Genomic DNA, 72089 nt, shown 5'->3' with positions numbered 1-72089 from the left:
ACGCCCTGGGCAGCTTGCCCAATCACATACTGCAGTAAGAGATTTATATGGGGAACTAACACGTGTATTACATGCAGTTAGCGTACCCAACCTGCCTTGGGTAAGAGTCTCTTCAACTGTATTTATTTGTTCCTCAATGGCCCCCATTACACCAGTCAAATAGGTCATCAAGGATTTTTGTCCTCCCACTCTTGGGGCGATAGTGGGTGTGAAGCCCCAAAAGAAAATAGCAGTCCAACCTTTGGGGGGTGGCCCAGCCCGGCCTCTGACGGTCTATGACGGGCGAAGACGGGCCCGTCTTGGCCCTGTCTTGGCCCTGTCTTGGCCCTGGCATGCCTCACGCGCGTCCCCTCCAGGGACTCTCAATAAAGTGCAGAGTGCGTTATGGGGCAGGGACCAGCAGCAGGGTTCAGGGCGTCGTGATTCAGTCTCCCCTATTCAAAAGTGTGGACTTGCATGTCTGCACACGCTTAAAAAGAGGTGGAGTCAAATTTACAAATGTAACTTACTGCAGCCAAAGTGGAGCGATAGAAAATGCAGCACTGCGCATAGCCAACCACTGGTAATGCAACGCCCTCCCTTAGAAAATAATGGAGGCAGAGACCTAACAAGCATTGACAAATCCAATAGGTCTCGGCAATTCGACAGCCACAGGCATTTCAATGTGAGTGTCTTTTAGCTAAGGATTTTTCACTGGCTCCTGGTTTGAAAATGTGTGTCACAAACATGATATGAAAAAATCTTCACACTGGATGGTATTTATCACACTTGACAAATTCTGACTCAGTAGAGTTGTATTTTATTTGGTGCTATAAATAGCTCACCAATTACAGACCACATTCAATAAGGGACTGAAATGTATAAGAAACACCATATGATGTGAATTCCTGTGATGTCACTTGGTCAAAGGCTATGTGAGGTCACTGACTCAAAGACCATGTAATGTTCACTTGCTATGATGTTGCTGTGCTCAAAGAGCTGCTGGTGTGGCTTCAACCCGCTCTGAAATGTTGATATTCATGTTATATGAAATGATTTGTAAGAGGCTTGTTGACCCTAAATAGCTGAATTAAGATGGTTGATAGAATATTTGAAATGGGATTCCTGGTTGGCTGAGGTACGCACCCAGGCCAGGCAGGAACCACTGCTCTCTACAGCGTAAGCTAGGTACACACTAAAAAATAACCTGTGTTTACCCTCCGGTAACTTGGGACAGAGCAGTCGGGCTTATCTAAAGATTTGTCCATAATTGTCTTCACTGGGAACCAAACACCCCATTGTAGTGCTTGACTCTCTCAGGTTAGCTGGCAGAGCAGTCCAAGGCCTACTCAAGGGAGGTTGTGTGGGCTAGTAATCACCAATCACTGGCACGCAATGACAACACCCAATAACTGATTGTCCAGTCAGTACATTTTCTTTAAAAAAGTACATTTATTACACACACTACTAAATACTATACAATAGTTTACAAATATGTAAATTTGCAAATGGAACATACCATAGATGCCATTGCGTAATCACTGGGGACCCCTTAGAGGGTCATCCAAACTTCTCGAGAACTTTCCGAGTGGCGGCTGCTAAGCTCTGGAACGGTCTGCCCGCCGACATTCGCCAAACTTCACAGCTTCTGCCTTTCCGGAAACTAATAAAAACTTGGCTTTTCCCCTAGATCCCCCTTCCATTACCACTCCCCAATCAACTCCCACAGCCTCTAAATCAGGAGTAAGCCACCCAGCGCCAGGATGCCTGCCAGGTGACAGCTGCGCTTTACAAGTGTTTTAAATAAAATAATAATAATAAACTTCTCACGTTAGTTCAATCATTTGTTTTGTAATAAACACATACGCTTTGCAAAAATCCTTAACATTACTGTGATAATCAATAAAACATTTGCAATCATAATGGTAACCCCATTAAGAATTTATCAGTAATTAACCTTGTGTCTGTGTATTCTTTCATGGGTTTGATATCAAAGCTGCAATGGTAAAAAAAAAAAAATATAGAGGGCATCACATTGAAAAAACATTGCATTGGACCCATATAGGCAGCCCCTAGAGAGCATAAGATCAACATCACATTTGTGGATTTCCAGGCCTTCCAGGTCTGATTAAATGCCATTAAATTACCATGCATGTGTCCCCTAGAGGTTGAAACACTACCGGCTGTAGAGTAAAAGCTACATCCTTGGGAGAGCTCAGAAAGACAAGGAAATCCAGGGGACGGGATCATTTTGGAGTCCTGCCAACTTAGGGTGAGGACTCTGACAGTTGAAAAAACAACTGTATTTTGAGGGTCAAGGGGACTATATTTACCGACCTCTCTAGTCAAAACCCCCCACCAAGAACGTGAATAACAAGAAATAAACTAGGAGGTCTTTTTAAATGAAGGAAAACGACCACAATAAATTGACCAACACTTCTATCACAACTAACGGTGAGGGTCCATCAGTGATGAAAGAGTCCTATCAGCCCACCCATTTGGCGGAACCTCGTCATCTAGGACCTTATCAGCAGGTGTTCATCTGGCCAAGCTCAGTAGTATTTGCTCGGAGCCAACAGTTCCCATGCTGAAAGAAGATGAGTCCTCACTGCGAGTGGTACTGATAGGGTGCAGTGCTCAAGAAAAAAATATATATGTGCATAATTAAAATGGCGGTCAGGGTAGACAAAATTATTTATTGGTATCTCCTGGACGCCAGGTTAAAACAGATGTGGTAACAGTGTGACAATATCACTGTCCAGGAAGCATCTATAAATATGCCAACATGTTTCTGCCTTTCATGTATCGTTTTACAGGCATTCGTCAGGGCCAAGCTGAAAAATAGGCTACTGCAACATCTAGTTAAATTATCATTGTAGAAAATTTAAAGTAAACAAAACAAGCTATAAAGCATGGTTGGGATGGTAAGTTTTAGTCATGTGGCTGAAGCAGCCACCCTACCGTCTCAAGTCTGGCAACCATGCAGAGTACAATCCTTTCCTGAAAAAAATAAAGACAAAAAAAGGAAGAACACACTGATATTGCATCCATAATACAACTGTAAATATCAATATGTTGTGAAGGTCAAAATTATTGTGGTCAACAAACACTTCTAGTGACTGCTCTTAATTAGAGCCAGACAATATCATGACTATAGGAGAGTCAAAAACCAGATAATCTAGTAAATCATATAATATTGGAAAAGAATAACAACTCACCCAACACTGTGTGGGAGTCACGCCTCACCTCACCCGGCAACGGCTCGGATTAGAGAGGCCCCGCTCTATGAAACATACAGAGAAATACATTTTTGGCAATTATAAATGTCATGCTCAATGTATCTATTGTGGTGTAAACACACCCACATGAAACTTGGTTTTAACTCCTACTGGTTTATAGCCCCAAACTAACCAATGGCGCGAAGAAGGCAAGGAAGTCATTCGACTAAGACACGAAATATAACGTGCCTCAGATCTGTGATTTATGCTATTAAAAAGCTCTTTGCAAATGCCAATTAATTGCTACAGATTTACCAAGCAGATATAACTAACTTGATTGTGAGTTCAGCTAAGTGGAAAGGACAGGGACAAGCTCTCCTCTACCTCTTCCGCTTTTTTTGAACTACAGAGTAGTTGTAAGAAGCAGGAAGATTCCTTATTTATGCTCATCTGAGCTACAGGTATGGTCAACAAGAAGTCAATCACCCTGCATCCCTGATAATAACACAGGGACTAAGACCAGAACAGCCAACATGGATTCCCTTACCTGTCCGTCGGTACCTCGGTGTGGGTCCAAAACCGAAGGGGAGGCGCCGACGGACAGGAGGCCGGAAGTATAAATACCCACGTTGATTGGGTAATTTGATTTGTTGATAGTGTGCACCTGCGGGATGACGGATGCGTCTACGACGCGCATCAGTGTCTCCTCGCTCGGCGTCGGAGCAGTGTTACCGCATTGCGCATGCGCGTGGATCCGAATTTCGGAACCAACGCTGCTAAGCGCATGCGGCGGTGTATAGGGGCCAAAAGCGAGATAGCGCGCATGCGCATTGGATTACTCAATGTCTCACTCCGTGTCTCTGGTACGAGGAGACGGAGTGCGTCTGCGCGCTTCTAAAACCACTGATGGTAGTGATCACTTCGGAGTTGTAGGCATTTGTTAGCCCCGCTCCGAGATAAATTATACTCAAAACGGGGCAAGGTACCGGTATGCAGTGGGAGACGAACAAAGGACCATCTCCGAAGAGCTGATCATCCCGGCCATTCTAGGATGCCTATGTGGAGATCTATAAATAATTTGGCAAATCTACTCGAGTGGCTAATTAAGAGGGCCACATACGTATTGGTCCAATGCAACCCTCAGGCGGCAAGAGTGATTCGAGTGGATGCAAACACAAGAGCCAATGTGGCCAAGATTACTATGGATGCTATCCTCAAGTATGCAAATGGCTGATCTATAAGATGTGTGTGTGTTGTTGCTCTGCGGTAAAGAAAACAATACTTATAGTGATCACTTACACAGACAGTTCAAAAGTCACCTGCATAGAAAAACTAGCGGAGTCAACAAATTAATAGGGCATGATCAGATGTTGTGCTCCTCTATTGTGTTGAACAACCCAAAAATGGAGAGGGTGTTGTGTCCGCCCAGACCGTGTGTCAAAAAGGGCTCGCAATATTAGCATAAAGGTTCATACATACAAAAGGATAGTAATCCGTATGAAGAGCCTAGGAAACCTGAGTAGTTCCTATAACAATGGACAGGTACTGTGTACAATCAGGGCATAGATAACCATATAATTGGAAAAATGGAAATCATAAAGAAATCCATGGTATGTTATCATTCAGGCCCGAGACGTCCGTCTTGAGCCTGTGTATCCAGCGTTGCTCTCTGAAAAATAAAAAGTGTGATACATTGGTTACATGAGGTGGAATGAATGGTCGCTCCAAAACAACCCATTTCATTTCATCTGCCTTGTGTTTTTGAGTCAAAAAGTGGTTCGTAAGGCGAGTAGATTGCTTATTGCACCGGATGGTGCTCTTGTGCTCACTTATCCGAAGCTTAATCTTCCTGGTGGTGTGACCTATGTAGATGAGATTGCAGGGACAAGTTATCATGTAAATCAATTTGTCTGAGTTACAATTAGTGTGGGAGTTTAAACGCCACGGTTTAGCTGTCCCTATGTCTATTGTCACAGTTTTGGAAGTTTGGGGACAAGCTGCACAACCTCCGCATGGGTAGTGTCCTCGTACAGGTTCGGTGTTCCAGAGAGTGTTTGTGTCTGGCTTCGGGTGGTGTCTAGGCCTCGTGTGTACGAGTTGATCTCGTATGCTGGAACCGCGTTTGAACGCAAAGAGAGGACGCGGAATATCACCCGTAGCTGTATTTAGTATCTTCCAATGTTTCAGGATGGTTTTTTTCACTTCATTGGAGCAGGTGTTGAACGTATGTACCATGGTGATACGGTCAATGGATGTTTGGGTGCTCTTGGGCTCTAGGAGAGCCTCTCGGTTATTATTGGCTGCTCTTTTGCATGCACGCCGAACAAGGTGTTTCGGGTAGTGTCTTGCTCTTAGCTGGGCTGTCAGGTCTTGAGCATGCTGTTCATATAGGGACTTGGATGAACAATTCCTCCTTATTCTTAAGAACTGGCCTACTGGCAGGTTGTCCCTAAGTGCCTGAGGATGGAAACTGTGATAAGACAGCAAAGAATTGCGCGCCATAGGCTTGCGATAAAGTTCGCTATGTAAGCCACCTGTTCCTGCATGGATCAAGATGTCCAAGAATGGTAGTTGGGCATTACTTGAATCCATTGTGAAATTGAGGAATTGGTTACGTGAGTTCAGCCATGTATGAAAACGTTCTAATTCCTCTGTTGAGCCTCTCCAGATGACTAAGACGTCATCAATGTATCTTTTCCAATGTAGGACATGATGACGAAAGGGATTATCCTGGTGGAGAACATTATCCTGCTCAAACTGGTGCATATAGAGGTTGGCCAAACTAGGGGCAAACACACTCCCCATCGAGGTCCCAGAGACCTGTAGGAAAAGGTCGTCCTCATATTGGAAAAAGTTTTCCGTCATCGCCAACCTGGCACATTCCATAATAAAACCTACTGGGGTGATGGTATTAAGTTCTCTTGATTCAAGAAGTACTCTTACGCAGTCCAGTGTCTCCTGCTGCGGGATGCACGTGTATAGAGACTCGACATCGAAACTGACTAGGAGGTCAGTCTCAATGTCATACTCAACTTCTGATAGTAGTCTGAGAACATCACTGGTGTCCTTTAGATAGGTTGGGGTCTCTGCGACGATCGGCTTCAGGAAAAAATCCACGAAGGTGGATAACGGCTCTAAAAGGGAGCCGATTCCTGATATGATCGGGCGTCCTGGAGGTGGCCTCTTTTCTTTATGTATTTTTGGTAGGCAATAAAAATAAGGTATTACAGGATATGAGGTGGTCAAAAATCTTGCCTCCAAAGGTGTGATCCAGCCTTCACTCGAAGCTTCTTCAATCAAGCATTTGATCTCATTGGATAATCTGATTGTAGGATCCTCTGTGAGTCGACGATAAGCTCTGGTGTCATTGAGCTGTCTGCGACACTCGGTACGATATACCTCCGTGTCCAACAACACAATTGCCCCGCCCTTGTCAGCGGGTTTCACTGTCAATGTAGCGTCTTTAGCCAGATCCATCAGTGCACACTTTTCAACTTTCGTGACATTTTGATAGGTGTGCCGCTTACGTTGATTGAGGTTGTTGATGTCATGCGTTACTGCTTGTTCGAAAGCAAGAACACGTGCTGGAACCTGATGACTCATGGGCGTATATGTAGATTTTGGTCTAAGACCAGTATTGCGGTCTAAGGGTTCCATACAATCTACCTCTTGATCGGTCTTAAAAAAGAAGTGAAGACGTATCTTGCGATAGAAGTACTCAAGTTCACGTCTTAGTGTGAATAGATCACATTTGGTGGTGGGAACGAAACCCAGTCCTTTGTTAAGGACGGATGTCTCATCGTCTGTCAGAGTGCGAGAGCTCAAGTTGACCACCAGGTTGCTGTCCCTGTTCATGATGTATTGGTCTGTGGTTGCCCTGTGGATGTTGGATTTGTTTCCGGTGCCCAATGCACTCCCTGTTGTCCTCTTCTCCTGCCGCGGGTTCTGCCACGACCCTGCCACAAAAAAGACTGGTCTGGATAGTATTGGGGGAAGTTAGGCATGGGGTAACCCATAGGGGGTGGGCCCATCGGGGGCTGATGATAACCCCACGGTGCAGGTGGCCACCATTGGCCGGCGTGCGGGACAAAGGTATTCATCCCTCGCCCTCTGTTAGTTCTACGTTGGTTGCCTCTCCCTTTGCCCCTCCCAGTGGGCCCTGTGTTAGTACTGTTTGCATCACTCGAATCAGAATCCGTACCTGAAGAGGAGTAATTTGAGCCATATCTTTTGCCTCTAGGGTTGAAATCTGGAGCCACATAAGAATCGCTGGTATAAGGATAGGCCGCTTCCATTGAAAAACGAGCCAAGTCCTTCTTGAATTTGTCAATTTTGCTCATTAAGATGTTGTCTCTATAATCCTTGTTGGTCTTATTGGTCTCGTCCATGTGCTTCTTGAAAATCACAGGCCTAATTGCGGCATTAATCTGACCTTCAAGAACTTGAATTTCAATTAGTACTGCATCGGCCGCTTTTTTGGCCGTCTTAATTATCAAGATAAGCCAGTCGCGCGTGCATCGCCAGGCTATCAATGACCAATTGCGGAGGAACTCTTTATCAGTGAGGAAGAGTCTTGGAGTGTTGGTCAATATCAGTCCTGACGGTGCACACTTGCCTTGCAAGTATTCGTTCATTATCACTCCATGTAGAGAGATACGGGAGTGATTCTTTTTTAAATTAAGCATAGTGACCCAGTCATCCTCAGTGGTGGTGGATGTCGTGGGTAAATCATCAAGAATGCTGGGGTTATCATTAATGATGTTATTAAGATCTTCATCATCAAAAGCCAACCCGCCAAAGTCGGCCATTCCTGCGTCAGGGCCAGAAGAACCAGGCAGAGGTGGAATAAACCAAGTGAGCGACAAATATAACTCAACCAAGAGGGGCTGAGTAATATAAAAGACCCGCAGCGAAGGCTGCTCTAACTACTGAAAAAACAACTGTATTTTGAGGGTCAAGGGGACTATATTTACCGACCTCTCTAGTCAAAACCCCCCACCAAGAACGTGAATAACAAGAAATAAACTAGGAGGTATTTTTAAATGAAGGAAAACGACCACAATAAATTGACCAACACTTCTATCACAACTAACGGTGAGGGTCCATCAGTGATGAAAGAGTCCTATCAGCCCACCCATTTGGCGGAACCTCGTCATCTAGGACCTTATCAGCAGGTGTTCATCTGGCCAAGCTCAGTAGTATTTGCTCGGAGCCAACAGTTCCCATGCTGAAAGAAGATGAGTCCTCACTGCGAGTGGTACTGATAGGGTGCAGTGCTCAAGAAAAAAATATATATGTGCATAATTAAAATGGCGGTCAGGGTAGACAAAATTATTTATTGGTATCTCCCTGGACGCCAGGTTAAAACAGATGTGGTAACAGTGTGACAATATCACTGTCCAGGAAGCATCTATAAATATGCCAACATGTTTCTGCCTTTCATGTATCGTTTTACAGGCATTCGTCAGGGCCAAGCTGAAAAATAGGCTACTGCAACATCTAGTTAAATTATCATTGTAGAAAATTTAAAGTAAACAAAACAAGCTATAAAGCATGGTTGGGATGGTAAGTTTTAGTCATGTGGCTGAAGCAGCCACCCTACCGTCTCAAGTCTGGCAACCATGCAGAGTACAATCCTTTCCTGAAAAAAATAAAGACAAAAAAAGGAAGAACACACTGATATTGCATCCATAATACAACTGTAAATATCAATATGTTGTGAAGGTCAAAATTATTGTGGTCAACAAACACTTCTAGTGACTGCTCTTAATTAGAGCCAGACAATATCATGACTATAGGAGAGTCAAAAACCAGATAATCTAGTAAATCATATAATATTGGAAAAGAATAACAACTCACCCAACACTGTGTGGGAGTCACGCCTCACCTCACCCGGCAACGGCTCGGATTAGAGAGGCCCCGCTCTATGAAACATACAGAGAAAGACATTTTTGGCAATGATAAATGTCATGCTCAATGTATCTATTGTGGTGTAAACACACCCACATGAAACTTGGTTTTAACTCCTACTGGTTTATAGCCCCAAACTAACCAATGGCGCGAAGAAGGCAAGGAAGTCATTCGACTAAGACACGAAATATAACGTGCCTCAGATCTGTGATTTATGCTATTAAAAAGCTCTTTGCAAATGCCAATTAATTGCTACAGATTTACCAAGCAGATATAACTAACTTGATTGTGAGTTCAGCTAAGTGGAAAGGACAGGGACAAGCTCTCCTCTACCTCTTCCGCTTTTTTTGAACTACAGAGTAGTTGTAAGAAGCAGGAAGATTCCTTATTTATGCTCATCTGAGCTACAGGTATGGTCAACAAGAAGTCAATCACCCTGCATCCCTGATAATAACACAGGGACTAAGACCAGAACAGCCAACATGGATTCCCTTACCTGTCCGTCGGTACCTCGGTGTGGGTCCAAAACCGAAGGGGAGGCGCCGACGGACAGGAGGCCGGAAGTATAAATACCCACGTTGATTGGGTAATTTGATTTGTTGATAGTGTGCACCTGCGGGATGACGGATGCGTCTACGACGCGCATCAGTGTCTCCTCGCTCGGCGTCGGAGCAGTGTTACCGCATTGCGCATGCGCGTGGATCCGAATTTCGGAACCAACGCTGCTAAGCGCATGCGGCGGTGTATAGGGGCCAAAAGCGAGATAGCGCGCATGCGCATTGGATTACTCAATGTCTCACTCCGTGTCTCTGGTACGAGGAGACGGAGTGCGTCTGCGCGCTTCTAAAACCACTGATGGTAGTGATCACTTCGGAGTTGTAGGCATTTGTTAGCCCCGCTCCGAGATAAATTATACTCAAAACGGGGCAAGGTACCGGTATGCAGTGGGAGACGAACAAAGGACCATCTCCGAAGAGCTGATCATCCCGGCCATTCTAGGATGCCTATGTGGAGATCTATAAATAATTTGGCAAATCTACTCGAGTGGCTAATTAAGAGGGCCACATACTTATTGGTCCAATGCAACCCTCAGGCGGCAAGAGTGATTCGAGTGGATGCAAACACAAGAGCCAATGTGGCCAAGATTACTATGGATGCTATCCTCAAGTATGCAAATGGCTGATCTATAAGATGTGTGTGTGTTGTTGCTCTGCGGTAAAGAAAACAATACTTATAGTGATCACTTACACAGACAGTTAACAAAGGACTGGGTTTCGTTCCCACCACCAAATGTGATCTATTCACACTAAGACGTGAACTTGAGTACTTCTATCGCAAGATACGTCTTCACTTCTTTTTTAAGACCGATCAAGAGGTAGATTGTATGGAACCCTTAGACCGCAATACTGGTCTTAGACCAAAATCTACATATACGCCCATGAGTCATCAGGTTCCAGCACGTGTTCTTGCTTTCGAACAAGCAGTAACGCATGACATCAACAACCTCAATCACTGCGTCTCCCACTGCATACCGGTACCTTGCCCCGTTTTGAGTATAATTTATCTCGGAGCGGGGCTAACAAATGCCTACAACTCCGAAGTGATCACTACCATCAGTGGTTTTAGAAGCGCGCAGACGCACTCCGTCTCCTCGTACCAGAGACACGGAGTGAGACATTGAGTAATCCAATGCGCATGCGCGCTATCTCGCTTTTGGCCCCTATACACCGCCGCATGCGCTTAGCAGCGTTGGTTCCGAAATTTGGATCCACGCGCATGCGCAATGCGGTAACACTGCTCCGACGCCGAGCGAGGAGACACTGATGCGCGTCGTAGACGCATCCGTCATCCCGCAGGTGCACACTATCAACAAATCAAATTACCCAATCAACGTGGGTATTTATACTTCTGGCCTCCTGTCCGTCGGCGCCTCCCCTTCGGTTTTGGACCCACACCGAGGTACCGACGGACAGGTAAGGGAATCCATGTTGGCTGTTCTGGTCTTAGTCCCTGTGTTATTATCAGGGATGCAGGGTGATTGACTTCTTGTTGACCATACCTGTAGCTCAGATGAGCATAAATAAGGAATCTTCCTGCTTCTTACAACTACTCTGTAGTTCAAAAAAAGCGGAAGAGGTAGAGGAGAGCTTGTCCCTGTCCTTTCCACTTAGCTGAACTCACAATCAAGTTAGTTATATCTGCTTGGTAAATCTGTAGCAATTAATTGGCATTTGCAAAGAGCTTTTTAATAGCATAAATCACAGATCTGAGGCACGTTATATTTCGTGTCTTAGTCGAATGACTTCCTTGCCTTCTTCGCGCCATTGGTTAGTTTGGGGCTATAAACCAGTAGGAGTTAAAACCAAGTTTCATGTGGGTGTGTTTACACCACAATAGATACATTGAGCATGACATTTATCATTGCCAAAAATGTCTTTCTCTGTATGTTTCATAGAGCGGGGCCTCTCTAATCCGAGCCGTTGCCGGGTGAGGTGAGGCGTGACTCCCACACAGTGTTGGGTGAGTTGTTATTCTTTTCCAATATTATATGATTTACTAGATTATCTGGTTTTTGACTCTCCTATAGTCATGATATTGTCTGGCTCTAATTAAGAGCAGTCACTAGAAGTGTTTGTTGACCACAATAATTTTGACCTTCACAACATATTGATATTTACAGTTGTATTATGGATGCAATATCAGTGTGTTCTTCCTTTTTTTGTCTTTATTTTTTTCAGGAAAGGATTGTACTCTGCATGGTTGCCAGACTTGAGACGGTAGGGTGCTTCAGCCACATGACTAAAACTTACCATCCCAACCATGCTTTATAGCTTGTTTTGTTTACTTTAAATTTTCTACAATGATAATTTAACTAGATGTTGCAGTAGCCTATTTTTCAGCTTGGCCCTGACGAATGCCTGTAAAACGATACATGAAAGGCAGAAACATGTTGGCCTATTTATAGATGCTTCCTGGACAGTGATATTGTCACACTGTTACCACATCTGTTTTAACCTGGCGTCCAGGGAGATACCAATAAATAATTTTGTCTACCCTGACCGCCATTTTAATTATGCACATATATATTTTTTTCTTGAGCACTGCACCCTATCAGTACCACTCGCAGTGAGGACTCATCTTCTTTCAGCTTCTTTCTTTGGCTCCGAGCAAATACTACTGAGCTTGGCCAGATGAACACCTGCTGATAAGGTCCTAGATGACGAGGTTCCGCCAAATGGGTGGGCTGATAGGACTCTTTCATCACTGATGGACCCTCACCGTTAGTTGTGATAGAAGTGTTGGTCAATTTATTGTGGTCGTTTTCCTTCATTTAAAAAGACCTCCTAGTTTATTTCTTGTTATTCAGGACTCTGACAGTACCTTTAAAAGAAAGGCTGCGTTGTGTTTACTTTTTGGTGGTGGTCCCGTCATCCTGGGACCATCATAAGCAGAGGTATGGGCCAAAAAGTGTTTAAACAGCAATGCCTGAAAAGGCCTTATAGGGCGATTTTCTGAGGACGTAGTAAATACGGTAGCAGGGGCTATCTCGCTGTGCTGGGGAGAGCTGCACAAGCATTTACGATTGTTTTAGGGACATTATGGCTTAGTGACTTTAGAGTTGTGGTTTGTAAACAACAATGGGCTTACTCTTTGGTGGGTAAGTGCCTGTCCTTCCCTAAACCCCTCCCTATATGCCTCCTTACTCCTGCCCTCACCCCTCCCCTTTATTCATAAGTATTTCCCATTTTACAGCCACTCCCTCTGTCCCTCCCACATTTTCTACTAAAAACTATACTTACGTGTGCGGAAACTGTGAAGTCGGGGCAGACAACTCCACACAGAAAAAGACAGGAGAGGCAGAACAACCGCACGTAGTTTGTGAAAAGCATTTTGTAGTTCTTTAGTAGTACTAAAAATGTACAACTCAGATTATCTGTGAGACTCTCTTGGGTGTATCTGATGTGATTTTAAAGCTGGTGAAATTGAAACTGTCCTCAGCAGATGGGAAGTAGGTTCCATTTGTAACAAAAAATGACATGAAAGAGGCAGCTAAAGCGGATCTTTGTAATACGAAGCTATGTCCCATTGGAACAGAAGTCATTAGGACTGTTTAGGGTGGTGACAGGAATGATTTGCATCTGATTGGTCTTGTCTTTAGTGGCACAGAGACTGGAGAATGATGTGGTGGGATGTTGCTGAGATTAATGACCTGTCCTTCCATCACTTTTTTTTTGTTGTTTCAATAATCAGTCACAAATTGCACAGGCATGAACAGACGTTGGTCCCATAGATTCCTACAACAAAGGGACTCCTGCCGCAGGCACCTGCTGAGACTCATTAAGGCTGGAAATAGTTTGAGGTTACTTGGATTCCAGATCCTTGGGGGCGTGGCCTCAAAGTTCAGGATCAAATGGCCTTTGTGGGTCAGAGCCATGGCTTATTAACACTCAGGGAGCAAAATACACTGAATGAGATGAGGCCACAAATAGTTACTAAGGAATAAGGTTAATTCACAAATTTCTATCCCTCGCTGTGCGCTTTTCTCAGTAAACAGTTTTTTGGACGATAAATTGATTGATGTCTTTGTGGCTGCTTAATGTGAAGGTTTTGCGATGCTGAAAGCTCCTTCTCAGAGCACCTTTTACTTTCCCACATTGTCTCTGTCATGTAGAGAGGTTACTTTTATAAGTGAAGTTTTTGTCACACTGAGAGGACTGATAATATTTTTTTTCTCGCTGTGGATTTTCTCATGTTGAATCAAACTGAGTCTCCAGCAGATGCTTCCCTGGCATTTAGACCAATGACAAGGTTTTGTCCAGTGTGAGTTTTCTCATGTTTAGTGAGACCAGATTTCTGACTGAAGCTTTTCCAGCATTCAGAGCACTGATAAGGTCTTTCTCCAGTGTGAGTTCTCTCACGTTTAGTGAGGCTTTGTTTCAATCGGAAACTTTTCCAGCATTCAGAGCACTGAAATGGGTTCTGCCCAGTATGGATTCTCATGTTGAATTAAAATGGATTTCCCACGGAAGCTTTTTTGGCATTCAGAGCACTTCTAAGGCCGTTCTCCAATGTGAGTTCTTTCATGTCTAGTGAGGCTTTGTTTCAATTTGAACCTTTTCTGGCATTCAGAGCACTGATACGGTTTTAGTCCAGTGTGAGTTTTCTCATGACGAGTGAGATCACATTTGAGACTGAAGCTTTTCCAGCATTCAGAGCACTGATAAGGTCTTACTCCAGTGTGAGTTGTTCCATGTCTAGTGAGACTTTGTTTCAATTTGAACCTTTTCTGGCATTCAGAGCACTGATACGGTTTTAGTCCAGTGTGAGTTCTTTCATGTTGAGTGAGATTACCTTTCTGACTGAAGCTTTTCCAGCATTCAGAGCACTGAAAAGGTTTTTGCCCAGTGTGAGTTCTCTCATGTTGAATTAATTTGGTTCTCTCGCTGAAGCTTTTCTGGCATTCAGAGCACTGATACAGTTTATGTCCAGTGTGAGTGCTCTCATGGTGAGTGAGAGTTATTTTCCGACTGAAGCTTTTCCAGCATTCAGACCACTGATACGGTTTATGCCCCCTGTGGATCCTTTCATGTAAAGTAAGGCTGAATTTCCGACTGAAGCTTTTCAAGAATTCAGAGCACTGATACGGTTTATGCCCCGTGTGGATCCTTTCATGTAAAGTAAGGCTGGATTTCTGACTGAAGCTTTTACAGCATTCAGAACACTGATACGGTTTGAGCTCAGTATGAGTTCCCTCATGTTGAATGAGATGGTCTTTCTGACTAAAGCACTTCCAGCACTTAGTGCACAGATAAGGTTTTTGCCCAGTGTGGATTCTCTTGTGTCGAGTGAGACTGCTTAAAAAACCAAAGCTTCTTTAGCAATCAGAGCACTGATAAAGTTTGCGCCTGGTGTGGATTCTCACATGTTGAATGAGATCGCTTTTCCGACTGAAGCCTTTCAGGCATTCAGGACACTGATGCGGTTTTTGTCCAGTGTGAGTTCTCTCATGGCGAGCGAGACCAGATTTCTGACTGAAGCTTTCCCTGCATTCAGAGCACTGAAAAGGTTTTTGCCCAGTGTGAGTTCTCTCATGTTGAATTAATTTGGTTCTCTCGCTGAAGCTTTTCTGGCATTCAGAGCACTGATACAGTTTATGTCCAGTGTGAGTGCTCTCATGGTGAGTGAGAGTTATTTTCCGACTGAAGCTTTTCCAGCATTCAGACCACTGATACGGTTTATGCCCCCTGTGGATCCTTTCATGTAAAGTAAGGCTGAATTTCTGACTGAAGCTTTTACAGCATTCAGAACACTGATACGGTTTGAGCTCAGTATGAGTTCCCTCGTGTTGAATGAGATGGTCTTTCTGACTAAAGCACTTCCAGCACTTAGTGCACAGATAAGGTTTTTGCCCAGTGTGGATTCTCTTGTGTCGAGTGAGACTGCTTAAAAAACCAAAGCTTCTTTGGCAATCAGAGCACTGATAAAGTTTGCGCCTGGTGTGGATTCTCACATGTTGAATGAGATCGCTTTTCCGACTGAAGCCTTTCTGGCATTCAGGACACTGATGCGGTTTTTGTCCAGTGTGAGTTCTCTTGTGTTTAGTGAGGTGGGATTGATAACTAAAGCTGTTCTCACATTCATTGCTCTTATTCGACTTGTTTGTATCTCCAAGTTGGGGTTGTTCCTGGATACATGTCATCTTAAGACTGACTCTGTTTCCAGGGTCTGTACTTGTTTATGTTAAAACTCAACATTAACGTCTAAACTACACTGCCGAAGCTCTTCTTCACATTTGCATTTAACTAATTATAGCTTTTATTTGGAGATCAATGTTCTTACCTTTGAAGCCAGCCTATATAACTTGCCTTATAAACTTTCAGTGAGGGGCCCCTTGTTTTTATTAAGATACCCCTAGTTGGTGGGAAAAATCTTTCTATATTGTCGAGGTTAATCCAGTGTCTTTGCTATAATGACATCTGAGAAGAACATTTTCATTTATTTTTAAAATACAATGTTTTCTCTCCTCTGAATCACAGGAGACGGAGAAAAAAGCTTGCTCTTGTAAACTGAGGTTATTAGCCTTCCTGACAGTTCTGTCACATTACATCACGTCTACGGATACTGATTTGCTGGAAGAGGCTTAGGTCTCCATGGCATTTCTCATAAACCATCAGGCAGAATGTGCAACACTGAATATTCCCAAGTGCTCTGTGTGAGGATCAGTTGTTGCCAATGTTCTTTGCTCGACCAATCTTGAAATGTTTCCTTTAAGTGAAAATATTCTTATATTTAGTAGTTGCAGTAGATTTTCAATTTATTTGAGGGTACAGTTATTATTTCAGAGGTTATTCAATCCCAATAACTGACACTTGGTAAATGTTCCTGGTCATTGTACTTCAAGGGTTTGACAACAGATAATGATTGCAAGAAAGTCGATAAATCACTTTCACATTCAGCAGTTTCTTCCGCACCAATTCCTCACCATTCCTGGTGCATAGAACTGGTTTCTTCTTCAGAGATTTAGAGTGTTTCTACTTTCCTCAGAAATAACCCTTTATAGAAATGTTTCCAACATTACAACATTTCTTTTTCTTTTTGCTTCAGTGACCTGTAAAAATAGAGTTAGAAATTATAAATGAGTTGGACTCCAAGGGGGTGAAACAGTTCATGGATACTGCATAGACAGGGAACTTGGGACCACTGAAACTCAATGTCGTGAGAGCAAAAGTAGTGAATACTGTAAAAAGAAACACAAGTTACACATGAATCATGACACAGATTCTGAGAAGCATCCAACACCAACAATTTACTCTTTCTGTGATGACGACTGGCATCACAGTAAGGTATTTGTACCTCCTTTAATGAATTATCAGATGTTGTGTACGCCCCTGCTCATTTAAAGCACTCTTCTATTCCTCATTTCAGGGATCCACGAAGGGACATTTCACTGAACAAAGGAATCTGCCTTGTTGTAATCACTGCTCCAAATGCCGCTGGTGGAGTGTGATTATTTTATTAAGAGTGCTTTGCTCAATCAATTCCTTACCCTTGGGTGTGATACTACTACATAATACATACTCAAGAAACATGACTAACAGTGTGCCTCGTGAAACATGTGAGAGTTTAAAACTGCATCGTAAAAGCATGCAGAAGGGTCACAAACTGGTTTGAGATTAATTCATTCATGACAGAGAGAGAAACCTACTAATGTGCTATGAAAATAATATAAAAGGTAGTAATGCAGTCTGTAGTTTTAAAACAAAATATTATTATGAAAATGCTGAAGTAAAATGAGTCCTGCTTATGTTTTCTTTGAGATGTAATTCCGAGAGAAAGTGCTTGCACATTTCTTAATGATACATAATTAGGCTATGCTTACAAGTATAATGAAATGGTGTTTTTATATTATTTCTTATGCATCTCTATTTCTTTACTGTTTTCAATATTAGCACGTTTTTTCTTTAGAAAATGGTGATTTAGTGGTTTTCCATGTAGGTCTCTAAAATGTATTTTGCCTTTCATCATTTCCTTCAAATAGACTAAAGAAGTTGTCCTGATTGCACTGTAGCTACGAGTATTATCGCTGAAGTTTCTGTCCTACAGTTTGAAAAATTGACATCCTTTCTGTTAGAATAACACTGTATCGACTTTGTTGCAAGCTCAGAAGAGAGAGTGTGGAGTGGACACGTCGAATTGCAAATGTATTTCTTATTTCCGAAGGGAAGTGATATTACACATTCTTAACACCTTGGCTGCAGCGCGAATTCCGCCGCGGCGCTGGACATTCCAATGGCTCGGACGGCCCTGGCCGTTGCGCGCACACACCCACCATGACTCACGGAAGGGGTTAAAGAACAGTGAACACTGAACAAAGGTATTACGTAAGGTTTCTGGACAAATTGGGTTAGAGAACGATCACACGATGGTTGTACCATGGATTTTGACCAATGAAAATCATGCAAACTGCGTAAAAGTTATTTTGTTGGCAGGAACTGAAAACGTTTGGAGGTATAATTGCCCCTTGGGAAAAGGACAGCATGCTGCTATTTTCCCTGGCAAATCCTGGGCCTGACATGCTGTCGGTCTGAACTCTGGTTTTTCCCTGAACTGACATCTGATTACCTCCGCACCTTACCAGCTCGTGAAGTTGAGCAGGTAAAATCTTTCAGCAGAAGAATTTATGACTCCAGCTATTGCACGCTGTGCTCTAGCGTTCTACTGGGTCCATATCGTGTCCTGGTTCTGATAAATCTACAACCGATTCTTGGTTTCTATGATTCCAAATTGCATATTCTATTTTGCAATGTGTTTTCCCTCTTTTTCTCTCTTCCTTCCTCAATAGGTGTTATTTGACGATGTATTTGGCCTGAGCTGTGATGTGCTGTGATTTACCTGTATACAAAAGAATAACCATTATTAAATTATTCTAGTGCATTTTTGTACTTTGACCATTCAATATTGAAGTTTAGATAACGATAACTTGATAACTATTCCATGTGTTTGTCCTTACTTATTGATGATTTTATTAATATTGTGTGAATATATTATTAGCTAGGCACTTCTTTATTACAGGTCCTCATGAAGGAGTGGCTTTCCATCTCTAGTTATCTGAGTCCCTATTAGCTCATACGGAGGACCTTATGATTGTGATTAAATTGTAGAGTTTCTATGGGCCAAACTCTGTGTTACTGTGAATTGTGATGCTGAGGATTGAGTTTACGATGTGGTGGGTAACCTATGTTTGAGCTCACAAATTTGACATCTCTTCCCCTGGATCACCACCGTAGACTGAGGATGTGTCCAGTTAGCTCAGTGGAATTGACCATTTCAAATGGTGTGGTAGATAAGTACTTACCTGGTGGCCCGGAACTTGTCACACTGCTTTGACAGGACCCAGACACTGCAACACCTGAAAAAGGAAAAAAAGCAGCATAACTGGAAAGGAAAATAAAATGGGATAAGAAAAGACAAATACTATAGAAAACAAGAGGAATAAGGAAAAGGAGGCTATCTTCCACTCTTCTTTAAAAAGACCCCGTGTGGACCCTGGAGGTGACGAACAGGACAAGAAAGGTTAGGCTGGGAGGAAGCAAAGAGGTGGAAGTCAGATCCAGAGAGGAAGGACGAAGAATGAACAGACTGAGGGGAGGATAGAATCACGTGGTATATAGGAAACAACTATGCAGATAGTCAAGGGACTGCTGGCGAACACGGGATGGAAGTGTGCTCATGGCCCAGTGCTTCCCAACCCGAGAAGGGACTAGACCTGCGCTAGGATCCCACCACAGTCATATTCCTTGAGGAATGTGGCTACATCAGGTGGGTGCCAGGGTTAGTGGGATCTCAAAGATTGATGAGGGAGGTTTGCGGGAACATGGGGTGGCTGGCCACTGCTACAACTACCATATGTGGTGGGACGCTTTGCCAGATAAACCTTAGTATTTATATGAGCCCTAAAGTAAGAGGCACATAGAAGAAAACTGTTATGAAGAGAATACACTGACAGAGTTCAACAGTTCTTTATTAGCTTCTACTCGCCTTTTTTGCCTTATTTCTTATTCTGCTTCAGATCTAGTTTCCTTATTTCTAGCTCATAGCCTTCTGCTGCCTCTACGCTTTCTGGCCCCTGATCTTTCCCGCCTCCGTTCCTGTTCATGCACATTCTTCCCCGCTGTTGTCCCGTACCCCCTGCCTCTTTTACCGCTCCCGCCGCCAAGCTGCACTTCCCTACCCCTTCCCCTATTTAATGGCTGTTGTGCGCAGCGAGCGTGCCGCTGGCATGCCAAAGGCAAGCCCATCTGCGCCCCTACCGCAACCAGCGCCAGGGACCCTGAATATCCTACCTTCCACCACTTGAAGCCAGCTGCCCTCCTCGCACTCAATCTCAGAAGGAACAACAGCTGCCAGCTGTTGTCGGCAAACACCCCCCAAAGCCAATTCTCCTGCTAACACCGCCGACATTCCTTCACCATCCACATCACAGCCACGGCCTCCGCACCCACGCCGGACGCCCGCTCCACCAAAGCCCTGAAGTGCATCCTCCTCAAAGTGCGCGCCCTGCAGTGACACGCCGTAGAGATCTGCGACCTCCTCGACACCCTCTCACCAGATGTTGCCTTCTTCAGAGAAACCTGGACAAATGCCACCTCTGCCCCAACATCGCCACTGCCATTCCCGACTGCTACAAGATCCAGAGGAAGGACCGCCCCACCACCTTGGTGGAGGACTCGTCCTCGCACATAAGAGCTCTTTCCGACTCTCTACCTCCAGCACGAGTGACTCCTCCTCCAACACCAAACATATCCACTTCCGGATCCTGACCAGCCCCAGTACCACGCTACGTGGCACCCTCGCTTACAGACCCCCTGGGCCTTGCGCTCCTTTCACCACCGCCATTGCCGACCTCATGGTACCCCACGCCATTGCTTCCATGAACTACATACTAATCGGAGACCTGAACTTCCAACTCGATAACCGTAGCAACCCCCACTCCACTGCCCTCCTGGACAACCTCGCCAACCTCCGACTGAAGCAGCTCATCACCACCCCCACCCACAAGACTAAACACACCATCGACCCCATCTTCGCAGGAGGAACCAACTTCCACTTCAGCCACACGTTGCAGCCTCTCTGGTCAGATCGCCACTGCATACACTTCTCCTTCAGCACCACCACCGCACACAAGCCTGCCCCACGCCCAGCTCGGAGGAACTGGAGCAAGGTCACAGAGGAGCACCTCAACTCCACACTCATCCTCAACCCCCCCGCCGCCACGACAGACGCCAACTCTGCAGCCACAGAACTATACTGTTGGATCACCAGCTGCGCATATAAACTTGCACCCCTCCGCCACACTGACAGACAACGCCCCCTGAAGGCTGCCTGGTTCACCACCGACCTCCAAGAAGCCAGACACGCCTGCAGATGTCTTGAAAAACTTTGGTGAAACAGCAAAAACACCGAAGACAAGACCACTTACAAGCAAGCCATGACAGAATACCACCAACTCATAAGAGCCACCAAGAGGACATTCATCCGGAACAAAATGCTCACTAACGCCAGCAACCCAAAGGAACTCTTCAACATCATCCAGCAGTTCACCAAACCCCCAACGAAGCCATGGACATCACACTGGCTCAGGGCCTCTGCAGCAAGCTCGACTCTTACTTCCACCTGAAAATTAAGGCCCTATACGACAACTTCAGCGAATGGACTGCAGAAACTACCCTCCCCTCCAGCAAAGACATCTAGCCCACCATCACCGCCTGGACAACGGTCACCATCAAAGACACCACCATGACCACTCATGACCACTCAAGGACCCCTGACCGCCGCACATCTTCCACAGAGTTGCCACCGCCATTGCACCCGAACTACGTCGCACAATGAATGCCACTTTCGAATCCGGCATCTTCCCCAATAGCTGGAAGTGGGCTGAGGTCAAGCCCCTCCTCAAGAAACCCTCTGTGGACCCGACTGAAATGAAAAACTATGGGCCCATCTCTCTCCTTCTCTTCGCAGCCAAAGGCACGAGAAATTCGTCAAGGCCCAGCTGACATCCTTCATCAAGGAGAACGCCATCCTAGACTCCTCCCAGTCCAGATTCCGCAGCAACCACAGCACTGAGACAGCCACCGATGAAATCCGCAGCCTGCTTGACCAGGGCAACACCGCGGGCCTCATCCTGCTAGACCTCTCAGCAGCCTTTGACACCGTCTCCCACCACACTCTTGCAGCCAGACTCCACGTCGCCAGCATACGGGGAACCGCCCACGACTGGATCCGCTCCTTTCTCGCAGGCAGAACCCAAAGGATCAGACTCCAACCCTTCGTCTCCGAACCCAGAGATATCAACTATAGAGTACCCCAGGGATTATCGCTCAGCCCCACTCTCTTCAACATCTACATGGCCCGCCTTGCAGCCATCATCATACAGCACGGACTCAGCATAGTAACATACGCAGACGACACCCAGCTCATCCTTTACCTCACGGAGAACCCCGAAAAAAACAGACTCAGCTTCTGGGAAGGAATGAAAGACGTCGCAGCCTGGATGAGCAACAGCTGCCTAAAGCTCAACTCGGAGAAGACTAAGGTCCTCATCCTTGGACACTCCCCCTCCAATTGGGGCAACACTTGGTGGCCCTCTGCCCTCGAAAACCCACCAACCCTGAAGGACCACGCCCGAAACCTAAGCATCATTCTAGACTCCTCCCTCACTATGATTTGCCACATCAACGCCTTCACCTCCACCTGTTTCAACTCCCTCCGCATTATTGAAGACCTTCAAGTAGATCCCCCACAAAGCCAGAAAGACTGACACCCACGCACTCATAACAAGCAGACGGGACTACGGAAACGTCCTCTAAGCTGGAATCAACAAATCCCTGCTACACAAACTCCAGACCATCCAGGACACTGCAGCCAGACTCATCCTCGGCACCACCTAACATCTGCAAGACCTCCACTGTCTCCTGGTCGAGAAGAGAGTTATCTTCAAGCTACACACCCACGCCTAAAAATCCCTCCAGAACATCGGACCCAAATTCCTCACCGAAATAATTTCTTCCCATGTACCGAAAAGAAACCTCTTCTCCGCTGACCTCACCCTAGCAGAGACCCCGAGCATCCTCAGAACCAGAGCAGGTAGAAGAGCCTTCTCCTACATCACCTACATCACTCGTTCCAGCCAAGGCCTGTAAACCATGCCACTCAAGGAGCGGAAGGGGGCAGCCCCGGGTCAGCCGAAAGCAAGATCTTGAGGCTCTTCCTGAAGGTGTGAAGGGTAGGGGAGCACCTGATTTTGACTGGGAGCTCGTTCCAGGCCTTGGCTGGAACGAGTGATGTAGGTGATGTGGCAAGACAAAAGGGGAAAGGATGGTTGCACCAAGAAGGTTAATTATAACAAAAAAGTCACACAATTTATGAAACTGGAGATAATTAGCCTGACCCTGGAGTATACCAACATTTGTAGGGAAACATGCTTAAAACAGCTAGCATACAAACAAATAAGGAAGAAGACTACGTAAAAGCCATGTATCTCTTTTTTATCAATTTTTTAAGATCATAAGCTATATAGATGAGAACGGTCTGGAGTCAAATTGCTGAAGCTGAAGAGAGATAAAAAACAGAGATACAGCGAGAGACACAGATAGAGACTTGAGAAGAAATAGAAGAAAAGGAAACAGGAATGGCTTCCTATTCATTCCAGGGCCATAGGAATGAATGGGAAGGTATTCCTCATTACCAAATTGGTATTACTGATTCGGTAATAAGGAATATTACCGAATCGGTAAATTTTACCTATTTTTTACCTACATCATATTTACCGATTCTTAAATACCGAATCTGTAAAAAATTCGGTATTTAAGAATCGGTAAATTGAGATTACCTACATCGGGCCCTAAAGGTATAATAAGGAGATAGTGATGCCTAAGATTTTATTTCATACCAATCAAGTTACTTCCTGTGTAGAATTGGCTCACCAAATGCAGCAATAGCAGGCAGAAAAGGCTTACTTTAAGGTCCAATACTGTCTAATCTGTGTTTCTTCTAAACACAAGGGGATTCAACAAACTTTATTCGGTTTTATAAATGGAAAAAAAACATAAAAGTCATAGTTAGGATGCTTTTTTGCAGCATGCTGCTGGGGTTCTGGACAAGGAGATTGAACTGGCTATTAGACGATTATCTCGCTCACCTTCCCACCCTTCCCTAGGGCTTTCTTCTGTTGCTCCATATGCTGGTTCCCATACTCAGCCTCAGTCCCCTCAAGTAGGCTTGGTGGACATACCTCAAGATATGCCTCAAGACCAGGCTGGGGGTATCGTCCCCCTTACACCAGTTGTTGTCACACGGGTCGGTGCCCAGTCGTCAATTTTTAGGTCCGCCCCTGACATGACCCCTGGCAATGGGTGGGGCCCAGGAGGCGTTAAGAGGAAGCGCCCCTCAGTTGGGGGCCCTTTTAAACGCAAAAAGAACATTGGATCACAGTCATCTTCAGCAGTCCACCCAGAAGTGCCTAACCTGGATGGTTTTTCGTTAGACATGCTCAAAACAGCCTTGCTGTCAGCACTTGGAACTAAATTGGACCCCATCCTACTCCGACTTTCTGCACTGGAAAGCAAACTGTCTGCACTGATAGCCACTTGCAAAGGGACCGTGTCCTACTCTCCACAAGTATCTCTCCTACAAGGCCTACGATCTCGACCACCATTTCCAGTCCCAGTGGTAATGGCACAGGAGCAGAAGACAGAGCATTGTCTATCACGAAGCAGCCTAGTCACATGGTAGGAGATACAACGGCACCTATTGCCCAGGACTGACCCTAAAGACCGTCCAGCCAACCGGAGGGGGGCGGGGGCACCCAGAACCTAGTATCTTTTCAGTCTCTGCAATCTCAGGGTTTTGAAGTGGGCGGATTGTACAGTTCCGATGTTAGGTGGGAAGGGCTGGAAGCCATGCCCCCCGGGGACTAGAATAACTATTATCCTAGTTTGGGCTCTGTTCATCTCCTACCAGAGTCCACTCTGCTTGTTGTGGTGTGAGTACCATGCCTCAACTCTGGGAGCAAGGAAGACTTTTACTAGCTGAACAATAAGGTGGTGCACTGGCTCAATTCCAACATTGCCCCTGGGCTTAGAGTGGAAAATCAAATTCTCATAGTGCGCCGGACACAGTGGGTTGGTAGCGCCAAGAAATCCTGGCTGGGGGACTGCATTATCATCAATTTTAACAATCCAGTCATGGTAAACCGAACCTTAAGCACGGTTGCCCAGTCTAACTACAGCTGTTGGAACTCAGCAATCTTGACACTCCCGCTGGGATATTTCTACAGACCCAATTATTACCAACTTCGGTCCCAGCACGAGCGGCTCCAAGAGGTGGGTCATAGGGGTCGTGCAGAGGGGATTATAGTGATAAGCACAGCAAATAGGTTAACTCCTCTGAGCTCATAGGAAGATTGCGATTGACAATGTGTGGGTCCCTCGGACCCTGTGATACCCGCATCCCAGGGAAATGTATCGCCCCCGGAACAGGTATCGAGTGTGAATGGAGGGTGTACATTTCTTTCTTGGAATATCGCGGGGCTGGAGAGTAAGATTGGGAACACCGAATGGTTGGCCCTTATTAAGAGTTTTGATGTGATATGCCTCCAGAAAACTTGGGCTGGAGACAATAATTATCACCTGGATGGCTATAAAACCCTCTTTGTTCCAGCTACCCCATCCAGGTCAGGGAGAGCCAAGAGGGGCTTATCACCTTTGTTTCTCTAGCTGTCCTTGGCATCTCCACTACCTGTAGAAAGGAAAATGCTACTAACCAATGTGCATCTGTTCTTGGCATGTAGAGCTGCAGAGATTCACACTCTGTGCATAGATCGCCATCTGGTGTGGGGCTCGGATGCTTGCACCTTGTTGTTGTCTTGGAAGAAGTTTTTTGTAGTCACAAGATAGGTGACTTCTCCCTTGGACGATAGTGCGCGTGGGCATCAACTCCATCCTCAGATTGTTTTTCGCCATGAAGGGAAATTATGGAGTTTGTAAGAAACAGAGATGTCCATGAGAATGTATGTAAGATAACACTGGAACAGATACAGGTTCCGGGGAGGTGCGGGGGCGCGTGAATCTCTGCAGCTATACATGCCAAGAACAGATGCATACTGGTAAGTAGCATTTTCTGTTCGAGGCATATGAGTTACAGAATTCACACTCTGTGCATAGACTGTACAGCCGTGTCTCCCCTAGCGGTAGTTGCCTGCATCTGTTGCAGTGGTTTGAAAAAGTGTTTGGCTGCACATCTACACAATAGTGTTTGGTGAAGGTGTATGTAGTAGAACATGTTGCTGCCTTACAAATCTAGGGGAATGTTCCCTAAGAATGCCATGGAAGCCCCTAGTTGACGTGTTGAGTGCGCTCTAGGGGGAATTGTTAACATGCATTTTTCTTTCTGATAGCATATTTGAATACATTTTACTATCCACCTGGCAATTCCAGCATTGAAAATTGGGTTGCCTATGTGAGGTGGTGAGAAAGCCACAAACAGTTGTTTTGTTTTCCTAAAGGCTTTAGTCCTGTCTATGTAATAAAGTAAAGCTCTTTTGACATCAATCGTGTGAAGACCTCTTTCCGCTACAGAATCAGGGTTTTGGAAAAATACTGGTAACTCTACTGATTGATTTAGATGGAATGGAGAAATCACCTTTGGAAGAAATGTTGGGTTTGTTCTAAGAACCACTTTGTTGCGATGTATTTGTAAAAATGGTTCTTGTACGGTTAAAGCCAGAATCTCAGGTACTCTCCTGAGAGAGGTGATTGCGACAAGGAAAGCTACTTTCCATGTAAGGAATTGTAATTCGCATTTGTGTAAAGGCTCAAACGGGGACCCATGAGCCTAGTAAGAACACAACACAGACAGCAGATACACATCCTGGCAGAGGCGGGCTGAAATGGTTAGGCAAGCAAATGCTAACTTTCTAAAAGTAGCATTTGCAAACACAGGATATTAAAATAAACTTTACTAAAAGAAGTATTTTATTATTCTGAGTTCAGGCATACTAAACTTGACTTTCTACCGTGGTCCCTGAGCCTGCTTGGACTATAGAGTGGAATCATTCCAGCAGCCCATTCTGGCCTATGAGAACAGGTAGCCTTACAATAGTGAAAAACGTAAATGACTGTAATTCACTATTAGGACATGCCACACACATCAGGGCTTGTCCTACCTTATGCTTACAATGCACCCTGCCCTAGGGCCTACCATAGGGGTGACTCACATGAAGTAAAGGGAAGGTTTAGAGGCTGGCAAGTGTGTGCACTTGTCCAGTCAGCATGACAGTACCAGACTGCACGCAGGTTCTGCAATGGCAGACCTTAGACATATTTTAAAAGGCTGCTTCTGTGGGTGGCGCAACCAGCGCTGCAAGCCCACTAGCAGTAGTTGTATTTACAAGCCCTGGCTCTCCGGGTGCACTTTACTGGGGACTGACAGTAAACCAAATGAGCCAATCATGGAAACCAATTTACAGGTACACTTTACATTGGGAGCACTTGCACTGCGGCACGGACACCAGCAAAACATCTGAGGCACATCAGCAAAAAGTGGAAGAGAGACTCACGCCAAGGTGCCAGGTCTAACATAATCTGATTGATGAGTATGCAAGATTTCATCTTTGTAGATGTAGTAAATAGCAAATAATATTCTGAATTGAAGCATCTAATGGGTCAATGTTGTTGTTATTGCAGTAAATGATAAATCTTTTCCATTTAGCTGCATAGCAAGCTCTAGTAGTGGGGCGTTTAGCTTCTTTAATAATATTCATACAGTCCGGTGGGAGGTTCAGGTTACCGAACTCTAAAATTTCAGGAGCCAGATTGCTAGATTCAGTTGTGCTGGATCTGGGTGCCTTATCTCTCCATGGTTCTGCGTCAACAGTTTTGGGCACAGACGTAGTTTTTGGTGTGGAACTATTGAGAGTTCGAGGAGTGTTGTGAACCATGGTTGCTGTGCCCATGTGGGAGCAACCAGGATCATCTTGAGAGACTGCTGTTTGAGCTTGCGTACTACTAGTGGGATGAGTGGAAGTGGCGGAAAAGCGTACTCAAATCTCCCTGACCAGTTCATCCATATTGCATTGCCCTTGGACAACGGGTTTGGGAACCTGGCAGCGAAGGTGTGGCAATTTGCGTTTGAGTGTGTGGCGAACAGATCTATGTCTGGTTGGCCCCACATTTGAAAGAAAGGTTGAAGAACTTGTGGATGAAGTTCCCATTCGTGTATTTGTTGAGTCTGACGACTTAACAGATCCGCTATCTGATTGTTTACTCCTGGAAGATGTTATTCCAGGAGATATATGTTTTGTGCTATGGCCCACCTCCATATACTTTGCGCTAGGTGAGACAGCTGCAAATAATGTGTTGTTCCTTGCTTTTGTATGTAGTACATTGCTGTCATATTGTCCATCTGGACTAAGGCAACCTTGTTGAGAAGATGTACTTGGAACTAGAAATATTACCAGTGGTTCTAGGTGATTGATGTGGAGCGCTTTTTGTTGAGTGGTCCACTTGCCCTGAATTATGTGATTTAGGAGATGGGCTCCCCAGCCGGTGAGTGATGCGTCTGTCGTTAGCACTATTTGTGAAACTGGCTCTAGGAACGGCCGTCCTTTGGAAAGGTTTTGTGTTCCACCACTGCAGAGAGCGATGTGTTTGGCTGTCTACCAACACCAGATCTGTAAGTTGTCCCTGAGCCTGATTCCACTGACATGCCAAACATGCTTGTAGAGGGCGCATCTGAAGTCTTGCGTGACGTGCGATGAAAATGCAAGAGGCCATCATCCCTATTAGCTGCATAAACACTTGTGCTGGGAGAGACTGTTGAGGCTGAAACTGGTGGTGAGGGTTTGCATACTGGCTATCCTGGCTTGATTGGGGTATGCTAGAGCTTTGCAAGTGTCTATTGTAGCTCCTAGATACTGACATACGTAGGAGGGTTGAAGGTGTGACTTAGTGTAGTTTAGTGTGATCCCTAAGTCGTGTAATAGCTGGATCATTTGATACGTGTGATGAACACACTGACATATGACTTGGCTTTTAAGAGCCAGTCGTCCAGGTATGGAAATACGTGGATTTGCTGCCTTCTTAAGTGCGCTGCTACTACTGCAAGGCACTTTGTGAACACCCTGGGTGCTGTAGTCACACCAAATGGAAGGACCTTGAACTGATAATGCTGGCCGTCCACTGTGAATCTTAGGTATTTCCTGTGAGCAGGGTGTATGGGAATATAGAAGTAGGAGTCCTTGAGATCAAGGGTGGCAAGGAAGTCGCCTCTTTGAAGTAGTGGAAGGACCTTGTGATCATGTGAAAATGATCTGATTGAACATAAAAATTGAGAGGTCTGAGGTCCAGTATTGGTCTTAGAGTCCCGTCTTTTTTGGGGATTAGGAAATACAGGGAGTAAACCCCTGTTCCTTGATGTTGGATGGGAACTGGTTCTATTGCGTGCTTTTGAAGCAGTGAAAGAACTTCTTGTTTGAGGAGTGTTAGTTGTTCCCCGGACATTGGATGCAGTTTGGGTGGTAAGTTGAGGGGAGTAGCAGAAAGTTCCAGGCAGTAACCATACGGGATAATATGTCTTACCCACTTGTCCATAGTGATGGAATTCCAGACAGGTAGGAACTGTGATAGTCTCCCTCCGACCGGAGTGGAATGGGCTGGAGGGAAGTCACTGCTTACTAGCGGGGGAGGTGTGAGTGCTGTTGTTACCTCGACCTCTCCCTTTGTTGTTACTTTCCCTGTATCCACCTCTGAAATATCCCCTACTGGGAGATGTTTGTGTCGTGTATTTGTATGAAGAGGAAGCAGTGTCTGTACCAATGTTCTTGGATGCTCCTCTGTAGGACGAGCGGCGAAATGAACCACGTGTGGATGGAGACTGTAATGCTCCCATGGATTTAGCTGTCTCCGAATCCATTTTTAATTTTTTCCAGAGTGGTGTCTACAGCCGGTCCAAAATGTTGTTGCTGATTGAACACCTGGTTGAGGTTAGTTGTTTGTACCTCCTGTTTGAAATCAGAAATGCGCAACCAAGCATGTTGTCTGAGTAACATGCTAGTGTTAAAGGCCTTAGAGGCGGTCTCTGCTGCATCAAGGGCACACTTGATTGATTCATTGGTTATTAATTTACCCTCTCGGATGAGATCATTGGCCTTGGTCTTGTATTGTTCTGGTAAATGTTGCAATAGGATTTCTAGTTGGTCATAGTGAGCCCTATCATACCTAGCAAATAATGTTTGTGTGTTGGGTATCCACCAGTGATTAGCTGCTTGAGCAGCAACTCGTTTGCCGGAAGCATCTAATAATTTATACTTCTTGTCCAGAGGTGGAGGTCTGAGAATTAGCCCGTTTTCTAGCGTTAGCTACCACCAGGGAATCTTAAGGGAGTTGACTTTTGATGTAGGCAGGATCATTGAGAGGAGGCTTATATTTTTTGTCAATTCTTGGATTGAGAATTCTAGCCCTAACAGAGTCTTTAAATATGTCAGGGGCATGTTTAATGACACCTTTTGACATTGACAGGGTTTGTACAGTCTTTAGTGACTGCTCAAAAGTGTCTATTAGAAAGTCCTCCTCTGCAGGGTCTAATTGCATTGAAACACCATGGAATGTAGCAGCCCTATTTACCAACTGACTAAAGCCAATATTGTCATCTGGGGGAGATGGTTTTGTTGGGTATGCCTCGGGATGAGGGAGGGCTGGAGGGTCGACCAGGTGACCATAATTGTCCCAGTCGTCCTGTGGTACGTCTGTGTTGGTATCAGGGTCTGTAAAAGGGTCATTGTTGCCTCCCCCATCCCCTAAATCATCATCGAACTGTGGTAATGGTGAGTTTGGTGGAAGTATAGGAGAGTGTGGAGGAGAGATAGGATTGGTAGGAAGAACAGGAGAAGAGGGTTGTATAGGTTTAGTAGCACAGTTTTTTTTCTTAACATGCACTGCAGGAATACCTGGTGTATCCAGTTTCCTCTTCTTGTGTGGAACGGTAGACACATGTCCGGTTTTAGGGTCTATATTGAGTGTTTTTTTTATTCAGATCAATAGGATCCGGTCGAAAAAGTTCTTCCTCTTCGGTGCTGATCTTTTCGGGTTCAAGCGATGTTTGGATTTCTGCTTCGGAGCCTTGGAAGGTGTTTTTGGATCCTTTGGCTTCGATGTGGAGGCAGAAATCTTTTTCGCTTCCGAACGTGTTGGTTTCGGATCAGATGCCTTTTCTTTCGGTGCCGGGGTGGTCGATGCTGATTTCTTTCTGGGAGTAGGCTGTGACTTCGGTGCCGATGGAGCCTGTGGGACACTAACATGCGGCTTGCTCGGTCACAAGCTGCCTGAAGGCTTGTCCTTTGTCTTTGGAGCCGAGCCCGGGGGCGGGGCTTCTGAACATTGTTTTCGGTCACCGCTGGGGCCAACAGGCGAGGTCTTGACCAGGGCCTTCTTTTTTGCAGGTGGAGTTGGGGTTGCGGCAGTGGTACTCACTCGTTGATCTGGAGGGATGGGGTGGTCTGAGTCGGAGTCGTCTGCTTCGGACACGATTTCCAGTTCCTCAGAATCTTCCTCCGGGACATCGGGCCTTCATCAAAGATGTCCACCGGCACCAGAGCTGCTTGCGTCGGGCCCGGCGATCACGGACGGTCTTTTTGGATCGAAAAGGGGCGCAGGCATGGCAATTATTCTCGTTGTGCTCTGTCGAGAGACCCAGATTACAGACCTTGTGGTGGTCACTGTGTGGAGTCCTTTTCATGAACCGTAGTCCCGAATGGCGTCGATAGGCCCAGCGGCCCGTGTCGACGACCGGAATGGGATATTTGAGGAGTGCGTCGAAGGTCACGCGATCGAGAGACAATACCGTCGAATTTTATGATGGTTTGTGCATCGAAAAGGTTTGGAGATATGGTGCCGAACCGGAGCGCAGAAGTTACATCCGAACCCAATGGTGGAAAAAAAACAATCTGAGGATGGAGTCGATGCCCATGCACACTATCGTCCAAGGGAGGAGTCACATATCTCGCGACAACAAAAGACTTCTTCAAAGACAACAACAAGTTGCAAGCATCCAAACCCAACACCAGATGGCGATCTATGCACAGAGTGTGAATTCTGCAGCTCATAGAACAGTGGGTTTCTGTTGCAGTAACTTGGTGCAGAACAAAGTGAAGAGCCATGCCCACAAACCACTGCCCTGGCAAACATCAGTCACCCCTCTAGCTGGGTGCCCTATGCCAGTGGTGAGTATACAGGTGCATGAGCCCTATATCCCTACAGTGCCCAAGTCTATTCCTGGGCATTGTAAGAGCAGTGCTGCCATTAAGAATATATGGTGCTGGGAGCTTGTCATTACGAACTCCACAGCACCATTATGGCTACACTGAAGACTGGGAAGTTTGGTATCAAACTTCTCAGCACATTAGACCCACACTGATGCCAGTGTGGTATTTAATGTAAAATGCACAACAGAGGGCATCTTAAAGATGCCCCCTAAAACTCGGCCAACTCCTAGTGAACTGACTGAGTGGCTGCTTAGGCTGCCACCACCAGACATGTTTCTGGATGCCTGGGTCGAGAGCTTGCTGCTGTCGGGGGCCTGAAACAATGCACATCCTGGGAAGAGGACCCAAGCCTCCTCCCCAGGATAGGCAGCGTTCACGAAGGGGAAGCTTCAAAGGCATGCCACCTTTGTGAGCCTCTCCAGACCATTTGCCGCTTTCAGCAATGGGTCCCCACTGGTTCCACCCCCCACTTTGGGCGGGAGAACCGGCGGGAAAAACAAGTACGGAAGAGAGGTGTGCCCACCTCTGCCAACTCCACCCCTAAGGTGGAGGAGGCGAGGTGAAGCACAACCTCGAGTCCCCACCATCTCGAGGACGGGGGGACCCAGCCAACCAGGGACAGGCTCCTGACCCCTCCCACTGGAGAGTGACAGAATAGGGGTGTACCCACCCCTGGGAAGGGACCCATTGGTCCCTGCCCTTTACCTACCTGTAACGCCCCTAAATTTAGTATTTAGTGGCAGCCTGAACCTTCCTTCCTCAGATCCAGCAACAACAAGAAAAGAAGAGAAGAAGGATGAGAAGCAGTGCAGAGCTAACAAGAGGATGACGCCCACTGACTTGGTCCCAGCCCTACAGGCCTGTCTCCCCTTGAACCTGCTCCTGCGAAACCCCAGCCTTTCCAGCAGCCAGCACCCTCACAAACCCCAGAGGACCTGCCTGCCTTCACTTTCAAGACTGTTTCTCCTGTGAACACCGGACGTGTTTAAACTAGAGCTTCTGGTGCCAGCCAGAAACGAGAATCCAGCCCACTCCACACCCGCAGAACCCGAGCTGGAGTGGAAAAACACCTAAAGGAGGTCCCCCTGGCGATCTTGACCCGAGATCCAGCGACCCATGACTTGCCATTAGCCTCCAGAAGACGTCTGCAGCCTCAATCCAGAGGACCCCCCTACCGTGACCGGAGCGGGTAAGAAAATCCGACGTCCAAAGGCACCCCTACATCTGATGCCCCACGGCCTTGTGTGCCCAACCCAGAGGTGCCTAACTAACCTACAAGATCCCAACTTACCACTCGAAGTGGTGATCGCTCCTGGAAGATCCTCGTCCACAAGCCTGCAGTGTTTTTTTGTCCTGGAGAATCTCCATTGAAATCAACAGGGCACCCGACCTCAAAACAGCCCCTGCGCCCGGCCGCCCTATTGCCGCTGAGGGTGCACCTTTGATACAGAAAAGGGGGTGGTGATGAACAGAGTGTCTGAATTAAGCAGACCACTCTTACCCAGTCCAAAGATCAGGGCTTGATCCATCACCGTTATTTATCTCACTGCCCCATCCCAGCTCAGAACCTGGCTATATGCAAATTAGTCTGTCCCTGGCCCAGTGCATCATGGGAACAGGGCAGACCAAACTACCAAGCCAATTCTTCACCAGAAAGGAGACAAGCTACCGGGGACCGGTTTCTGGCATTTCAGCCTCTTCGGCCCGGCTTGCTTGAATCCTGATGGAGCAGTGAGAAAGGGACTCATGTCTGAGTATACCCTGCCACACCTATAGTGGCCAAAAACGATACAGAAAAGGGGGTGGTGATGAACAGAGTGTCTGAATTAAGCAGACCACTCTTACCCAGTCCAAAGATCAGGGCTTGATCCATCACCGTTATTTATCTCACTGCCCCATCCCAGCTCAGAACCTGGCTATATGCAAATTAGTCTGTCCCTGGCCCAGTGCATCATGGGAACAGGGCAGACCAAACTACCAAGCCAATTCTTCACCAGAAAGGAGACAAGCTACCGGGGACCGGTTTCTGGCATTTCAGCCTCTTCGGCCCGGCTTGCTTGAATCCTGATGGAGCAGTGAGAAAGGGACTCATGTCTGAGTATACCCTGCCACACCTATAGTGGCCAAAAACGATACAGAAAAGGGGGTGGTGATGAACAGAGTGTCTGAATTAAGCAGACCACTCTTACCCAGTCCAAAGATCAGGGCTTGATCCATCACCGTTATTTATCTCACTGCCCCATCCCAGCTCAGAACCTGGCTATATGCAAATTAGTCTGTCCCTGGCCCAGTGCATCATGGGAACAGGGCAGACCAAACTACCAAGCCAATTCTTCACCAGAAAGGAGACAAGTTACCGGGGACCGGTTTCTGGCATTTCAGCCTCTTCGGCCCGGCTTGCTTGAATCCTGATGGAGCAGTGAGAAAGGGACTCATGTCTGAGTATACCCTGCCACACCTATAGTGGCCAAAAATGATACAGAAAAGGGGGTGGTGATGAACAGAGTGTCTGAATTAAGCAGACCACTCTTACCCAGTCCAAAGATCAGGGCTTGATCCATCACCGTTATTTATCTCACTGCCCCATCCCAGCTCAGAACCTGGCTATATGCAAATTAGTCTGTCCCTGGGCCAGTGCATCATGGGAACAGGGCAGACCAAACTACCAAGCCAATTCTTCACCAGAAAGGAGACAAGCTACCGGGGACCGGTTTCTGGCATTTCAGCCTCTTCGGCCCGGCTTGCTTGAATCCTGATGGAGCAGTGAGAAAGGGACTCATGTCTGAGTATACCCTGCCACACCTATAGTGGCCAAAAACGATACAGAAAAGGGGGTGGTGATGAACAGAGTGTCTGAATTAAGCAGACCACTCTTACCCAGTCCAAAGATCAGGGCTTGATCCATCACCGTTATTTATCTCACTGCCCCATCCCAGCTCAGAACCAGGCTATATGCAAATTAGTCTGTCCCTGGCCCAGTGCATCATGGGAACAGGGCAGACCAAACTACCAAGCCAATTCTTCACCAGAAAGGAGACAAGCTACCGGGGACCGGTTTCTGGCATTTCAGCCTCTTCGGCCCGGCTTGCTTGAATCCTGATGGAGCAGTGAGAAAGGGACTCATGTCTGAGTATACCCTGCCACACCTATAGTGGCCATAAACGATACAGAAAAGGGGGTGGTGATGAACAGAGTGTCTGAATTAGGCAGACCACTCTTACCCAGTCCAAAGATCAGGGCTTGATCCATCACCGTTATTTATCTCACTGCCCCATCCCAGCTCAGAACCTGGCTATATGCAAATTAGTCTGTCCCTGGCCCAGTGCATCATGGGAACAGGGCAGACCAAACTACCAAGCCAATTCTTCACCAGAAAGGAGACAAGCTACCGGGGACCGGTTTCTGGCATTTCTTGGCAAAACGATGATGGATCAAGCCCTGATCTTTGGACTGGGTAAGAGTGGTCTGCTTAATTCAGGCACTCTGTTCATCACCACCCCCTTTTCTGAATCATTTTGTCCACCATAAGCGTGGAAGGGTATACTCAGATGTGAGTCCCTTGCTCATTGCACCATCAGGATTCAAGCAAGCCGGGCCGACGAGGCTGAAATGCCAGAAACCGGTCCTCGGTAGCTTGTTTCCTTCCCAGTATAAGAATTGGCTTGGTAGTTTGGTTTGCCCTGTTCCCATCATGCACTGGGACAGGAACAGACTAATTTGCATATAGCCAAGTTCTGAGCTGGGATGGTGCAGTGAGCTAAAAAACGGTGATGGATCAAGCCCTGATCTTTGGACTGGGTAAGAGTGGTCTGCTTAATTCAGGCACTCTGTTCATCACCACCCCCTTTTCTGAATCATTTTGTCCACCATAAGCGTGGAAGGGTATACTCAGATGTGAGTCCCTTGCTCATTGCACCATCAGGATTCAAGCAAGCCGGGCCGACGAGGCTGAAATGCCAGAAACCGGTCCCCGGTAGCTTGTTTCCTTCCCAGTATAAGAATTGGCTTGGTAGTTTGGTTTGCCCTGTTCCCATCATGCACTGGGACAGGAACAGACTAATTTGCATATAGCCAAGTTCTGAGCTGGGATGGTGCAGTGAGCTAAAAAACGGTGATGGATCAAGCCCTGATCTTTGGACTGGGTAAGAGTGGTCTGCTTAATTCAGGCACTCTGTTCATCACCACCCCCTTTTCTGAATCATTTTGTCCACCATAAGCGTGGAAGGGTATACTCAGATGTGAGTCCCTTGCTCATTGCACCATCAGGATTCAAGCAAGCCGGGCGACGAGGCTGAAATGCCAGAAACCGGTCCCCGGTAGCTTGTTTCCTTCCCAGTATAAGAATTGGCTTGGTAGTTTGGTTTGCCCTGTTCCCATCATGCACTGGGACAGGAACAGACTAATTTGCATATAGCCAAGTTCTGAGCTGGGATGGTGCAGTGAGCTAAAAAACGGTGATGGATCAAGCCCTGATCTTTGGACTGGGTAAGAGTGGTCTGCTTAATTCAGGCACTCTGTTCATCACCACCCCCTTTTCTGAATCGAGGGTGCACCTTTGGTCCCCAACTTGCCCTGAGCTAAACCCTAGGAGCTTTGCTCCCACAATCCTGTGGCCTGCTTGCCAGCCGCCACCAAACGAAGCCCCCCTATCCTCCATAGGATAACATTGGGCCTCAACACTCTGCACCCGGCCGTCCTAGTGCCGCTGAGGGCGCAACAACAGTGCATTACTGACCCTGGGAGACCTCCTGAGTCTAACCCAAGAACCTTAACTCCCACAGTCAATTACTTACCTGAGAGCCGTTAACCTGTTTTCCCTCCATAGGATAACATGGACACTTTTTCTGCAAAATGTTTCGAAGTGTGGAGTTTTGAATTCTAAAAATATTTTTTTAAATTGCACAAATAACCAAAATGTGTTTACTTACCTGTTTTAAGGGAATGTCCCAGTGCTGAATCTAGGTATCCAAAGCGATACAAAAGGGGATGATGGACGGAGCGTTTGAGCAAATCAAACACTCACCCCCAGTCAACTGATCTGCGTTTAATCCATCACCATTCTTTAGCTCACTCCACCACCCATGTTCAGACATGGCCATATGCAAATCAGTCTGACCCTGTGCCTCATGGGAACAGTCCAGCCTGAACTGCCAAGCCATGTCTTCCCTGGACCGGAAACAAGCATCCTGGGACCGGTTTCGGGTTCATAACCCTCATCAGCCAGGCTATATTGAATCCAGTGGCAAAGTGAGCAAGGGATTCACGTCTGAGCATACCCTGCCATCTTAGGGTGAACAACGCGATACAAAAGGGGATGTGTGACGGAGCGTGTGAGCAAACCAAACACTCACCCCCAGTCAACTGATCTGGGTGTAATCCATCACCATTCTTTAGCTCACTCCGCTACCCCAGTTCAGACATGGCCATATGCATATCAGTCTGACCCTGTGCCTCATGAGAACAGTCCAGCCTGAACTGCCAAGCCATGTCTTCCCTGGACCGGAAACAAGTATCCTGGGACCGGTTTCGGGTTCATAACCCTCATCAGCCAGGCTATCTAGAATCAAGTGGCAAAGTGAGCAAGGGACTCACGTCTGAGCATACCCTGCCAACTTAGGGCGAACAGAGCGATACAAAAGAGGATGATGGACGGAATCTAGGTATCCAGCACTGAGTTAGAATGAAATGAAATGAAATTTATAACGCGCAACTAAGCCCGTAGGCATCAAGGCGCCTAACAAAATAAGATCAAAAAAGGCAGAAACCAAGCTAAGGATATGCACTGGCAAAAAGCCATGTCTTGAGTGCCTTTCTAAAGGCCTGCTTTGAAGGAAGGGTTTTAATGTCAGATGGCAGAGAGTTCCACAGCCTTGGGGCCAGGGTTGAGAAGGCTCTGCCACCCCACCTAGCTCTACGGACACGGGGGACAGATAGCAGGGCTTTATTGGCCGAGCGCAGGGATCTGGAGGGGGTATACATTTTTAGCAGAAAAGCAACACGAAAAGTAACTTACCTGCAATTTATTGTAGAAACCCATTCATTTCAATGTACTGCTCCAAAAAGTTTCCAAGTGTGGAGTTTTGAAAACTGAAAATATTCTTTAAAAATCATGCGAATAACCAAAACGTAATTACTTAGCTGTTTCTAGGAAATGTACCAGTGCTGAATCGAGGTATCCAGCACTGAGTTAGAAAAGTAAAGCAAAAAGTAACTTACCTGCAATTTAGTGAAAAAGCCTATTCATATCAATGTACTGTATTTGCTAAGTGCTGCATACTACTGCTCCCCTGTAAATCAAACAAAGTACAATTTCTACTGCATACTTGAACTGTGTTCATACAAGTAAATGATTACCGCAGTCTTTTTATGCTTACCTGTGCCAGGCTTGCTTGGTTCTAGAAATAAAACAACAGTATATTTTTTTATACAAAAACAATTGGCCTAGAGTTCAGTTCTTGAGTGTGTGAATTCATTTGCTGACTGAGTGTGTACATCAAATGCTTAACACTGTCCTCTTATACTGCCCTACTGCTCGACCAAGCTACCACTTTAGAGAGTAAGGTTCTATCTAACTTTAACCTCTGCCTACCTCTGGAGACACTTGGACTCTATACACACTATACCTCACTTTGGTGCAGCGTACAGAGCCAGTTTCTTATAATACCTCACTGTATGTCTCTCTCAATTTAAATGTGATGTTGTTGCCCAGTGGAAGGAGCAAGCTGCTCTGGTAACTTCTTCAATGCTGGAGTTACACACCCGGATGAGGGAAATATAACTCTGCTGGGGTCTGTACTTCAGCATAGCATCTTGAAAGGTCAGAGTTATCACTACATTTTTTTAACAGGGGATTTTAACACTCATGTGTATGGACATCATGCAAGGAGAAGTGGAAGCTATGGGCTGTGCACGAGAAGCAGGCTTACACATGGAACATACTCCCAAGGGTGTTGAGCTTAACTTCATCTTGGTTGAATTTGATCTAACATCTGTAATAAATAAGCTGCTTCCGGGGAAAACAAACATTACTCCCACCTTTATTGGGAGAGGGTGTGAGACCGTTTTTGATTTCACCTTTGTATATACCCCCTTTTACTCTCTGGTTACCGATTTTTCTGTGCAGGCGAGTGAATGCAGTGACCACAACACCATTTGTGTCTCAACTTGCTGGACCCTAAAACTAGGACAAACCAAGATGGGAGGGGGGCTAGTGACCCCCTTAACGAGGTGGAAGCGGGAAGGAGCGTAAAGTGGGGGTGTATTGTCCCAGAGCTACTCCACGAGTCCCTTTTAACTCAGTGTTGCAGCGAGTTTGCCACCTGCCTCGACAATGAAGCAAGTGCTCCGGACATCATGGGTGCATTTGGATCCATGTCTACTGTCATAAGGAACTTTCTACGGGGCCTGTTAGCAACCAGGTCCACGATGGTTTGATTTGGCGTGCTCCCAGGCTTCCAGGAACCTGAGACAGGGCTTGGGTGTTAAGCTCCGAAGAGCATATAAGGCTGCTCTAGCAACTCGCGAGTCTGTCCTGAAGGAGGAGGCATGGATCAATTTAGTGGAGGCTAGTACACTGCGTAATAGCTCAAAGTTCTGGGGCATTATTAACAGCCCATTTCTATCTGGAAATAATGCTAATTTACTGGATGCCCAAATCACAGAGGACGATTGGGTACATAATTTCGAGGGTTTCTTCCAGTCGGATACCCCTCCAATTGAGGGGCAGGAAAGGGTAGAAGACAAGTCGGAACGTATTTTCACCACGCAAGAGGTGAGTGCCAGTATTCTAGGTCTATCTATAAACAAGGCCCCCGCGCCAGATGGGATCCCACCAGATCTCTACATCACCCACTTAAAAACCTGGGTGCCTGTTCTCACAGCTGTCATCAATACTGCAGTCCAGATTGGCCGCACAAATTCTTGGGCTTTATCGATTATAGTCCCGGCATTTAAAAAGGGATAAAGGGACAGTACCTATTGTTATAGGCCCATTTCTCTGCTGGACTCTGTGGTGAAGGTGGTGGGCCGCATGGTACTTGACACATTTGTATCATGGGTTGAGGAAAACAACTTTTTGTCCGATATCCAAAACGGCATTCACCCAGGTCGTCCCACTGTGGAAGTGTTTCAACCTGTACATGGTTCTGAACAAATACACTGTGGCTCGTTCCAGCCCCATATACCTAGCCTTCATGGGCCCGTCCTCAGCATTTAACTGTGTTAATAGGTCAAGCTGTGGCAGTTGATGTCCTCCATTGGCATTGACAGTAACATTATTTTATTCACCGTGAAAAAACTGTGGTTGTCCGCTATTCAAAGGATCTGAACGTGTCCTGTCAGCTTGACATCAAGAAACAAGTGCATCAGGGGTGCATTTTAGCACCCTTTTTTTTAACCTATATATTAATTCCTTAGAGAAGGCCCTTTTGGCCACAAATGCGGATTGTCCCCAGGTAGGCAAGCATAGCCTGCCAGTCCTCCTATACGCTGACGACGCAGTCCTCTTGGCGAGGACAGCTAGGGGCCTACAACTTCTTCTGAATTCTTTTGCCCTTTTAATGGAGGACTTGGACCTGTTGTTTCATCATGCCAAGTCATTCATTATGCAGGTGGGACCTCGTAAAGCTAAGCAGTTCACTTTTAAACTCTGACTTTCATCAATATCGAAGACCAATGTTTTCTCCGATTTGGGAGTTGAATTTGACGATTCCTTGAGTTGGTGCCCTTTGCTTACTTGGAAGAAAGGGGATCTATGGAAAGCTTTTGCAGCTGTTTTTAACTTTGCCAGCAGAGGGGCAAGGAAGCCAATAGGGGCTCTTTTGAAGACATATGAAGACAAATATATCGCAAAGGTTAGTTATGGGAGTGAGACTTAGGGCCACATTGGGGTAGGAGCAGTGCAAAGTACTGAAAACTCCCGCAAAGGGCCCTTTGTGTCCCACAAAGCACTTCGTTTTATGCTGTGCACAAAGAGTTGGGAATGCCTTTCCTCTCAAATGTACTGGCTTTCCGTCCCCTGGCTTTGAGGCTTAATATTTGGGCTAAGCAAGAAAATACACTTAGCAAAGACATCCTCCGGGAATGCCTTTCACTTGACAGTGTCTCACGCATCCGATGGCTTCAGTATATAACAGTTGGCCTCTCCAGGGTAGGTAGGAACTATTCGCTAACCCTGAGCGCAGATGTAAGAGTGACTTTTCACTGGTCAAAGAATGTTTTTAGGAATGAGCCACTGTGATAGAGAGGGAAATGAGCTGTGTAAGCCTAGTGTGCGTATGTACATCGTGTTAAAAACCGTACCAACCAGCGAACCTTATCTTCTAGGGCTTAAAAGCATCCATAATCATTTTCAATGACCCGGTTTCGGCTCAACCTCTTCCATTACCTCATGGCACACCCTCGCGGCTTCCACAGAGGCCAGTGCCTCATGCCCTGTAGCTGCAACAGTGAGTCTCGTCAGGACATGATGCACTTTATAATGTTTTGTAGTTTTTATGCTGTCCCTAGAAAGTTATTTATTATTCGCATTCTCAAAAAAACAGGTTTTAGGCGGGTGAGACCAGCTCTTATCTTTTTACAACTCCTCTCTAAAGACACTGTTTTAGATATGCTTTACGTTTTACGGTTCGCTGTTAGACTCAGGTCAAGCTGCAATTAACTTCGGTACAGTAATTCATGAATTTTTATCTTGTGTTTTGATTAACTTGTACGTATTATATTTGTCAATCTGTAACTTGGAATTTTTTTTATCATTTTATGTATGACTTTTATGGTTTTCTTTTATAAAACCGAATAAAGTTTGTTGATAATAATCACTAGGGGATTCATTTACAGGGTAGCGTGGTATCCCTCACAATAACTCCAGGAGTCACAGTATACACAATGTACATGCGTTAGTCCCCCTACTTCCAACTTAACATGTATCTCCAATCACCTGCCCAAACCGCTCCCTCCTGATGCCAATGTGGTCCTCCGTCAACCCGCAGACCATATTTTTGGCCTCTTTGAATGTGCCCATACAATAAAAATGCTGCAGTTGTAAATACATATCAACTACCATTTGTTGTGTTTGAAACATTTTATTGAATAATAAAACCTAATAAACATAAGCTGATTATTAAAGCAAAACAGAACATCAGTTGCCATACACATAAGAGACGAAAGTTGTACATAAAAATCAACAAACTGTAACACAGCAAAGTTATGTAGAGCACATTTCCTAATTTCGGGCAATCTTTAAAGTTCAACAATAGAAACGTTCATAAAGAACAGGTTAAGGAAAGAAAGAAGGTGGGATACAGTGGTTTCATTAATGTAATGCTTCCTACATATAGAAAAACAAAATTAATTATTTTCCTTAAGCAATAATGTCTGCACACTAAAATACTAAGAGAAATATATTGAACAATGAACATTTCATGTGTAATTTGAATTCAATTTGAACATTTTATCCTCCTCCGCATTATTTGACTCATGATTACAACCTGAATGCTTCCTGGAAAGGAACCGCCTCATGGGGCTCAAAAGCACATCTTTTCCAACAATAGGATTCAAATGATAAACTTGAATTTCAATTCGATTTATTGATTTAGGCCTTTTTGGCGATCAACAATTTTAAATATATACAAAATCCATACACTTGTGTAAAATTGTCGACTAAACTTGAATTCAATCCACTTTCTGATTAAACACTGCCCATTCCAGCAAGCATCACAGGACCACTTGTTGTTATCTTCCTAATTAGTGATAATGTTTCGGTGATTTTGAGGGAGGAGATTATCCCGGTCTGGCTAAAACTGTTTAATGTGATCTTAGAAGGTACATCTCCCCTGCCTGACTCTTGGAGTGATGCAGTTATTGCACTGATTTTAAAGCCAGGGAAGAACCCAACTCAATGTCAGTCATACCGCCGAATTTCTTTGCTAAATGTTGACTATAAAGTCTTTCCTGGAATTCTGAATGCCCGGCTTAGCAAAGTTGTTGGGCCAATAATTCACACGGATCAAAAGGGTTTCTTGCCAGGCCGGCAGATGTCCGATTTAATACATTCCTTAATTGGGTCGATTGACTTGGCTTCGTCGCAGGGTCTCCCTCTATCAATCATTACTTTTGATGCAGCCAGGGCCTTTGACCGGGTGAGCTGGCACCTTCTGGATAGGGTACTTAAGGTCTTTGGTTTTGCCGATAGTTTTAGGGAAGTGTTGAAAGAAATATATAAATCCCCTCGGGCCCAGATTCTGGTTAATGGCAATCTCTCCCGGCAATCTCTCCCGGTAGTTAAGATAGGGCGTGGAACTAGGCAGGGCTGCCCGCTTTCCCCCATCTTATTTGATTTATATATAGAGCCGCTAGCTCAGAGCATAAGGTTGAATCAGAAGATTGTCCATTTTTAAATAAACAGGTTTGTACAAAAGTTAGCACTGTATGCTGACGACCTAATCCTTCTATCATCCAATGTCAGCATTACAATTTCAGAGCTTGAAGCTGAACCCCAAACTTTTGGTTAGGAGATAAACAATGAGAAAACCGAGGTTGTGGCCTGGAACATAACCGATCAGGAGGGGAATTTTGCTAAAGAACTTAGATACTTAGGAGTTATAATATCTTAGGTCCCCGCCCTAATCCCCAAGATTAATCTAGATAAGAGTTTCAAAAGAGGTCAATGTCCTACTAAAACGATGGCAGAGCATCCCACTTTCATTGTATGGGCGAGTTAATCTCATCAAGATGTGTGTCCTCCCAAAATACGCTTACCTTTTTAACAACATTCCTTTAGTATTTGGAAAATCTGATATTCTTAAAATCCAGGGCAAGATATCTTCCTTTATCTGGGCAAGTAAAGCGATCTGGTTATCCTGGAAGAAATTAAGGCGCAAACTCCAGCGAGGGGGGTGGCCCTACCAGGCTTCCAGCTGTACTGTTGGGCTTATCAACTAAAGAACTGTAGAATGCTATTGTTCTCTCCGGACAGTTCGCCGATAGGCTGCATGTTTAAAGCCATGTTAGTAGGGGAAGAGGAGCTAGGTTTCATGAATAAGTTCGATTCTCGTAAATTCTTAAACAATGTGTTTAAAGACTATGCGTTCGGTGGCTAGGTCATGATCGGACTTTTGAAATTGTTTAGGACTATCCTATTATAGTGATTGAGCGCCAGTTTGGGATATCCAGGTACAGCGGAGTGTATTTTGGACTCTATTGCTTACCCACTAAAAGAGGCAGGAGTTGTATATTGGAGAGACTTTGTACTGGGTGACAAATGCCATTCCTGGAATACTGGAACCATATTACTAACTGTACTTTGTCCAGGTTCAAGTTTTATCAGCTCTCGTCCTGCTGTTGGACGCAAAGCTGGCCACTTATAGAGGATAGCAGTATGGAAAGCGTACTACAGGATCTAGTTCCTAGGAAAAAAAAAGGGGGCGCACTGGTATAACCATCTTTTGGCAGCTACAGACAGAAAGATGGATCAACCATACAGAATCTAGGAGAACTACTTGCCGAGCGAGGAGTTGGAAACTTTATGGTAAGTATCTCTAGATACTCTTTACCCCCTGATTAAATCTGCTGCACTGAGAAAAAACACTTTTTTAGACTCCATAGAATCTATTGGTCTCCCCTTAAGTTATCCAAGATAAAGGGAGGTGGAGAAGCCAGCTGTATAAGATGCGGCCTTCAGAATGCAGATGATGTCCATGTATCCGCGTCCTGTTTCAACGTACAAGAATTTTGGACAAATGTGGGTTAGACTATCTCTAGAGCCCTGGGTCGCATCGTGGAGGTCAGCCCAACTCTTATACTATTTGGTTTTACTCCTGCACTGGGGGGAGCTTCAGACCCGACAGGGTCCCAACAAAAACTGGTGTTTTACTTAATTTTGCTGGCTAGGAGGGAGATTTGTAAAGCATGGCGCCAGACGACATTTCCTACTTTGAATGCTAGGTGGAGTTCTGTTAGAACCAATAGGATCAAGGCCGCATTAATCTCGTCTATCCACAATGGATCTGATCTCTTCAGTTACTGCTGATAAGGTCAACTCTATACAGTAGTAGGGTCTAAACCCATGTTGAGCAGGATCCAGACAGTCCGTATTTTCAAAGAAGGTGGTGATCTCCTGATTCATGGCCTTTTCGAAAAGTTTTGCAGGAAGAGGAAGAACTAATTTGGGTCTGTAGTTCTTTACATCTGAGGGATCGAGGGAAAGAGTCTTTAGAAGTGGCAAAATCGATGCCTTTTTCCAAGCATCTGGAAAAAAGACGGACTTGAGCACCATTGTAATAACAAAGTGAGATGAGCAGAAATGGTCGCTGAAACTGAATGGAGGGCAAGAATCTGCAGAGTCCAAATTTCATAGTGTTGATAAGATTAGAGACTTTCTCTTCAGAAAGTGGGGTGAATGTACTCATTACCAGGAAATGGTAAGTTACTTTATTCACTGTACGTTACTCCACTGAATCTGTCCCTAAAGATTTTCTGGTGTTATCTCAAAATTCAGGAATATTTTATTTACTTTGGAAAAAAGAATATGGTTAGTTCATCACAGTTTTTTGGCTGGGAGTTGTTACATTTCTATAACCAGAGGATGAAAGTGATTTAACCGTGTTGAACAACAGGCTGTAACTCTTCCTCCAAAATTGCTATTGGTGCCTACATTTTCTTTTACATTTCTTGAGATCATAGGAGTACCATGGCGCAGACGGCAAAGACAGATGGTTAGTCTTCAATCTAAAAGGCCCTACTTGACAAACTGTTTGGTAACAATGTGTGAGATGATTAGCCTTAAGTAGCTCAAGATTATCACTGATCAGAAGTGGCTCTCACTTCAGAAAAGGTTGACGACCCCTGTTGTAAACACTTAATATCCCCAAAATCAAATAATTTGAAAAATGCAAAAAAAACAGAAATGTGCTACAAAACAAAGAGTTTCCGTTGGGCTAGGACTGTGAAAGGGGGCTCGTTTTTACACTTCCAACGATTGTCTAGGATAGATAGGACAGGCATGATGTAAATTGTGAAAGGGAGATGGGCGCACATGTTACCTCCACCCTTTTCAAGTGGGAGTTCATAAATATGGATCCAGCCCACAAGGTTATGAGTTTCCCAGAAGTGTACTGAACCCCAGACCGACCGGAGCCTTGAAGCAGCAAGAGTATATTGTAGTTACCAGACAGCCCACGAGCTCTAGAACCAGCAGAATCTACTCTCCAAGACTCTACACAAAAAGGAGTTAGAATAGCCTAGCCCTTTTCCATGTCACCCTACCCCACAGCACTGCCACCAACCCCACCACAATAGCCTTGAAAACCATAGCTCCTTTCCCCAAAACACTGCCATCATCCGTTCCCACAAAACACTGGCCCTTTCTGCTTGCCCTAAAGCTACTCCCTCAACACTGCAACCTACCCTCAAAAAACTACATGGCTACACTGTCTGCTTCTGCCATAACACTGCCCTCTATCCTGCCACCCCCACCCAAACTGACCCCTACCCTACCATTGTCCCTATTGCCAAACACTACCCTCTACACTCACCATTGTATCCTGAAAACACTGGACCCCAGCACCAAAACACTACTGAGGGAAAGCTGGATGAGAAGGGGTGAGTGGGAGCCACCAAAGAAAGGCCAGAGGGCTCAACCAGTTTTTTTTTCAAGCAGTGGACGGGGCCCTGGCGCATTTGGTGGGCCCCTTTACAAAAATATTGGCCCACTGGGCCCGGTGTTCCACTGCATTTAAATCTTGCTTTGTCCCCGGTTCCACCACATCCCCAAAGGGAGGTGGAACCCTGCAGTTATATACTGCCCCTCTCAGGGGCCACCACCCTGGTTTGCCCATGCCCCCTTCCATTTCCTTGCCTAGGGCACCCACAGCCCTGGGCGAGGATAAGGAAGAACGGGCAAGCTGTGGGAGTAGAGGAGACAGATGCACACTTCTACAGCATGCCAGTATAATCTACCCGATCTTCTTTTTGGTGCCCCGTTCTCCAACATACAGTCTGTTCTCTCCTCTAGCTGGATAAGAGTCCATGCTGCAGCCAGGAAGGTCCGGCGGCAGGTGGTGGAGTCCGAAGCCCTCCAGATGAATGCAAAACAGCAGGCAGGCCAGTGAGGAGTAAATAAACAAAGAACACATCACTTGCCTGCTGCTGAGACTCCTCCTTTTATTGGCCCATTGGCGAGCGCTGGATCAATGCAAGGACGAGGTAGCATTCACTGGCATTTTTATGAAAAGTGCAGGCTTGTTACAAAACTGCCGATTTTTTGGGGACATCGCTATATCCTGGAGGGTCTGAATGATAATGCTCCCCAATATAATCATGAACTGTGGGAAACAGTGGCCTAAACTCAGCCGGTGAACACAAGCTATTCAGGATAGATGTGTGGCAGCAAAGTTTGTAATATGATGCGACTTGGACACAGCCAATTGCTTTGGTCAGGCGATTGACATGTATTTGTATTTTGTTTGTATTTATATAGCGCACTTCTACCCAGAGGTCTCGTAGCACTACATTCATACCGCTGTGGAACCCATCCCGGCTTTCCTGTGAAATGTCCACTCCTGGGCACCCCCAAGGTGAAGCCAGGCATCCAAGCGCTGCTGGGGCTGTTGTGGAGATTAAGCAAGCTATTGCCCAGAGTCACAGAGTGGGACCCATGATTAGACTAGGTACCGAGGCGAGAATTATCAGGTCCGGGGAAATTGAGTCCAAGAGCCGCCGAGGCGGGAATTGAACCCTGGTCCCGGGCCAGACCTCTGTACCAGGGTCTGCCGCTCTAACCATTCAGCCACGCTTCTCCACTCATTCACATGACTGTGGAACTTCGGTGCATTGCCTGGATTAGGTCTATATGCTTCTCTAAAGATACCCGAGCATTGTTAATGGACAAGCTATTCGATGGCTCTCACCTTTTAAGCAAGAAAGCGGACTAGGCCCCAGACAGATTCCTTGGGTCTGTCTGCCTCCGCCACGCAATTTCATCACAAATCTCGTTCCCTTTTGGCTACAGTAGGGTTTTTCAACACTGCCAGCGCCAGACCCTGCTGCAAACCCAGCAGGTCTCCCAGTTCTTTCATGGCCATGGCACACAAAGGCAACGTCCAGGACATCATGCCACTGAGTGACCTGCCTCTACAACTGGTGCAGCTGCAAAACCTCTTTGTGTCCTGCCTGACACTGACTCACCCTATTGTAGGCCGTACCCAACATATTCTCCAGTGAATTAGATTATGCCAGTGGCAGACCCATCTCCCTATTCCACCCAGACTTAACAGTGGCGACGGATGTATCATGTCTGGGATGGGAAGGCCATATGGGAGACAGAGATTAGGGAACCCTCATCACCAGCAGAGACCCAACTCCACATCAAGCTGTTGGAGTTGCGAGCATTTCACTTGGCGGTGAAGGTCTTCCTGCCCACCATCACAGGAGGGCGGGTGCAGCTTCTCACAGACAAGGCAGTCAATGACAGTGGTCTCATCAGGAAATGTCACACAAACGTGTTTGACAGCGAGCCGAGGATTCACTGGCTCCCAGGTACGCTGCCCCGAGATACAGAAGAATCCTTACTGGGTTGTATTGAATATAGTGTGAGAAGCATATGGGAGAGACGGTGATCTACCACCCTGATGAGTCCACGGTAATTAACTGGAATGGTTGAAACATTGACTAAACAGAGACTATTTCATATAAATTATGTCTTCTAAGAATCGCCTTTGCTTAACTTGTATTGTACGAAAGTATTTACAGCCCTGTTTTTGTGAACAAAATGTGGATCGGACTGTTTTATCATCGTATCACTTTCATCTTGAGCACTGCACAGTCATCACTCAACGATTTATATATACCCTTGCTGTTGAGAATACAATTAGAATTTTTGGAAATGAAAAGACTTCATCTGAATTCTAATCTTGATAAAAATGGTGAATTAATACCTGCCCAGGGCCTGCATATGTGATACAAACCTGTGAGATAATGAACTCATAGACCTTTGTAGTTGTTCCTAGTGCGCATGGGAGGTGCTTCTATGCATCTACGCTTGTCACTTGTGGAGCAGAATGATGTCGACACTGAGCTGCATGATATCTCCTACTGCGTGCAGCAGGACTGCTTTAAAGTTTGAGGATTCAGTCTGGCGTGTGGGAAATATTCACAAGGTGAGGAATCTGCAGGTAAAGGAGTATCCACCATAAAGTTATCGAAGGCAAGTAACTGGTTTGTTATGTTTTCCTGCTGTCGTATATTATCTCATTCTGGGTGGTGAACCCTGCCCGCGGAGTTTTCTGTACTCCGCGGAGCTCGCATAGTTCCTAAAAACTCCGCTTCTTGGAGCGTAGTGAGGTTTTTTTCTACGCTCGCGCTCTTCAACGTCATATGCCGGAGCGGGGAAAATCCACCTCCTAATGAGATTTTTCCTTGCTCGCGCTCGCCATGGTCTAGTCGGCGAGCACAATCAACCTCCTGGGGCGATTTCTCAAAGCGGGTCGTCGGATTTCTCAATGCGAGTGGTCGCGGCAGGTCACAACCACTTGCGTTGAGAAAACTTCCTTCGCATTGACAAAGCTGCCGCTCGAGTAGAAGCAGCTGCACCCTCTTGCGCTGCACTTGGTGCCATTCACGATTATTTTTCAGGGCGGGACAAACACCAGGAGATCAAAATCACCACAAATGGCATGACCCTTACGCACTCCGCAACTTGCGGAACTCCGCGTAGACTGCCAGAGTTTTTTTTTCACTGTCCGGAGTTCTTCATTGAGGAACTCCGCATATGCTTAATTTTATCATGAAAATATAGATATCAGTCATATGTTAAGAAACAAGGGTGAATAGAAACCTTTTGGGTGGAGTAAAATGTAAGACATTATTATTGTGATTTTTTTGGCAATTATTTGATTTTTGCAAGCACTAACACGTCTCTGTGTAAAGTAAAGACCTGGAGAGTTTTGTAACTTTCAGATACTCAAATTGTGGATTCTGTTGCAATTAAAAATATTTCCAGGGCTTAAATTTCTTTGCAGGTTGAATGCGGGCAGCCTAAGTTATCCTGCAAGAGTTTCTTGATGAATCCTATTGCAACTACAATATGTGCTCTCTCATGTAAAGTCAGGTTGTTAGAAGCATTTCTGCATCTCAAGATACACCTTACTTTTCACCTCATGTGGATGCATTTCTCAAGTTTAGTGAGATCTCCTTTCTGAGTATAATGTTTCTGGCTTTCCCCTCCTGTATAAGGCTTTAGTCCAGTGTGAATTCTCTCATGTGAAGTGACATTGTATTCGTGATTAAACCTTATCTGGCATTCAGAACACACATAAGGCTTTTTTCCCCCGTGTGAGTTCGCTCATGTCAAGTGAGAAGTGATTTGTAACCAAAACTTTGCTTGCATTTCTAGCACTCATAAGGTTTTTCCCCAGAGTGGGATCTCTCATGAAGCATAACACTGTCTTTCAGATTCAAGCTTTTATGGCATAAGGATTTTCTCCAATGTGGAGTTTCTCATGGTGAGACAGTGTTTTTCTCTGCAGCTTTTCTGGCATTCAGAGCACTCATAAGGTTTTCATCAGTATGGAGTCGCTTATGGTTAGTGAGGCTGTGCCTTTCAAATAGGAATTTCTGGCATTCACAGCGTTGGTAATGGTTTTCCCTGTATGCGTCTGCTCATGTAGAGTGAGATTGAGTTTAAAATTGATGCTTTTCTGCCATTCTGAGAACTTAATTATTTTGATGGCGTGTTTTCTTATGGCGCTTGTAACCATATTTACCACTGAATCTTTTCTGACATTTAGAGCACTGATAATTTTTTTTCTCCAGTGTGGATTCTCACATGTTCAGTGAGATGAGATTTTTGGCTGAAACATTTTTGGCATTCGGAGCACTGATAAGGTTTTTTCCCAATGTGGATTCTTATATGCTGAGTGAGACTGCTTTTTTGAATGAAACATATCTGGCATTCAGAGCACTGATATGGTTTTTCCCCAGTGTGGGTTCTAATATGATGAGTGAGCCTTTTTTTGTCAATGAAATATTTCTGGCATTCAGAGCACTGATAAGGTTTTTCCCCAGTGTGGGTTCTTATATGCTTAGTGAGACTACTTTTTTGAATGAAACATATCTGGCATTCAGAGCACTGATAAGGATTTTCCCCAGTGTGGGTTCTTATATGATGAGTGAGACTTTTTTTGTCAATGAAAGATTTCTGGCATTCAGAGCACTGGTAAGGTTTATCCCCAGTGTGGGTTCTTCTATGCAGAGTGAGATTGCTTTTGTAAATGAAACATTTCTGGCATTCAGAGCATTGATAAGGTTTTTCCCCAGTGTGGGTTCTTATATGCTGAGTGAGACTACTTTTTTGAATGAAACATATCTGGCATTCAGAGCACTGATAAGGTTTTTCCCCAGTGTGTGTTCTTATATGACGAGTGAGACTTTTTTTGTCAATGAAAGATTTCTGGCATTCAGAGCACTGGTAAGGTTTATCACCAGTTTGGGTTCTTCTATGCAGAGTGAGATTGTTTTTGTAAGTGAAACATTTCTGGCATTCAGAGCATTGATAAGGTTTTTCCCCAGTGTGGGTTATTGTATGTCGAGAAAGACTTCTTTTGTCACAGAAACATTTCTGGCATTCAGAGCACTGATAAGGTGTTTCCCCAGTGTGGGTTCTTCTATGCTGAGTGAGACTGCTTTTTTGAATGAAACATATCTGGCATTCAGAGCACTGATATGGTTTTTCCCCAGTGTGGGTTCTAATATGATGAGTGAGCCTTTTTTTGTCAATGAAATATTTCTGGCATTCAGAGCACTGATAAGGTTTTTCCCCAGTGTGGGTTCTTATATGCTTAGTGAGACTACTTTTTTGAATGAAACATATCTGGCATTCAGAGCACTGATAAGGATTTTCCCCAGTGTGGGTTCTTATATGATGAGTGAGACTTTTTTTGTCAATGAAAGATTTCTGGCATTCAGAGCACTGGTAAGGTTTATCCCCAGTGTGGGTTCTTCTATGCAGAGTGAGATTGCTTTTGTAAATGAAACATTTCTGGCATTCAGAGCATTGATAAGGTTTTTCCCCAGTGTGGGTTCTTATATGCTGAGTGAGACTACTTTTTTGAATGAAACATATCTGGCATTCAGAGCACTGATAAGGTTTTTCCCCAGTGTGTGTTCTTATATGACGAGTGAGACTTTTTTTGTCAATGAAAGATTTCTGGCATTCAGAGCACTGGTAAGGTTTATCACCAGTTTGGGTTCTTCTATGCAGAGTGAGATTGTTTTTGTAAGTGAAACATTTCTGGCATTCAGAGCATTGATAAGGTTTTTCCCCAGTGTGGGTTATTGTATGTCGAGAAAGACTTCTTTTGTCACAGAAACATTTCTGGCATTCAGAGCACTGATAAGGTGTTTCCCCAGTGTGGGTTCTTCTATGCTGAGTGAGACTGGATTTTTGACTGAAACATTTCTGGCATTCAGAGCACTGATAAGGTTTTTCCCCAGTGTGGGTTAATGCATGCCGATATAGACTCGGTTTGATACTAAACCTTTTCTGGCATTCAGAGCACTGATAAGGTTTTTCCCCAGAGTGGATTCTCATATGCTCAGTGAGATAAGATTTACGCCTGAAACTTTTTTGGCATACATTACACTGAGAGTGGATTCCCCCAGTGTGCATTCTGTCAAATTCTGTGAGATAATATGTATGGCTGTATCTTATTTCGCACAGGTAACTTCTTTCCCCAACTTCGGTTATTTTGCCTTGATTGAGGCGGGTTTGAACACTGAATTTGCTCTCACAGTCCGTGTTTTTATAAGGTGTATACCTAGAGTTAATATCTCTACATTTAGTTTTCTCTTACTTATATGCCACGGTAAGAGTGAACCGGATTTTAGAGTCTGGATTGTTTAGATAATGTTCAGCATTTATCTCTAAAAGAAATTGTGTGTAATCTTCTTAACACTTCAATTGAGCAAAATATGTCTGGAAGAAACCCTGTAACACCTGTTGAAATTGTTCTAGCAGATAATAGTCTTTAGGTTATAGCCTCTCCCGCAGCAAATTATTTTGTGACTGAAGCTTTTCTCCAATCTATTTGTATAGGTTCTTAGCAATACAGTAATAAGGTGTTGCTCTGATATTGAATGATTAAACTGATAAGTATCTTTTTGCACTGACGTAAAGGCAGTAACTGAGGGCGTTAGAATGTGCAGAGTACTATTGTGGATCACCAGTCGCAGGACATCAGTTCCTTTTAACCTTTCTATGTTTGGTGTAAGGTTAAGGTTTGTAGTTCTGAAGACGAGGATTTATTTAAATTACCTATAGCGCAACGGTGCTCCTTTAATCCATTTTTAAATTTAACAGTTTTACATATCACTCACGCACAGCCGATAATGTTGAGGCGATTTACATAGAATTACAGAACAGTACACAATAAAAAAGAAACAATCTGAGATGGTCATGAACACAATAAAGTGGTGAATTTTTAAGGTTGTCCAAAGAGTGAGCAGAGTGGGTCTTGGTGTTCTATCCAGAGGAAGATAGTCTCAAACCTGCGTAACTGGTTAAAAATGGTTGTTGAACAAAGGTGTTTTTTCAATCTTTAGCTTGTTAACGTGTCAGCTTCAGAGTCTTCTTTCAGCGTCTTTTCTTTGATGGTATGCAGAAGATACCTTTTGTTATAACTTTCTTTTATGCAGTGTGTGCTTCCTCTCTGGAATTACATAATGCTTTAGATGGACGTTATTCTGTCATGCTGAGGCAATTTGTCTTTCTGATAATATTTTAGATGAGGATGCTGAAGTGGTGTTCCTACATTATTTCTGATCCTGTGTGCACAGATATGGCTTTGCTCTGGGTTAATGAAATGCAAAATTAGAGACTTCACTTACAGGTATAGTACTTTCCTCACCACACCTAGATTTTGGGAAATTGTTTAAACGGAGAATGCTGGATGTCCTTCAGTTTTTCAAAATAATCCTTGTTATGGCACTGACATTCAGTTGCTTAGTGCTAAATCTTGCTTTCTTCGTCGGTAATTTCAATCACCTATAGCATTAAAATTAAGTAGTTAATACATGTACATTTCCAAAAATATTATTTACAAGCCAAATCAATGCAGACTTTTGAAAATGTTGAGCTGTTTTTCAGACAGAGCAGAGTGTAGAATTGTAGCCTGAGAGTACTTGGATGTAGGAGTGAGGATTTGTAGAATTTTCAACATTTTATTAAGCTCAAAAGGATACATGTACCCTATGGACGTGTAACATAGAATCCCAAAGGCAGATATTAAAGTCATATGGACTGGCACCAAACAGATATTAAAAAAATATATACTATTAATTAATTTGTAATGTAGATTTCTGGGATGGGAATTACTCGTTCACGGACAACAGGCGTTCTCCCCTGCCCTGAGTTACCACCTACTTGTATCCAGTATCCTGACTTTAGATTTGGCCTCTGCCTCAAGCAAATCTATTGTGTGCTGCGAGGACTATGCCTAGACCTATCCCTCAACTATGGTCCAGAGTATGAATCAAGGGCAATGAAATTAAGGCGTACTTTCATGTGTTCATTTTATTCCACCTGGTTATCAGTTGTTAGGTTTTTCTGCACCTGGACCAGGACCCAATTTTTTTCCAGACAGAAAAAGTAGACTGCAAAGACGCATAAAACTCTGGGTGCAGTAGAAGCAGCCAAGACTTAGGCTGTTTGTTTTTTAACTGGGAGAAATACACAATTCTTCCCTCTGTTGGTGTTCACAGTCGTTGTCGGCCTGTGATTCGGCATTGAGTGCAGAGCGTGCCGGGTAGAGCTGAGGGGCCGAGCCAAGGAGGAGTTGACGAGCAAGCGGAGCAGAGCCTGGGACGACTGCCCAGGTTTGTTTTGTGACCAGTTACCACTCCCGAAGGTTTCTCCCGCTTCACCCGCGTCCTGTTAGACGGGGGCTTTGAGTTCTACAGATCTGCTGTGGGGGCAGGAACGGCCGCTGCCAGCACCACGGTGCTAAGGCGCTGCTAGTGCTGCTCATGCGGCGGCTGCTGCAGGGGTCAAAGGAGCCTTGGCCTGCTGTGCTGCTGGTGCAGCGGCTGCAGCAGGGCACAGAGGCACAGAGGAGAACAGAGGAGCACAGAGGGCACAGAGGAGCCTTGGCCTGCTGCCTTATTTTAAGTATTTACTAAGCATTGAGCAGAGCAGAGCAGAGCGGGCCGAGGAGTGGAGGGAAGTGCCTACATCTGCCGTCTGTAGTGGGACTGGCTCTGGATCCCGCTCTTGCTCCTGAACGATTGGCAGCATTCTCCCTTGTACTCTTGTCAGCGATGAATAGCAACGATCAAGTAATGAACAGTGAGTGGTAAGGGACAGGTGGCAAGAGGTGTGTGGCGGGTAGCTAAGGTTGATCGGTCCGTAAGTCGCTGAGCCATTGGAGTCTGTAATAAGTCTGTAATACAAAATCTGAGAAATTATGCAAAGGGGAAAGTGACAATAGACTTTGACCCTGTTGAAGCACCCCTCGACCCCTGAATTACTCTTCATGCCTAGACTACAGGCCTAGACTATAGCCCTACCCGGAGCCCGGATATTAATCATTCGATTAATTAAATAATTTAATTAAGTAACCAGCAGTACCGGCGGATTCTGTACCATGGTGTGCTTTGCGGGTGTTTTCCCTTGGAGGTATTTGGTGGTGTTTTTGTCCTATCAAAGCACCCTTTGGCCCGTTTGATTCTCTGAAAGAAGCAAGACTTCTTCCCCTTAGAGGGTGTATTATGAGGTCAGGAAAGGAGCGGCCACCTTTCCCTCCTATCAAAAGGAAAAGAAAAATAGAACAAACACTAATACTAGATACGTTTAAAATAAAACAGGCAGGTGACATATAGTCCTTTAAAACATCCAAGGTCAATACATTTGGGAAACTGGGAAAGTCGCCGTCAAAGTCTGATTTTATGAAAGATCCAACTGGTGCTATGCTAACATTGTTAACTAACCCATGTGATCTTCAACCTCCAATTAAACCACTGAGTAGAACAAATATTATATCCCCTAAGCAAGAAGTAGATGAACCAGGCCACCCTGAGTCTGAAGCTGAAGTCGAACGAATGTCAAATTCAACTAAGGACCAAGTCAACCATTGGGGTCAAATAACGGACCTAGAGATGTTAACTATTCCACGTACTGGTCGTGCACAACAAGAGGACGCAAAATGCACAAATCTAACAATGGGAGATACTCAGCAATTACTACCAACTAGGCAGCCAATGCCAATAGAAGTGTAAGTAAAAATCAGAAAAGCTAACGGGATAGGGGAACCATCTAATTTGGGCCAAATAAATCAACCATAGCAAGAAGCTCCAAATGAACTAAATGGTGGGGTAAAAATCATAAGGGAAGCCAATACCCCACTGAAATCGGATCTTACTCTGCCTAAAATAAATTCAGTTAAAAACAGGACAAGCCGAAATGTAATCAAAATAACGGATCTCAAATTAATAAGGACGAATACAACAGCAACCCAGAAACTCTGCAGCGTTGGAGTACCCCGTATCAAAAAGAAGTTTTGAATAGTAGTCCACAATTCATTAATTCTTGTGACGAGGACCTGATTTTCAAGGACCACAAAAAGAGAAGTATAAGGACCTATCATTCATAAATGGGCAACACCATAACCCAGGTACTCAGGTACCAGGAAGTGGGAATGTGGAAGCAATTTGGGATTAATTCTTCAAAACCTCGCAATTAACTCTGGAAGCTTTAACATATCAGTCCAACAAAAAGGAGATCCAAATAGATCTCGAGCGCTATGGCATCCTCTGTTGCCGGAATTGAGCAGAAGATAACAAGGGCACAATCTCAGCCAATATCTACGTATGCAGAGTGTAGTTGTGCCCAACTAATTAACAAACTAGCTACCATTCCGGATATTTTAAAAACAATAATTGACGATGTAAAAGGGAATTTTCCTAATGTGGGAATTCAACCCATCAAGACCGACTGCCCCTCTAAAGATACAATAAAATGTAAAGACAATACTGTTGTTGTTAAAGAAAAAATAGATGATAAAACAAAAGATCAAGAAGTGATAAACCTATGCTTGACACAATCAACAATGACAGACGCAGCTCGGGACGTTCATCTATCGTTCATCTATCAAAAAGACAGAGGAAAAAAATACGGAAAGCAAGAAGTAAGCTTCTATAAGTATAAAAAAAATACAAATGCATAAGATATAGTGAGATTGAACACTGGAAACAACCATGACCAAATATCATATTGTGAAGGTGAGGGTAAACAAATATCTCCAACAAAACCCTTCTACCCTCTATTTAATAAGGATCTATCGGAGGTACAAGCAGTTATGAAAAATAAATGCCTAAACAATCAAGCTGATAGTATAAAAATGATAGAGAATGGGAAAATTCAGTCCTTTGAAATGCTGCAAGTGGAGGAAAGTAATAAACAGGTGGAAAATAAGCCATCACAATTGGAAAAAAATAGAGCAAAGAGGGAGAGTATCAGAGGGGATGAAACAAATAGAGATTTGTTAAGTGGTGCAGGTAATTTTTACGCCGGAATATAAATCTAGGGGTAATAATGAAACAACTTGCAAACATCCGGACCCAACACAAGATGGCAGGAGTATGCAAAGCATGTGCATCTACAGCATACATGCCTCGAACAGAGGAATAATGGCCTCAAATCCCTGCCGTGGTATCTTGTCATGTTGTGGCTGAGTGTGCCATGTGATGTGGCAGGCTATAGTGCTTGGTGTGATTTGGTCATTTTTGACAAAGTGGCGTGCTGAACGGTTAGGCAAATTTTGAATTTCTTTGTTTTTGGGATCGTGTGATATAGTGCGGTACCTACCGTATGATGTAAATAAATTACATTGCTAATATACCATAAGGATGTGGGGTGAGTGCTATTAGGGCCGAAGTCTTGCTGATTATATGCAGAATAACAGGTCTGGGAGGTCACTACTGACTAGGGCAGGTTAGCAGCTGCACAGGCCTTGGGCATTAATCCTATTGAGGATAATATGTGACGGGCCACTGGTGACTGGAGCTGGCTAGCAACAACGCTAGCCTCTGGTATTCATTACAAACAGGGTAACAATACATGTCAATATTGACTAGAACTGGTTGGCAGTAGAGGTAACCTCTGGATTTGAATATTTGCAGGATTTGCAGCAGTGGTGGCCTCTAGGAAGAAGGAATTGAGTAAGCATAACTGGATATACTGGTTTCTTTAATGCCGATAATTGTTTACACATGAATGCACCAACGTGCATTGATATATTACATTACCAAATTACAATATTCTTATATTAATTTGATGTGTCTGTTCGCCTTAATATGCCTGCAAAGTTATATGATTCTATTAGGGCCCAGAACCATTTTATTTAGTGATGTCCATCTGTACACTTTCCTGCATCTTGTAGTAAGTTGAATATTGACAAACAGAAGTGTTATTTCCAGAAACAGTGAATTCTGCAGCTTGTGTGTGTATCTTTTATCTGCACCTTACGGACTCCTCACATTCCTCTCAAGAGAAGATCCTGCCTCCTACTCATTAGTGTTGTTTTAGTAACTTTTTCTATCACGTGTTCATGTTTCATTGACTTGTATTAGGAGAAAAGTGTATAAAAATACATTGAGTAGCATTAGCATTATATACTTCAACTTGCTTTAGGGTGGATGCTCTCGTCCATTGCAAAGACAATTGTCACTTGTTAGTTTGCTTGGCCTTTTGCTATTTTTGCATTAAATGTATGATAGATGTGTTGGCCTCCCAGTGTGTTGTGTTTTATTTTACATAGCACAAGAGATGCTGAGGAAAATGACAGTCCAGTATACACATTCTTCATATAAATCAACTCACAGTATTACTGTTCTGGAGGTTCAGTCCTACAGACATTATCTCTAACTGAACGCAGGAACCCTAGGAAGCATGTGCTTTTCAAACCAGTTGCCCTCTGATGCGGCGTCCGTCCTCATTATTGGATAAGTCAGTATGTCCTGAATTTTAGGAGGGTTACCGTATTTAGTGCACCCTGTTAGACAGCGCTCACCTGTGGCAGTAAGATGTTAATAGGCACCTTATCACCTATGCACGGTGCAGGGCTTTGAGTTACAGAGCTCCTCACGCTGTGGAGAAGATTAGGTCACGTTTACCCATTTTCCCATAATTGGTCCTGATGAAATGCCAACAGATTGCTCCATGACTACATAAGGCATAAAAAACGTTGACCTGAAGTATAGACCCCAGCTTACCAGCAGGTCCAGAGGTGATCAACACTTTCACACAGTGATAGGGGCCATTAGTTCCTCAGTTTCTTTGCCACTGTTTTTAATATCAACATGGACCAGTATGATCACATTAACTATATTGCGGCAACTGGTCGATAGTTGATTTTATATTCAGGCTTTCACCAATCTCACATCTTATGACACAACATCCTCTGTCCTACTATGCTCATCCGGCGTACTTAATAAAAGATCTCCGCCAAAGTGCCCTCTGGTGGTGCCCGCCAGGCATTGTAGTGCCGGCATGGTGAGGAGTATAGCCCAATAATGAAGCATGTCACCATCAGGTGAGTGAACGCAACTTGTCTTAAAAGCACCTGCTTCCTAGTGTGTCTGCGTTCAGTTACAGATAATGACTCTGGGACTGAACCTCCGGAACAGTGTGGTGTGCCACAGGGCTCTTCGTTGAGCCCTACATTGTTCAACATCTATATGGCCCCGCTGGAGAGTGTGGTACTTCCACTGGGAATTAAGATCATCAGCTACGCCGATGATACCCAGTTGGTGCTAGGGCTTCCCCAGCCCGCGAACCAGCCCGATCAGCTGCATGCATGCCTGGTTAAGATCTTTACCTGGATGGGTAACTCAGCCCTTAAGCTCAATGGTTCCAAAACCGAGCTGATGATGTTGGGGAACTCTTCTCCTTCCCTGCCCCTAAACAGCTGGCCCAGCTGTCTGGGAGTGCCACCTATCCCCAAACAGGAGATCAAGAGCTTGGGGGTGTGGTTGGAGCAGGACCTTTCCTTTAAGTCACACGCCAAAAAGACCACAGGCGTGTGCTTTGGCCTGCTCCGATCAGCACGGAAGATCTTACCCCTCCTCCCCATGACCTCCAGGAGGCTATTAATCCAGGGGCTCATCATCTCCCGGTTGGATTATAGTAATGCGCTGTTCCTGGGGGCGCCAGAAGCCACTTTGAACAAACTGCAGCAAGTACAAAATGCCGCTGCCAGGCTTCTGACTGATCTCCCCAGGTGGCAATCAGCCCGTCCGGCGCTGAAGGCGCTTCACTGGCTTCCAGTCAGAGAGAGGGTGAAGTTCAAGGCACTCTGTATGGCCCACAAAATCCTGCAGGGGAAAGGACCTCCTATTCTTCGGGGCATGGTTCAATCCTATGAGGCCCCCCGCGCCCTTCGCTCAGACCATCATCATCTCCTGCAAGTGGCAAGAGTAAGAAAGGCCAGGTCCGGTGGCAGAAGATTTTCTGTCAACGTGGCAGTACTCTGGAATTCTCTTCCGCTTGCCCTGCGGGCTGAAACTAGTACTTTACGCTTCCGAAAACTTTTAAAGACCCACCTGTTCCCTGCCTAATGAGCCGCTTCTGTTAGGTTCGCTCTTTTCTGAAGAAGCGCTGGGATGCCCAAGGGTAACCACGCGCGATACAAAACTCATTAATAATAATAATAATAATAATAACAGTATACTGTGATTTGATTGTGTTTTATTTTAACAAATGTACATCGCAGATATTGGCGCTTGCTTGTTTCACAAAAATGATCGGATACCTGCCTCAGAGCGCACTTCTTACAGACGAGTATGGGGTTATCATGTTGCTGCTACAAGCTCCTTACCTGAGCGAGTTATCGGGAACGATGCAGGGGGCAGAACCAAACCAGCCACACGTGGAGATCAATGACAAATACTGAAGAATGAACAGAGCTTCCAAGCTGGTGACCGTTACTTAATTGATCCTGAAAATAAAATACGTTTTTACTATTCTGGTGACTCATGACCATAAAAAACAAAGGTTATAAATTCAATATTATGTCAAATACTTAAAAAATGGAACTGGATGTGCTGAATCGGACGTTGCCCCAGGTCATGCGTGAAACCTTCCACCACTATTCCTTATGGGACTTGTAGTTTTGTTTTTCTCATTAAAAGGATGGGTTCTAGAGTCCCAGTGTTCTAAGCGATGTTGGTCAAAATCAGAGGCCTGAGTGAGGGTGAAGCATGACACTGCTCTGTTTAGCAGTGAGATGAATGACAGTTCCCCAGCCCTTCCATTCTTTGACAGACAGAGGCTCATCAACCGTTCATATTTGTTTGCAACGAGAAAGAAACTTTTATTGCAGCTTGTGTCAACTGAAGAGATAAAACCCCTGGGCGTGTTTAATTAACTATTGACAAACATGAACAATCAAGAACATGAGTTTCTGGAAAACTATCAAGCACCCAATCAGAATCAGCCGCACTTCACACCCAGGAATTCTTGAGGCTTTGGAGAGGGTGAATTGCACGTGGTATAAGAGGAACATTACATGACTCAAAGCTCACTTCTCATGGATGTACTTTACTGCCAGCCTCATGGCACACTTAGCCAGCTCTTCACCTCCTCCTCCTCAAACTGTTGACCAGCTATCAGGGCAAATGAGCCTGCAGCAAAGCATCGCTGGCTTGGTTCCACACCGGACCAGGCAATGTGGTCAACTCCATACTCCTCCAAGTCAGCATGCTCTCTGGTCGAGCCAGTCCTAACCCCACATGAATGTTCCCCATCACAACTATTTTAATGGTACTAAGTTATGTTTCTGCCAAATGACTGAGTCAAAAAGTGAAAGGCTTTACATGAAGTGCTGAAAGAGAAATCATTAAGTTTTTCAATATTTCTGAGTCTGCCACAGTACACAGGAGCATTATTTCTCTACAGCAGCAAATCATGTATGTGCCCTGTAGAAAGCTTGTTTGAATGAAACATGGAAGGCATTGCAGCCAACAATCTATGCAACATCATAGCAGAGTGCAAGATAACTTGTGTTATTATTCCAGCAGAACGAAATGCCATTCCTAATGTGTATGTCATTTTAAAGACAAACCCAGAAAAATGTATGGTCAGTGTTGTTCTTCTGCCAGTTAAAAGACAATCTACATAAATGTGTCAGGAAATAAAATACTTTCAGAAATCCTACTCTATGGCAGGGTGCTGCCTGCCACTATATTGCAGGTTACTTCCAACATAATCTGATTTATACATACATACTCCAGGATGCTGACGGCTATCGGGTCTGCACACAGCAGTCTTGAGCCACTCAGGAAGGAGGTAAGCTCTTCATTTCATCTTAAGCCCTTAGGTTACATTCACAGCCTGATAGGTCCCGAGAATTTTATCCGCGCTCTAACTGCGCCGAGCAGATAGACGTAGTACATCATAGGCTGTGTTGTGTGCTGGGTGATGCCTGGCATCTTATTATCATTGGCGGGAAGATGAAGCTCTGATAGGAGCTGCTACAAGAAGAGCAGAGAAACAGGACCACAGATCGCCACAGAGCAACAACTGCCCAGAAGCTGAAGAAAGAACCCTGAAACAGCAAACCTCCTGCACCCTGGAGATTCTCCAGGATAAGCAAATGATGGTAATGAAATGCAAACTGCAGCATTAAGGTCACACACTACAACATCTTTCCCTTTAAACCAAAGGTAACAGCCTCCAAGAAGAATCTTAACAAAAAGCAACAAAACTAGAAAATGCATTCCCAAATGCTGCAAAATAGAAACAGTTAATACAAATGAACAATATTAAACTTTGTTGGTACCTTGGTAATGTGCTTACTATTGGGCTTCACTCCATCTGCAGCAATAACCCTCTGAAAGGAGAAATTACTGCTGTGAGTCTCAGAGTCTTCAGTGTTACTGGTCTCAGTCACGAAGACTGCGGTGTCGGAAGATAACTTTCTCTTATTTCGCTTTATAGTTCCACCAGTCACGCCATCGCTTTTGGCAGACACGCTAAAGTCAGCAGCATCACAACTAAAGGCAGACCAGCAATGTGGATCTCACCACTCCCACTGGGTGAATATTCAACAAGTACGGTCTCGGCTTACCAAGCAGAACAATAGAATCGGGTCTCATAATCATACCCAGAGCCACAGTTAGCTCAGCCGTCACTTGAGCATACCCAAACACCTCAGCACTTAAGCATCAGTCCCAGAGGAGACCATCTGTGAAGTCCTTGTTAACTTGCACCACTCCGGGGTCAGCACAAGCAGCATCATGGACAGCGTCTAACACCGCTGCCACAAACATTCATCAACATCCAAATCCTCGTCACTCAAACTACCCAAAAGTGGCTTTCTAGATAAGCAGCCAGCCCTGTAGTGTCTGTCTCTGTGTACTAATTTGATGCCAAAGTTGTAATTTTAAAAACAGCCTTAGAAGCCTTACAGGGGCCTTACTGACACCATTAAGGGTTCAAAGCAAAGGGCTATGGTCTGTGAACTTTTAAAAGATGCATGCCCCCAGACCTCTTCAGGACAATAAAAACTGGTGAAACCATTCAGACGAATTGGTGACATCATAAATCATGTAAGAGGGCAGTAAGCTCACTGCGTACCCTCAGAAAAACAGAGCGCACTCTATGAATGAGAGGTACTGCCTGAGCTTTAAGTTTTGATACAATGCTCAACCCATTCACTGCTCCCACTCGGTAAACATCAGGAGAATGTAGTAAAGTATTCTTAATGTCATTGGCATCAAAATCTACATTCGATACAGGCATGTCACTCAACACCGCTGGATTATCAGGACCCGGCCTCATAGAGAAACCAACTTAGTCTGATTCTGCCATTCCATCCCTTACCTTCCATTGATAGTTACGTACATTTTTGAGGTAATATTTTTACCCAATCATTCCAGCGGACTAACAAAGTAAGCCACTATATATCGATATCCTGCTCACCTAAGGTGTGTCAGCTGTTCCTCACAGCTCTAGTTTTATCAAAGGCTACATCATACAAAATCTTGATGGGTAGTCCTGATGAATTGACAGTTCTGAGTTGCAAGCTGCAACAGTCTTTAGTCAACAGCCCCAAGGACGTGTGACTGGGAGCCCCAAGGCCACGTCGAGTCTCCAACAGCCTGGTCGCAGTGCATTGGATTTATTTAGGCATATTTCGCAAAAAATGACACAATGCAAACTAAAGTTGGAGCGAATAGGATTCCAGAAAAAAACATTCCACAATGAAGCGTAAGGACAAACTATTTCTCCGGTGAGGAACACAAAACAGTCAGAGTTATACGTAGTTATTCGTAGCCGTGTCTTTGGAAGAGAAGAATTTTAAGGTCCTTCGGTAGATGCTGAAAGAGGTGGCAGTGCGGAGGTACGGAGGAAGTGAGTTCCAAACTCTGGCTGCACAGGCACAGGCGGCGTGCACGCAGAACCATACCGCCGCCCGCTCACAACCTAACCTGTGGTGGGTTGTAAGAATCCCGCCGTGGTGCCGCCGCCAGCGAGAGCGCAGCTGGGCCTGGCCGTACCCTCCCCGGCAGAAGTGGAGCATTCACACACACAGGCCCCGCTTCCACATTCACTGACCCCGCCCCACACCCACAGACCCTGCCCACACACACAGACCCCGCCCCAAACCCAGACTCCACCCCGAAGCACAGGCCCCACCTCCACATTCACTGACCCCGCCCCACACCCACAGCCCTCACCTCCACATTGACTGACCCCGCCCCAGGCAGAGGAGGAGAATTCATGCTCACTCTGGAGTTAATCACTCAATGCCCCCAGGCTGGTGTTATAGTCACAAGTTGTCCTTGTTTCTTTAAGGACAACTTGTCAGTTTCACGCGCCTGCCTCCGTGCGCTATTGGTATTTGATATGTCACTCATCCTGGAGTGCTCGTTCGAACCCTGCTGCTCTGTAGGTTTGGCAGTTACGGCAGGGATACCAGGATGGGAGGTCGTGGGGTGAGCTACATATCACGTATGTAACCAATAAAGATTTTCAAACTAAACCTTGCTTAAGAACCATCATTTCATTGGAAGAACTCGCTTTCAACAGCTGGGCGGGGTTATTGTTTGACCCCGCCCACATATCCACTGACTCCGCCCCATCCACTGACCTCCCCCCCAAATCCACAGGCCCCGCCCCAAACCCAATCCCACATTTACAGACCCCACCCCCTGCAGAGGAGTAGCATTCATGCACACTCACTGCCCCCAGGCTGGGCGGGGTTATTGTTTCACCCCGCCCCCACACCAACATTCACTAACCCTGGCCCCACATTCTCTGACCCCCCACCCACAGGCCCCGCCCCCACATCCACAGGCCCCGCCCCCTTGCAGTTCTCATACTTTAATGATCTTGACCGCGGCCTCGAGGCCGTGTCTTACCTTAGCTCCCCTCGCGCGTTCGGCCTGAGAGAGGAGGGAGGAGCGGCCTGAGGGGGGACTCTGACAACAAACACGCGAGACAAGAGCCACGCTGATAATATGTAGCTGCGCGTGCGCAGGATACGCAGTTTAACACAAGTGCGCATGCGCAGGATTTCCTGCAGTTATGACCGCGCATGCGCTGAGAACACGAAGCACATGAACCCTTAAGATTGTGTCTCTGAGTATTGAGCAGCCTCGCAGGGAGAGCATGGCCTGGAGAGTCCATCCGAGAGAGGAGAAACAACTGGGACCGTCAACACCGAGAGGGGAAACAACCGGGACCGTCAACACTGTCTTCTATCACACACAGTGTACTACTGTGTGTGATGGAAAAACAAGTAACACTATTTGTTTTACTAAAGTAAAACAAATCTTCAGTGTACCGGGCAGGAATGCAAGGGCCCTGACTGTACCGTGCATGAGGCGGGTATGGCTGTGGTGCATAGGGTATGGATGCAAGGGCCCTGACTGTATGGTGCATGAGGCGGGTATGGCTGTGGTGCATAGGGTATGGATGCAAGGGCCCTGACTGTATGGTGCATGAGGCGGGTATGGCAGTGGTGTATGGGGCAGGAATGCAAGGGCCCTGACTGTATGGTGCATGAGGCGGGTATGGCTGTGGTGTATAGGGTTTGGATGCAAGGGCCCTGACTGTATGGTTCATGAGGCGGGTATGGCTGTGGTGTATAGGGCAGGAATGCAAGGGCCCTGACTGTATGGTGCATGAGGCGGGTATGGCTGTGGTGTATAGGGCAGGAATGCAAGGGCCCTGACTGTATGGTGCATGAGGCGGGTATGGCTGTGGTGTATAGGGTAGGGATGCAAAGGCCTGGACTGTATGGTGCATGAGGCGGGTATTGCTGTGGTTTATAGGGTAGGGATGCAAGGGCCCTGACTGTATGGTGCATGAGGCGGGTATTGCTGTGGTGTATAGGGAAGGGATGCAAGGGCCCTGACTGTATGGTGCGTGAGGCGGGTATGGCTGTGGTGTATAGGGCAGGAATGCAAGGGCCCTGACTGTATGGTGCATGAGGCGGGTATGGCTGTGGTGTACAGTGTAGGGATGCAAGGGCCCGGACTGTATGGCGCATGAGGCGGGTATGGCTGTGGTTTACAGGGTAGGGATGCAAGGGCCCTGATTGTATGGTGCATGAAGCGGGTATGGCTGTGGTGTATAGGGTAGGGATGCAAGGGCCCTGACTGTATGGCGCATGAGGCGGGTATGGCTGTGGTTTACAGGGTAGGGATGCAAGGGCCCTGATTGTATGGTGCATGAAGCGGGTATGGCTGTGGTGTATAGGGTAGGGATGCAAGGGCCCGGACTGTATGGTGCATGAGGCGGGTATTGCTGTGGTGTATAGGGGAGGGATGCAAGGGCCCTGACTGTATGGTGCATGAGGCGGGTATGGCTGTGGTGTATAGGGGAGGGATGCAAGGGCCTTGACTGTATGGTCCATGAGGCGTGGATTGCTGTGGTGTATAGAGTAGGGATGCAAGGGCCCTGACTGTATGGCGCATGAGGCAGGTATGGCTGTGGTGTATAGGGTAGGGATGCAAGGGCCCTGACTGTACGGCGCCTGAGGCGCGTATGGCTGTGGTGTATAGGGTAGGGATGCAAGGGCCCGGACTGTATGGCGCATGAGGCGGGTATGGCTGTGGTGTATAGGGTAGTGATGCAAGGGCCCGGACTGTATGGCGCATGAGGCGGGTATGGCTGTGGTGTATAGGGTAGGGATGCAAGGGCCCGGACTGTATGGCGCATGAGGCGGGTATGGCTGTGGTGTATAGGGTAGGGATGCAAGGGCCCGGACTGTAAGGCGCATGAGGCGGGTATGGCTGTGGTGTATAGGGGAGGGATGCAAGGGCTCTGAATGTATGGCGCATGAGGCGGGTATGGCTGTGGTGTATAGGGGAGGGATGCAAGGGCCCTGACTGTATGGTGCATGAGGCGGGTATTGCTGTGGTGTATAGGGGAGGGATGCAAGGGCCCTGACTGTATGGCGCATGAGGCGGGTATGGCTGTGGTTTACAGGGTAGGGATGCAAGTGTGGAAAAGTAAATTTTGCCATGTTGTATGTGCCTACGTGTTCCCCATCTTATGTTATATGTGCATGATCGATATGCATGTATTCCCCTCTGATCGATTAAAGACGCAATTACAGTTGTGTCCATCTCTAGTATGCCAGTTTCCAGTCCTCGTGAAAACAACGAATATTAGGCTTATGTAAACCTACGTTGCCACATTTCACAGTGTGCACGTTAATTCATTGAATTGTCCCCGTTTCTAGGCCTCAAAAAGGCCCGGACTCAGATTCAGCTCCTGTCTCCTGAACCCTCTCCGAGGAGCGATACAGCCCCCACCTGCATCCCTGACCCTTCACTTACTTCATGCCTCGCAGTGCCCGGCCCGGCCTGGCTCTGCCTCCCAGTCTGCCAAGAGTATGTTATGTTTCTAGTTATCAGTCCAGCCCTCCTTCCCTGCATTCCTAAGCTACTGCATCGCATCAATAGTTTCCGTCATGGTCTAGCCTTTATGTCTCCATGTAAGAGAAATACTGTATTAATATTCATAGAATATTCCTCGCACACGCAACACATGTAGAATTATGCACGCATCAGTCTTAGTGTCTAGTAACCTTTGCCCTGATAACTTTTGGATTCTATCAATATGTACTTCAAACACCAGATACCAGATATGCCTTAGGTACATGTCGCTCTGACACTCCAGACTTTAGTCTCCTCTTCTAGCGCAGAAGTCATAGCCCCCAGTTCTCCCTGGTAACACGTCATAGCCCGTTTGCGCGCACCACTAGGTTAGAGGTCCCAGCTGCTCAGGTAGCCCCCTCCATGTTTCCGCCCCGTTTATGACATTTCTGTTACGTTTACATCACATGTCTATGTATACGCCCTGTACACGCCTTCTTGTTACATCATTTTGCCCTTATCTTTCGCGACTGCTACGAGTCACGCCTACTGCTACGCCTACTGTATTGAATGTAATGCAATTGTTTTAATATATATACTGTGCACCCATGTTAAAAGTTGTCCAGATCCCCATAGCCTTTTCCCATTTCCCCGGCAGCTGCCATCCTTCATTCCCGTACAGGCTGTCCTGTTCCTGTCCTTTATGCCTAATTAAAGCCTGTAGACTCAAGATACCTCGAATCCTGACTCTTATTTATTGAGCTATCTGTTTTATTGATTGTATTAAAAAATAGTACCGGTAATTAATTATTTATTTACCACATAATGGCGCCCGAACAGGGACTTGCCCTTTCCCCACGCGCCGGAGAAGCCACGCAGGCCCCCTGATCCTCTGCAGCCGTGACGGAACCATACCGTGCACGTGCAGATATTTCTGCTTCAAGTATCCCTCAGGCCCACGGAGGAGACGGAGGTTGCGGTCCAGCATCCAGACGAGGCGGTGAGGAACGCGGCGAGTCCCGACCAGAGCCCAAGCCGAGAGCCCAAGGTCCGAGGTATCCGGAGGCCCACCTGTAACTGAAGTCCGAGTCCGAAGTTCGTAGTCCGTCGTCGTAGCAGTCCCGTCCAGTCCGAGGCCTTCCGTTCTTGCTGCCCGGTGAGTACCGTTGCTGGGGTAGTATCTAGACAGGGTCAATTAATTTGTCTCTGGTCCGTGGGTTTGGGTACGCAGATCCAACACGAAGTGTTCACCTAGGTGGATGCGGGTCCTGACGTGTCTCTGTATGGGACCGGTAAGTTTCGTGCTGTTTTAGCAGTGCATCTAGTCATTCTAGTAAGTTCCGTTCTCGAGAAATTCATGTGTTCTGTTCTCAGTATTCCAGGTAATATTCTGTCCGAACTGTTATTTTAAATGTTATTCAATGTGTTTTCAATGTCGTGGTATGAGTGATTTGTTTTTTCAGTTATTATTGTGTTTATTGTGTAGTGTATTGTGTTTAGATTTCAGCCTAGACAATGCCTCTATTCTCTAAGTTACGTCAGTTAAAAACCAGAAGAGGATTGCTCGAGGAAGCAGTTCCTGTCCCGCCTAGGGACAGTCCAGGTCATTTTATGTATCATAAGCATGGCTTAAGTGCCATATTATATCTAGACTTATGGGTGGATTACACCAAGGAATTAGAAGAGAAATATAGATGGCCCGTATCAGGTACGTGGGATGCCGAGTGCATCATGCGAGTAGAAGAAGTATTATGGAAAAAGAAAGCCAGACAGTCCCAGAAAGATGCCATCGAGTTATGGCGCAAAGAATCTCATAGAAGAACCGAAAAAGAAATCAGAAAAACAGAATTAAGTAGGGAATCCTCAGAAAGAGCCCAAGAAAGGGAATTGATCGAAGTAGGTGAACGAGTTAAAGCCGAACAGTCAGACAGACAGAGAAATGCCCTTATTAAGGGTATGTATCCTCTTCTTGCAGAGGGCTTGCCAAAAGCAACCCCGGAAGCACCATGTAATTTTCCGCCGCCATTAGTTCCGATCAAGCTACGTCACAAACCGACTGCAGCTGATATTTTTCTCTCGTCCTATTTGGACGACACAGTTCCAGCATATGCAAATCCTGTTCCGCCAGCTCCCGTAAACAATGTAATTCCTGTTCCTCCAGCCACCGGGGCACCCGTTACAGCACCTGTTACGGTACCCCCGGTCCAGCCTACAGTACATGTACCCGCTACATCAGTCACTCTCCCAGCCCGTACAATACCCGTCGACGATTCTAGTCTAGGAGCCACGGGGGGAAGTCCTCCTGGAACCCCGCCTCAACACAGACGTCTAACGTTACTCGAGCTACATGAACGAGCGTTACAGCGTTCGCCCAAACTTCAGTCAGTTGCAGATATCAAGCGAGCCCTTACCGAATGCCGTTATGATCCAGTCCCAGGCGATGATGATATGGTCCTGTATTCATTGCGTGTAAGACGGGTGACCGAATATTTCGACACCCTGCCGAATATGAAAGGATATCTAGACAGAATATATCGTTTCATCCGTACAGGAGTAGATCCAGAAAGTATTGGCGACGCCATGGTCCAAAGAAAAGTCGAGATTCAGCTCATGCTTTTAAAGTTTCTAATTAATTGTTTAATAAGAGAACAAGATTATCCGGATAAAGATCCGGAAGAAATGAAAGTCCTGACTAGGTGGAGTGACCATATAGCCGAGGGAAGATACAAGACACAGAACTGTATAGAGAGTATGTACAAGAAAATCCATAGGGAAATAATAAAGTTACACGAGAAACGAAAAGCAGCACAAGTAACCGAGAAAGAAGACAACTCTGATAATGAAGAGGTAGACGACGAAAATCCCTCCAGAATAGCGTATGTAGGTAGAACTAGACTTCCCGACCGACATTCACGCCTAGATCACAAGAAAGTTTTCCTTTCTCCAGCACCAGAACAAGGTTCTCTTGAGCAAGTATTTCAAGGTACCGATCACTTTCTGAATTCACGAATCGGTTATAGTGAACTTAGTACCATGCATGAACAAGAACTAGCCCGATCAGCAGTCCGATGGACTACTGACTCTACCACTTTTCCAGACGAAATAGTGGCACAAATGTTTCTGAAACTGCCCCCAGCCGAGCAGCGACTGGTGGGTATGTATATGATCCAGCACCTCATTACACTATATGAGGGACAGCATTCTGATCCAGGTCCGTTACATGATGTTCTGAACGAGTTACTCCAGTATAGATGGAGAGGTCTAGGTACTGATTTAATTAGTATTATTCTAGAACAGCGCCACAACTATAGAACACGAAAGACACGAAAATGAAAGTATTAGTTGCACAATCTGTTCCACAAGACAGTCAGAAGAGGGGTCCGAATCAAGTCAGTCATCCTGCAGCTCCCGTTAAAGGGACTTGCAATTACTGTAAACAGCCAGGTCATTTCATAAACGAGTGTGCAGTTCTGAAACACAACATAGCTACAGGTAAAACTAAAGAAAGACCACGTCCGCCTAGACAAGAACAAGTTTCACAGACTTCTCAGTCACCACAGAATGCACAACAGACAGTTCCAGCACCGCAGCCTATCGCTGCAACACAGCATGTTACACAGCAGATGTACCAGTATGCCCAGACAGAGTATCCAGATTATCAACAGTATTCATGAAACAGCCTAGAGAGGGAGGTAGGCTTGCCTCTCATCGAGATACCTGTAGATCAAGAGGGTCCCTATGTACACAGTCAAGTATTAGGGAAAGACAGAAAGTTTTTGATTGATACAGGGGCAAGTAGGACTACTATCAGTCATGACGAGGTTCCAGGGGCTCCGCTCTCAGGCTCTAAAAATGTTTCCCTTGGATTTTCAGGAAAGCCGATTGTTAATGAAATTTCGAAACCAATTACTCTAGAAGTTGGTCCATTGTCCCGAACTACTGATTTGTTACTAACGAAATCATGTCCAGAAAATTTGTTAGGCATTAAGACGTTAAAAGAATTAGGTGCAGTAATTTGCTGCTCCCCAGAAGGGGTCCGATTGTTTCTGAGAGACTTTAAAGGTCATTATGTATTACGTGATTTTGATCCAAGATTATTGAATGTACCACAGCATTTATGGGCGCAAGGTCCAACTGATGTAGGTTGTATGCATATCACACCCCATCGTGTGACTCTGAAACAAGGTATAGTCTTGCCACGAATCAGACAGTACAGATTGCCACCTGAGGCTGTAGCAGCCTTATCCAAAATTATTGACGAACTTATTGCTCAAGGAGTGGTTGTAGAAACT

The 72089-nt window shown here is 45.5% G+C and overlaps 1 protein-coding gene across 1 annotated transcript; it reads right to left on the bottom strand.

Annotated features, from left to right (window-relative positions):
- Positions 1 to 14067: 14067 nt before the first annotated feature.
- On the bottom strand, positions 14068 to 52604 carry LOC144805691 (uncharacterized). Its single transcript, XM_078672198.1, is given in 3 exon segments — positions 14068 to 15547; positions 50925 to 51596; positions 51681 to 52604. Coding segments are annotated over 3 exon segments (3057 nt in total). The 5' UTR covers positions 52586 to 52604.
- Between the last annotated feature and the right edge of the window lie 19485 nt (positions 52605 to 72089).

The sequence above is a fragment of the Lissotriton helveticus genome (assembly GCF_964261635.1).
Source record: "Lissotriton helveticus chromosome 1_1 unlocalized genomic scaffold, aLisHel1.1 SUPER_1_unloc_19, whole genome shotgun sequence".
Classification (NCBI taxonomy): Eukaryota; Metazoa; Chordata; class Amphibia; order Caudata; family Salamandridae; genus Lissotriton; species Lissotriton helveticus.
This window is presented reverse-complemented; position numbering and strand designations above follow the sequence as displayed.